The sequence below is a fragment of the Rhinopithecus roxellana genome, chromosome 7 (assembly GCF_007565055.1).
Source record: "Rhinopithecus roxellana isolate Shanxi Qingling chromosome 7, ASM756505v1, whole genome shotgun sequence".
Taxonomy (NCBI): domain Eukaryota; kingdom Metazoa; phylum Chordata; class Mammalia; order Primates; family Cercopithecidae; genus Rhinopithecus; species Rhinopithecus roxellana.
The window spans coordinates 33,085,679-33,157,089 of record NC_044555.1 but is presented as its reverse complement, the minus strand read 5'-3'; the positions used below and the strand labels follow the sequence as shown (position 1 = coordinate 33,157,089).

The following is a 71,411-nucleotide window of genomic DNA, read 5'->3' as shown; positions in this document are numbered from 1 at the left end:
ACTGGTACCAAAACAGAGATATAGATCAATGGAACAGAACAGAGTCCTCAGAAATAATACCACACATCTACAGCCATCTGATCTTTGACAAACCTGAGAGAAACAAGAAATGGGGAAAGGATTCCCTATTTAATAAATGGTGCTGGGAAAATTGGCTAGCCATAAGTAGAAAGCTGAAACTGGATCCTTTCCTTACCCCTTATACGAAGATTAATTCAAGATGGATTAGAGTCTTAAATGTTAGACCTAATACCATAAAAACCCTAGAAGAAAATCTAGGTAGTACCATTCAGGACATAGGCATGGGCAAGGACTTCATGTCTAAAACACCAAAAGCAACGGCAGCAAAAGCAAAAATTGACAAATGGGATCTAATTAAACTAAAGAGCTTTTGCACAGCAAAAGAAACTACCATCAGAGTGAACAGGCAACCTACAGAATGGGAGAAAATTTTTGCAACCTACTCATCTGACAAAGGGCTAATATCCAGAATCTACAAAGAACTCAAACAAATATACAAGAAAAAAACAAACAACCCCATCAAAAAGTGGGGAAAGGATATGAACAGACATTTCTCAAAAGAAGATATTCATACAGCCAACAGACACATGAAAAAATGCTCATCATCACTCGCCATCAGAGAAATGCAAATCAAAACCACAATGAGATACCATCTCACACCAGTTAGAATGGCAATCATTAAGAAGTCAGGAAACAACAGGTGTTGGAGAGGATGTGGAGAAATAGGAACACTTTTACACTGTTGGTGGGATTGTAAACTAGTTCAACCATTATGGAAAACAGTATGGCAATTCCTCAAGGATCTAGAACTAGATGTACCATATGACCCAGCCATCCCACTACTGGGTATATACCCAAAGGATTATAAATTATTCTACTACAAAGACACATGTACACGTATGTTTATTGCGGCACTATTCACAATAGCAAAGACTTGGAATCAACCCAAATGTCCATCTGTGACAGACTGGATTAAGAAAATGTGGCACATATACACCATGGAATACTATGCAGCCATAAAAAAGGATGAGTTTGCGTCCTTTGTAGGGACATGGATGCAGCTGGAAACCATCATTCTTAGCAAACTATCACAAGAACAGAAAACCAAACACCGCATGTTCTCACTCATAGGTGGGAACTGAACAATGAGATCACTTGGACTCGGGAAGGGGAACATCACGCACTGGGGCCTATCATGGGGAGGGGGGAGGGGGGAGGAGGGAGGGCTTGCATTGGGGAGTTATACAAGATATAAATGATGAATTGATGGATGCTGACGAGTTGATGGGTGCAGCACACCAACATGGCATAAGTATACATATGTAACAAACCTGCACGTTATGCACATGTACCCTAGAACTTAAAGTATAATAAAAAAAAAATAATAATAAAAAAAAAAAAAAAAAAAAGCAATTAGTGGGTACACAATAGATGTATACATTTATGGCATGCATGAGATATTTTGATACAGAAATACAACATGCAATAATAGCATTAGTGTAAATGGGGAATCCATTCCTTCAAGCATTTATCCTTTCCTTGTGTTGCAAACAATCCAATTATACTCTTTTAGTTTTAAAATGTACAGTAAGTTATTGTTGACTACAATTGCCCTGTTGTGTTCTGAAATACTAGATATTAATCATTGTATCTAACTACATTTTTGTGCCCATAAACCATACCCATCCCTCCCACTCCCACCAACTACCCTTCCCAGCATCTGGTAATCATCCTTCTACTCTATATCCATGAGTTCAATTGTTTTGATTTTTATATCCCACCAATAAATGAGAACATGTGAAAAAAAAAAAAAGAGTGACGACTTAGGATATCTGGCAGAAAAAATTTCTTTTCCTTTCTTTTCTTTTTTCTTTTTTTAGACGGAGTCTTGCTCTGTCGCCAGGCTGGAGTGCAGTGATGCGATCTTGGCTCACTGCAACCTCCACCTCCTGGGTTCAGGTGATTCTCCTGCCTCTCAAGTAGCTGGGACTACAGGTGCTGGCAGAAGAAATTTCTAAGCAGTAAAGCATTCAAAAATCAGCCTGGCTGCTTCTAACAACATATGATCAGATATGGGAGCAAAGGAATGGGTTAAAGTTGGAACTTATATTTAAAACGGAAGCAGAGCGTAAAAGTTTGGAAAATTTGCAGCCTAGTCATGTGGCAGACAAAGAAAAAGTTTTCTCAGTAGAGGACTATAAGAGGGCTGTGGAGTAACCATTTGTTAGAGAGATTTAGCATAAAAAATGGGGAGCCAAGTATTAATATCTAAGGCCGTGGGAAAAAGACCTTGAAGGCATTTCAGAGATCTTTGTGGCAGCCAATCCCATCACAGACCCAGAGGCCTTGAAGGAAAGGGTTTGGGGGGCCAGGCCCAGGGCCCTGCTGCCCTGTGCAGCCTTGGGATACTATTCCCTGCATACCCGCTGCTCCAGCTCCAGATCCAGCTGTGTCTCAAAGGGCCCCAAGTGCAACTTGTGTTGCTGCTTCAAAGGGTGCAAGCCATAAGCCTTGGTGGGTTCTATATAATGTTAAGTCTGTAGGTGCGTGGAATGTGAGAGTAAGGAGGCTTGGCAGCTTCTATCTAGATTTTAAAGGATATATAAGAAAGCTTGAGGCAGAGCCCTCACAGAGAACCTCTACTAGGTCAGTGCAGAGGGGAAATGTGGGTTTAGAGCCCCCTACATAGAGGCCCCCCACATAGAGTCTCCACTGGGGCACTGCCTAGTGGAGCTGTGAGAAAGGGTAACTGTCATCCAGATCCCAGAATGGCAGAGCCATGGGCAGCTTGTACCCTGAGCCTGGAAAAGTTGCAGGCACTCAACTTCAACCTGTGAGAGCGGCCACAGGGGCTGTATCCTGCAAAGCTATAGGGGCAGGGCTGCCCATAGCCTTGGGAGCCCACCCCTCACACCAGTGTGCCTGGATGCAGGACATAGAGTCAAAGATTATGTTGGAGATTTAAGGATTAATGACTGCCCTGCTGGGTTTTAGACTTGCTTGGGGCCTACTACCCCTTTAATTTAATTTCATTTAATTTAATTTTTTAAGGCAGGATCTTACTCTGTTGTCCAGGCTGAAGTATAGTGGCACAGTCATGGCTCACTGCAGCCTCAAACTCCTGGACTCAAGCGATTCTCCTGCCTCAGCCTCCTGAGTAGCTGGGACTACAGGCATCACTACCGTGCCCAGCCCCTGTTGCCCTTTTCTTTTGGCTGATTTCTCCCTTTTGGAATGGGAATGTTTACCCAATGCCCATACCACCATTGTATCTTGGAGGTAAATAACTTGATTTTACCGGTTTATAGGTGGAAGGAGTTGAGTCTCAGATGGGACTTGAGACTTGATTTAATGCTGAAACAAGTTAAGAGTTTAGGGAATTATTGCAAAGGCATAATTGTATTTTTTTTTTTGTTTTCCCCATAAAATTTTTATTAAATTAATGATGGGTCATTTAATGCATGACCTATTCTTTTTTTTTTTGTTACATATGTATATTTGTGCCATGTTGGTGTGCTGCACCCATCAACTCGTCAGCACCCATCAATTCATCATTTATATCAGGTATAACTCCCCAATGCAATCCCTCCCCCCTCCCCCCTCCCCATGATAGGCCCCAGTGTGTGATGTTCCCCTTCCCAAGTCCAAGTGATCTCATTGTTCAGTTCCCACCTATGAGTGAGAACATGCGGTGTTTGGTTTTCTCTTCTTGTGATAGTTTGCTAAGAATGATGGTTTCCAGCTGCATCCATGTCCCTACAAAGGACGCAAACTCATCCTTTTTTATGGCTGCATAGTATTCCATGGTGTAAATGTGCCACATTTTCTTAATCCAGTCTGTCACAGATGGACATTTGGGTTGATTCCAAGTCTTTGCTATTGTGAATAGTGCTGCAATAAACATACGTGTGCATGTGTCTTTGTAGTAGAATAATTTATAATCCTTTGGGTATATACCCAGTAGTGGGATGGCTGGGTCATATGGTACATCTAGTTCTAGATCCTTGAGGAATTGCCATACTGTTTTCCATAATGGTTGAACTAGTTTACAATCCCACCAACAGTGTAAAAGTGTTCCTATTTCTCCACATGCTCTCCAACAACTGTTGTTTCCTGATTTTTTAATGATTGCCATTCTAACTGGTGTGAGATGGTATCTCATTGTGGTTTTTTTTTTTTTTTTTTTTTTTTTTTTTTTTTTTTTTTGGCGGAGTCTCGCTCTGTCGCCCGGACTGGAGTGCAGTGGCCGGATCTCAGCTCACTGCAAGCTCCGCCTCCCGGGTTTGCGCCATTCTCCCGCCTCAGCCTCCCGAGTAGCTGGGACTACAGGCGCCCGCCACCTCGCCCGGCTAGTTTTTGTATTTTTAGTAGAGACGGGGTTTCACTGTGTTAGCCAGGATGGTCTCGATCTCCTGACCTCGTGATCCGCCCGTCTCGGCCTCCCAAAGTGCTGGGATTACAGGCTTGAGCCACTGCGCCCGGCCCTCATTGTGGTTTTGATTTGCATTTCTCTGATGGCGAGTGATGATGAGAGGACAAAGCTGGAGGCGTCATGCTACCTGACTTCAAACTATACTACAAGGCTACAGTAACCAAAACAGCATGGTACTGGTACCAAAACAGAGCTATAGACCAATGGAGCAGAACAGAGTCCTCAGAAATAATACCACACATCTACAGCCATCTGATCTTTGACAAACCTGAGAGAAACAAGAAATGGGGAAAGGATTCCCTATTGAATAAATGGTGTTGGGAAAATTGGCTAGCCATAAGTAGAAAGCTGAAACTGGATCCTTTCCTTACTCCTTACACGAAAATTAATTCAAGATGGATTAGAGACTTAAATGTTAGACCTAATACCATAAAAACCCTAGAAGAAAATCTAGGTAGTACCATTCAGGACATAGGCATGGGCAAGGACTTCATGTCTAAAACACCAAAAGCAACGGCAGCAAAAGCCAAAATTGACAAATGGGATCTAATTAAACTAAAGAGCTTCTGCACAGCAAAAGAAACTACCATCAGAGTGAACAGGCAACCTACAGAATGGGAGAAAATTTTTGCAATCTACTCATCTGACAAAGGGCTAATATCCAGAATCTACAAAGAACTCAAACAAATATACAAGAAAAAAACAAACAACCCCATCAAAAAGTGGGCAAAGGATATGAACAGACATTTCTCAAAAGAAGACATTCATACAGCCAACAGACACATGAAAAAATGCATAATTGTATTTTTAAGTGTGAGAAAGACATGAGATTTGGGTGGCCAGGGGCAGAATAGTATGGTTTGGATGTTTGTGCCCTCCAAATCTCATGTCAACATGTGACTCACAATGTTGGAAGTGGAGCCTGATGGGAGGTGGTTAGATAATGGGGGTGGATCCCTCATGAATGGTTTAGCAACACTCCCTTGGTGATAAGTGAGTTCTTGTTCAGCTAGTTCCCAAGATATCTGGCCATTTAAAAGTGTGTGGCACCTCGTCCCTCTCTTTCTTGCTCCCACTCTCACCATATGACATGCTGGCTCCCCGTTGCCTTCTGCCATGATTGAAAGCCTTCCTGTGGCCTCACAAGAAACAGATGCCATCACAATGCTTCCTGTAACGCCTGCAGAACTGTAAGCCAATTAAACCTCTTTTCCCCAGCCTCAAGTATTTCTTTATAGCAACACAAGAATGGCTTAACACATGAGGTAGTATCTTTTTGAGTACTCTACCCAGAAGCCTGCATGTTATGAAGTTTTTCCCACTCTGGCAGGTGAGGAGATAAACTATTTCCATCCCTTTGTGAGTTCTGGGGTTGTTCCACCCACTCCTTTTCGGTGACTGTTTTTCCAGGCTTGGGTGGTTTCTTCACACACTTATGCTGATCAAAATTCAGCTGAAGACTCAACAGGACCCTTGACAGATTTCCAGAACTCTCTCTCTCTGCAGCTCTCTCCTCTCCACGTAGCTCTCTTTCTCAGGACCTCTGCTCTATGGATTCTAGCTGTCTTGGCCTCCAAGAGTAATCAGCCCTGTTTCCTCAACTCTGAGAGACTGCTGGCCTCTGTTTGGATTCCCTTTCCCTGCACTGATGTCTGGAAACTCTCTCCAGGCGGTAAATTGGGAACAATTTTAGTACTTACCTCATTCCTCCCCTTCTCTCGTGTATCAATGCCTGCACCGCCTGTTGTACCATATCCTAAAACTGCTTCTTCCACTTTTTTAGTTATTTAGAGTGGGAAGATAAATTTAGACCCCATTACTTTATCATGGAGTGGCAAGCCACAAAGTGATTCCTAGGTAAGTCTTGAATTAGGCTTGGAATGCTGTGTTCAGAGGGTTGGCAATCTTTCTCATATGATATGTATGTGTGTGACCTGTGATGAAGAGGTTGAAGGAAACTCCCCATGTTCTGTGAGTGTAAAAATTTAACAACTGTTGCTATCATGACAGTTACCATTTATGATGATGAGGATGTATCGTGTGTAAAGTACACGACATGAAGGCATCATTTAAAAAGCACCTGCTACTAGAGGCAGAATACAATGTTGTTTTAGGACAGGACACCTAGCATCAGAAAGCGCAGTGTGTACATCCAGGCTTTGGTGGGATCCTGGGCAAGCTGTCTAACCCCTTTGTATCTAGGTCTCCTTATTCACTGGTCTGTTAATAGAAGCAGGGGTGAATGTGGGCTGTTGCAGCCACTCGAAGGGGAGAGTGCCAGGAAGGATGTCATGAAGGGTCAGCTGGGCCCAGGGGTAGAAAGTCCCTAGAACAGATGCCGTCAGCACGCCCTGCCCAGCGGTGCAGAAAGAGATGGGTGTTGCTCAGGTCAGCTTTGGACATGATCCTGTAGGTAGCTGGGATGTCCCTTGAAGACAGAACCCATAGGATGGATTCTCCCAGCTCCCAGGACATGCACAGGGAGGAGTGACTCATTGAGACTGAGAGTACTTCAGATGTCTAGTCTTTCTTCAGCATGTCGTGAGGATAGAATTTCTTTCAGGGGTCTTTGCTCAGCTTCGGCTACCTTTATGGCCTTTATGACAGTGGCTACCACTGTCACTGATATTGCTATGGAATAAGGCACAGCCAGGCATATGGGCAGGAGCTCTGGGGCCAGACAGACCTGGGCATAAGTACTATCTTTTCTCCTCTGGCCCTGGTAAGCTTGAGTAAGTCAGCTGATGAACAGTGCCTCAGTTTACTCACCTATAAAACAGTGATTAATAATAATAACCACCACCCAAGGATGTTATCAGTATTAAAGGAGTTAACTGACCATTAAAATAGAACATTTCTGGAAAAAATAATGACAAAAGCAGCTGGGTGCGGTGGCTTATGTCTGTAATCTCGGCATTTTGGGAGGCTGAGGCTGGCAAATCACTTGAGGTCAGGAGTTCAAGGCCAGCCTGGCCAACATGGTGAAACCCTGTCTCTACTAAAAATACAAAAATTAGCCAGGTGTGGTGGCAGACGCCTGTGGTCCCAATTACTCAGGGTGGGGGTGGGGGGTGCTGAAGAAGGAGAATCTCTTGAACCCAGGAGGCAGAGGTTGCAGTGAGCCGAGATCACACCACTGCAGTCCAGCTTCAGCAATAGAGGGAGACTCCGTCTTGGAAAAAAAAAAAAAAAGACAAAAACAATAATACTGGCTAATGTTTATCTCACGTTTATTCTGTGCCAGGTCTTGTGAGAACTCGTGTGTGTGTGTGTGTGTGTGTGTGTGTGTGTGTGTGTGTATGTGTATATATATGTATATTTTAACCAAGGACTCACTTTACAGTCAAGATAACTCTTACTGGGATCACCTTATTTACTCTTCACTACAATCTATGAGGATTGACTCTGTTTCACGGTGAAGAAGACTGAGACACATAGAGGGCAAGGGAATGACCCCTAGTCACACAGCTAATAAGAGGAGGAGAAGCTGGGATCTGCACCAGCTCCAACTTCTCTGTTAGTATTCACTCCAGAAGCTGATTGGCAGGGAACATTAAAATACTCATTGCGCTGATCTTCCTTATGTTGAGATGAGCTGGGTTCTCTTATGCACATTGTCTGATCCCCGGGGCATGTAACTTTGATAACCCTATTCCTGGACACCCTCCAGATATCCTCACACAAAACTCCTCTGTGGTATAGGGATTGCTTTCATCACATGACTTTGCTTTATAGTTACTCAAATAATACTCGAATATGGGCCTGGTGAAAAAGACTCCATTAGGCTGGGCACAGTGGCTCATACCTGTAATCCCAGAACTTTGGGAGGCCAAGGTGGGAGGATCATTTGAGCTCAGGAGTTCAAGACCAGCTTGGGCAACATAGTGAGACCCTATCTCTACAAAAACACTAAAAAATGGCTAGGTGTGGTGGCACATGCCTGTAGCCTCGGCTACTTGGGAGGTTGTGGTGGGAGGATCTCTAGAACCTAGGAGATCGAGGCTGCAGTGAGCTGTGATCACACCACTGCACTTAGCCTGGGTGACACAGAGTGAGACCCTGTCTCAAAAAAAGAAGAAAAAAAGACTCCATTAGTACAGCAGTACACGGACTACATAGGCCATCCCCTTCCTCCACATTTTCTCCCTTCCCAACTTACCACTGGGCTGAGATCTGGGTGTTTCCTTGTTTTCTTGAAATACATTTCTCTGTGTTTACACACACACACACACACACACACACACATACACACATACCCCCCAGGTCCCACTATGAACTTCCCCACATTTCCCCATTAAGAGCATGCCCTGAAGAAGATTCCTTTGACCGGTATAGTCTGGTCCCCTCATTCTGTTCCATGGCCAGTGAGTACTCCCTGATTAATACAAATCTCTCATTGTTCATTTACCATCCAATGATCATTGACTATTAATGGACATTTAGAGGTTTTCCCCGATTGCTTGCTACTGTCTTCCTTGTATACTAAGCTCTGTGCTACGTGTATGTTTCTTCATTATACATTCTTTTAAGTGTAATTGCTATGAAAAAGGAGTTCAGTCATTCAACAATCATGCAGTGAGTGCCTGCTGTGTGTTGGGCACTGGGGAGACTGAGGAAACTGGACAGAAAAATGCCCCTGCCCTCATGGATGTAATATTCCAAGGGCTTACATCTAAGGATTTTTCATTTTGATAGGTGCTGTTCTGATGCTATTCATCAGTGGTGCAGGAGAAGAAAAGTTTGTTGACTGGCATAGTCACACCACTCATGGGGCAGGAGCTCTGTGGCAGTGGACTGGATGCTTAGACCTTTGCTCCCTTTAGGATCTTCAGGGTCTGGTGATAAGACTTTATCTGGGTGTGTTGTTGGGGAGAGAGGGAGAAAAAGATGGGGAAGGGCTGGTCTACTAGTAATACAGTGGAGGAAGGTGGGAATAAAAGTCAGCTTAGCTGTGTGGAAGGGTGGCTGGGTGCAGTTAGAAATGCAGTCTTGGCTGAGTGCAGTGGCTCACACCTGTAATCCCAGCACTTTGGGAGGCTGAGGCGAGTGGATCACCTGAGGTCAGGAGTTCTAGACCAGCCTGGCCAACATGGTAAAACCCTGTCCCTACTAAAAATACTAAATATACAGAAATTAGCCAGGTGTGGTGGTGTACGCCTGTAGTCTCAGCTACTCGGGAGGCTGGGGCATGAGAATCGCTTGAACCTGGGAGGTGGAGGTTGCAGTGAGCTGAGTTCGGCCGCTGCACTGCAGCCTGGGTAACAGAGCGAGACTCTGTCTCAAAAACAAAAACACAAACAAACAAAAAGAAATGCAAAGTCTTGGGCCCCTCCTCAGACCCACTGAATCAGAAACTCTGAAAGGTGAGGCCCAGCAATCTGTTTTAACAAGCTCTCTAGGTGATTCTTGATGCACACTAAGGTTTGAGAACCATCAGAGTAATCCACAGGACCTAAGTGTGAAAGAGCTGGCTGTTCTTGGATCTCATCTCCTGTGAGTGTGCAGAGGGGGATGAAGTGTGGAGGATGTAACATACCATTGCAGGTGCCGGAAATGAACACACCATTATGCAAGATACCACAGGGGAAGGGAGGTTCTATTTTGTAAGAATACAAATGCTGTGTGTGGAGGCACAATAAAGCCCACTCCCGCCCACCAACGAAATCAGCCCCAGCTTTTGACAGTAGGGAGGGCGCAGCGGCGAGAGCCCCAGGCGGCAATCCGTCCTCCTGGTTTCCACCCAGCCCTAAGCTGACACCCATTCTCCGACTTCTCGGAGACCCCTCTAGTCCCATTTTTGGCCATGCCCATCTCCGTTCTACAGATCTGAATAAACTAGGAACCTGCAAAGGGGCAGTTGTTCGGTTGTGGGACGAGGAAGGCATCAAGGACCGCTCTGGGAAGCTCACCTGGAGACAGCCCGGTCTGGCTCTTAACAGGGTATAGCTGGATGCACTCGCAAAGCTGGGTCCCTGGATGTCTGCGCTGGCATAACGGTCAGGCACAGTGGCTGATGGGCGGAAGTTCGTAAAGCGGAACCTGGGCTTTAAGGACTGGATGACCAGTGGGATCCAGTCTTCAAGACTTGGACTGCTGTTCAGTATGAGGCTAAAGATGCTTTCCGAGTCAAGGCAGGGCTTAAGTGAGGCCACTGGCAAGGGGCCATCTGGCGCTCAGTGCGCGGGGCTCTAAGTTTTAGGTCATCACAGATCTGACTTGCAGTGTCCTAAGTACTTCTTCTTATGTGCCATCTCATTTAATCCCCACTAGCACCCTTGGAAGAAAGCCCTGTCACCTCTGTCGCTGATGAGGACACTGAAGCGCCAAGAAGGCAGATCCCTGGCTGGGGCCCTCCAGCCAGGGTGGGGCAGAGCTGGGGCCAGATGCCAACTCCCTGAGGACCGCAGTCGGGACACTCCCAGCGCTCATGCTGCCCCTGTCCCTCCCAGGGTCCCTTCTCTGTTCTCACAGACCCAGCTCTGCAGTGTCCTCCCATCTCCTGAGGTGACACTCACCCCAGCGCCTCCTTCAGGAATCCCACTCCACCTCCTCCAGACCTAGGCGAATTGCCCTGGACTCTCAGTCTGGGTCTGGAGTTTCATCTGGATCTGGGAGACATTTCCAGTTCTGCCCTAACAGGGATGTTGTGACAGAACACTGTGTGGGGGAAGGAGAGAGATGTGTCCTGCAAAATGGTCTGCACTTTCAGGCAGTGCAGGGACGGTCTTGAGGGGGTCCTCTGAGGTAGGCCTAGGTGCCAGGTGAGAGGACCAAAGCGGGCGTGAGAGGGTGTAACTGAGGCCCTATGACTAGTGCTGGGGTAGGGAGGTAAACAGGTCCGTGGTGGAAGGGGAGCCCTGGTGGCCCACAAGGGTGGGGAGCTGGGGAGAGAGAGGAGGTGTGGAAGCTGTCAATTGGAGAGGAAGTTTGGGAGAAAGGACTAGGATGTTCAGAAGGGCCACAAAGGGGATTGCCATCGACAGTGTGAAGGGAAGACCTCTACTCTCTCTCCAAGATCCAGTTCCCCACAGTGGGTGCTGAGAGATGGCAAAGATCACGGGGTCTAGGGGTCTCCTACTGTGTTCTGGGATTTACCCTGAAGCCCCCATGGGGCAAGATACAAAAGTCACCAGGACCAAAGGTGATGAGGGTTGGTCAGGCGATGGCCATTCCTGGGACCTAGATATGAGGGCTTACTCTCTGAACCCCTCAGTCCCAGAGGGTCCTTCCCTATCCCTGGTGTGAACCTGCCTTCCTCATGACAACAACGGTGGTGACTGCAGACTGTGGGGAACTATAAGATCCAAGGCCTCTCCATAACAGGGTTGGATGGTACAGAGATTCAACATCACACAGCAGCCCTGAGCTGATTCTTTGTGGGTATGTGTACCAGGGTGTAGCCGGTAAGCTCTTTGTGGGTTGGTGTGTGAGGTCCTTGAGTTGTTGTGAGCTGTTACCTCGAGGTAGGAATTCTCTGAGCTGGTTGGGGGTCTGTGTCCTGAGGTGTGGCATCTTTGAGCTGTTTGGTGGTTGTTGTCTAGGGTGAGAGGTCTCCGAACTGCTTGTGGGCACTGTCCTGAGGCACGAGGTCTTTGAACATTTGTGGGAGGCCTTTGTCCAGAGAGTTAGGTCTCCGAGCTGCTCATATATCAGGATATTTTTGTGAGGAAGGCAGGACGGTCCTTTCTCTCACAGGGGTAGAACAAGGTGCCCTGGTATCAGAGAGATGAAAACATAGGATCCTTATCCTTAGGGAGGGCAAGTCCTCAGTGTAGCATGTAGGAACCAGTGGTACAAATACTAATCACAATGTCTGCAGACATTAACCCCATCCTTGCTCAGGGCTGACCGCTGTGACAAACCCATGTAACCCATGTTAACTCAATCTGCCAAATTGCCAATGAGGAGGTCAACATTTGCAGATGAGGAGGCTGAAGCCGAGTGAGGGTGGGGCCTGTGCTCACAGTCCTCATGAGGAGGGAGGAACTGGCCGTAAACTTGCACTCACTGGAGGAGTCAGGGAAAGGCTCAGGCACAGCCGGGGTCAATGGCAGATGACAAGGAAAGGGGAAAAGGAGAGGTTTGCCCAGGGCCTCAAGGGCACTGGTGGGATGTTGCCTCTCTGTCTCTCTGTCGTACACCCTGCTTGGTAGTGGATGTCCAGAATGCAATCCTCACGTTACCTGTGGAAGTGGTGGCGTGAGATAAAGAGTGGGGAAATGCCATAGATTCATCCATTGGCATGAGGTCCACCAGCAAATGTAGAGATTCCTACTTCTTCTTCCCCCTTGAAATAATTTTTTTCAGGCCAGGCATGGTGGCTCATGCCTGTAATTCCAGCACTTTTGGGAGGCCGAGGCAGGCAGATGGCTTGAGCTCAGGAGTTCAAAACCAGCTTGGGCAACATGGCAAAACCCTGTCTTTATAAAACATACAAAAAATCAGGCCAGGCATGGTGGCTCATGCCTGTAATCCAAGCACTTTGAGAGGCCAAAGCAGGCAGATCACTTGAGGCCAGGAGTTTGAGACCAGCCTGGCCAACGTGGCAAAACCCTGTCTCTACTAAAAATACAAAAATTAGCTGCGCGTGGTGGTGCATGCCTGTAATCTCAGCTACTTGGGAAGCTGAGGCATGAGAATCGCTTGAGCCCAGGAGGTGGAGGTTGCAGTGAGCCGAGATCATACCACTGCACTCCAGCCTGGGTGACAGAGGGAAACTCTGTCTCAAAGAAACCAAAACCAAAACCAAAACCAAAAAATCAGCTGGGCATGGTGGCATGCACCTATAGTCCCAGCTACTTGGGAGGCTGAGGTAGGAGGATTGCTTGAGCCCAGGAGGTTGAGGCTGCAGTGAGCTGTGATTGTGCCACTGTACTACAGCCTGGGTGACAGAGTGAGACCCTGTCTCAAAAAAAAAAAAAAAAAAAAAAAAAAAAAAAAAAAAAAAAAAGAAGAATTTTTTCAGCACTGAGAGTCAGCAGGAGGGCAGTCAAGGGCTGGAGAGGGTATGGGAGATTCTGTATACAGCATGAGCCTCCCCATAACTGGAACGTGTCCTTATCCTGATGGGTAGAGGGTCCCAATGTGTGTCAAGGAAGTGGAGCGGGTCTTTCCTCATGACTGAGGCCCAGGCCGAGGGCAGCTGAGTCAGTCCCTAGACACAGTTTCTGGGGAGAGGCTTCCTTTCCTCTGTAGACACAGGCACAGCACCTAGTAGCATGCATAGGGGTCCAGAGCTGCAGATCTAATTCAGCAGGGACAGCCAGCTGCCAGAAGTAGTCTCTCTACCCTTGTCTCTCTAATACTCTCTTTATTTCCCTCTGTCTTCTCTGTGTCTGTTACTTTCTTTTTTTTTTTTTTTTTGAGACAGAGTCTTGCTCTGTCGCCTGGGCTGGAGTGCAGTGGCCGGATCTCAGCTCACTGCAAGCTCCGCCTCCCGGGTTTATGCCATTCTCCTGCCTCAGCCTCCCGAGTAGCTGGGACTACAGGCGCCCGCCACCTCGCCCGGCTAGGTTTTTGTATTTTTTAGTAGAGACGGGGTTTCACCGTGTTAGCCAGAATGGTCTCGATCTCCTGACCTTGTGATCCGCCCGTCTTGGCCTCCCAAAGTGCTGGGATTACAGGCTTGAGCCACCGTGCCCGGCGTGTCTGTTACTTTCTGTCTCAGACATGGGACTGGGTGTGACCTCACTCATGCTATGAGGGCCCTTGATCAGCTTCTTCTAAGGGTATCATCCTCTGACATGGATCTTTCTGGGGAGCAGTTGGGAGGATACCTTCTGAGTCTAAGGGATTGTCCAGGAAAGGCATATTCAGCTGCAGAGGGGCTGGAGGAGTCCCTGGGCAAAACCAGGAGCTCCTCCCTATACTTTGAGTGACCTGGGCCTCAGCCTCTGAAAGAAGCATAGGAGCTTCTCTGCTAAAAACTTTCCCATGGCTCACTCAGAGTAAGTCAAAGTCCTTGCCATGGCCCAGAAGGTCCTGTATAATCTGGTCCTCATTACCTTTCTGAGCTCATCTCCCACCTCTTCCAGCAACACTGGACTCCTCACTGTGCCTCACACATGCTAGGCAGAGTTCCACCTCAGCACTTTTGCACTGGTTCTTACCTCTGCCCAGAATGCTTCTCCCTGATATTCATCTCCTCTTGAAATGTCAATTTCACATTCTCAGAAAGCTCTTCCTTGGCCACCCTTTCTAGGTAGGATCTTCTCTTCTATTATTTCACTACCCTGACTTAATTTTCATTACAGCAATTACCACCACCTGACAAATTACTTGCTTACATTTTTGTGCCATATGATCCCAATAGAATGTAAGCTTCATGAGGGCAGGAGTTTTTGTCTCTTTCCACACAGTTGTATTCCTAACACCTATAACTTTGGACAGAATGAATAAATTAGCAAATGAATAAACCAATGCAAAATTCTGGTGAGAGATATGGCTAGACAGGTTGAGGATTCTGCTAGGGAACATATTCAGGGGTGACAGGATTTATTTGACCTACTCATTCTCCTTGGGGGCCCCTGAGAGATGGCCCTTTCCCTAACAGAGCTTGAAGGTCCTGCTGTCCCTCTCACCCATTACTGACAGTCAAGGACAGACACCTGGTCCGCATCACGCCTTCTGAGCCCAGTCAGGAGTTCTATCCCTCCTGCCACTTGGGGGACTGTGGCTGGGTTCCCAGGCCAGCAGACCCCCCATTAGACCTATTCTGCATTACCCAGGGAGGGACAAGTGAGCATAATGCCCAACACGTGGTAAACGTTTGATGGTGGACGCTGCAGGAAGGTAATGGAAGTCTGCTGCTTAGGAACACTTTTCTCCTGTTCAAGACTGCAGTGAGTATGCAGTCAGTTTTTGTCCTGACTTTGCCCTCTCACCCTCTGGGGAGGAGCGCAGAATGGTCCACGGGAATCTGCTTCCACTAGCTGTTCCTTGTTGGCACCACCAAGGGGCGCGCGGGATGGAACAGTTCTGTCCTAGGACGTACCATTGAGGGGCGCAGAGGAAGGACAGTCCACTCCGCCTGTCCATTTTGGAATAATCCCTTGTGTGCGACAGCACTAAGGGTCTCTTTAAACCCACGTGTAGCATCCACCACAGTTCCCGCCCCATTAGGTCCGTCCTACTAGCACCACTCGGTTCTCCCAGCCCGTTGGAGGCATCATTTTCACTTCACCTCCACCCCTTCGTTTCTACATAGTCAAATCCCGCGGGGACCGCAAAGGGGCAAGCGATTGGCTCCAAGATGTGAAGGGCGGGGTCGAGGGCCGTCCCGGGCGGTGATTGGTTGCTGCGAGAGTAAGCTTTTCCGGGGCGCGGAGTGGCTCCGGATGGGCCGGCTAGGCCCTGCCTCCCTCTTCGCGTCCCTGGTTCCCATTGGCCTTCAGTTTGTGACAGGCACGATGATTGCGGAGCCGGAGTTCAGGCAGCCGGAGCGAGAAGGGTGTGTGGCTTTTGACACAGCCGAGTTCTTTGGACTACTCACCAACTGACAGTCCCAAAAGGGCTGGAGATGCCACCCCGGCAAAGTTCGCCCTAGTCATTTGCTTCACGTGAGCTCTTTCAGTCTTGTTTACCCTTAACTCGGTCACAAGCCTAGTCTGGCGCTTTTGGCACCGCACCATCATTCCTCCCGCTACACTCAATTAATGTCCAGGGAGCAGTCTCCGAGCTTGTTTGGTGTTTGTCTAGGAAGTAATGCGGCTGAGGCAGTTTTGGGGATGTGTATCTTTAGGCATGACATCTCAGATGCTGTTTGGGTATATTTGATCACTCTGGGCCGTTTGGGGTCCAGATTGTGTCTGAATGGGATATTTTATCTGAGTGGATTTTGTGTGCCACAGTATTAGGTTTCTTAGGCTTTGTGTGCCTGTGTGTCTGGATATGCCTTCTGTTCTTCTTTTCTCTTGTTTTCAGAGTCTCGCTCTGTCGCCCAGGCTGGAGTGCAGTGGCTGATCATGGCTCATTGCAGCCTCATACTCCTGGGCTCAAGTGATCCTCCCGCCTCAGCCTCCCGAGTAGCTGGGACTATAGGTGCTCACCACCATGCCCGGCTAAGTTTTTTATTTTTTATTTTGTAGGTACGGGGTCTCACTATGTTGATCAGACTGGTTTTGAACTCCTGGCCTCAAGTGATCTTCCCACCTCCGTCTCCCAAAGTACTGGGATTACAGACATGAGCCACCACGCCTGGTCTGGGTGTGCATCTTCTGAGCTTTTTGGACATTTGTGTCCCTGGGTGTGAGGTCTCTATGTAGGTGTCTGCACCCCAGGATGTAAAGTCTCTGAGCTGTTTGCAATTCTGGGTCCCAAGTTGTGATGTTTCCCAGCTGGTGTTGGTGAGGACAATTTTGCTTAAGATGTAAAGTATCCGAGCTGTTTAGGGGAGGGAGAGGTCTCTGCCCAGAATGTAGGTTATCTGATTTGTTTGGGGACTTTATCGTAAGATTATGTGATGTTTCTGAGCTATTTGAACTTCTGTTTCTGTTTTGTATTAGGTTAGGAAGTGTCTGAGTGGTTTTGGGGAGGGGGGGCTCTCTCTAGGGTGTGAGATATCTGAATGATTTTAATTTGTTTCCTAGGAGTGAGAAATTTGGTCTGTTGTGCGTGGGGGTCTTTGTCACAGAATGTGTGGTCTCTGTTCTGTTTGGGGGTCTGTGTCAAGTTGTGGGGTCTCTGTGCAGGGATTTTGGAGTCTGTTTCAGGTTGTGAGATTAGTGAGCTGTTTTTGGTGTCTTTGAGTATCTGAGCTGTTTGGGGGTCTGTGTCTCAGGAGTGAAATTTCTTACCTTTTTGGCTGTGAGGTCTCTGTCCAGGAACTGTGGGTTTTGGAGGCTGGCAGACATTATTTCAAAGCCTGGAGCCCCCAAGTCCTGATTGTGTGACATTGGGCAAGTCACTTGTCTCCTTGAATCTCAGTATGTATCATAATCAATAAAATGGGGCCAATATCCATCTTGGAGGGCATCTGTGCATCTTAGTGATGTGTGTAAAGGGCCCCACTCCAGCCATCCTTCAACAAGAATTTCCTGAGCATCTGCTGTATGTCTGAGTACTGTTCTAGGTTCTGCGGATACAACAGAGACCAAAATCAACAACATCCCTGATTTCATAGAGTTGGTCAATAAATATATAGCACATCACAGGGTGGTAAGTGCTACCTAGAAAGTTAAGACAGTGGCTGGGCGCAGTGGCTCATGCCTGTAATCCCAGCACTTTTGTAGGCCGAGGCGGGCAGATCACCTGGGGTTGGGAGTTCAAGACCAGCCTGGCCAACATGATGAAACCCCGTCTCTACTAAAAATACAAAAATTAGCCAGGCTTGGTGGCAGGCACCTGTAATCCCAGCTACTTGGCAGGCTGAGGCATGAGAATTGCTTGAACCTGGGAGGCGGAGGTTGCATTGAGCTGAAATCGCGCCACTGCATTCCAGCCTGGGTGACATAGTGCGATTCTGTCTCAAAAAAAAAAAAAAAGAAAAAGAAAAAAAGAAAAAAAGAAAGTTAAGACAGGGTCAGGGAAATGGGTAAGTGGGCAGGATGTTATTTTATTCAGGGTGTGCGGGGAAGGCATCCCTGCATAGGTGATAACTGAGCAGAGACCTAGAAGCAGTGAGAAGCAGGCCTTGCGATTACCTGAGGGAAGAGCATTCCAGGCAGAAGGAACAGCAAGTGCAACAGCCCTGGAGCAGGGGAAGCACCTGGTGGGTCCGGGATCTCAAGGATGTGTGATGGTAAAGAAAGGCTCATCCCAGGTTTTCACATGTGGCACTCATTGACAGGTGCCTGGTGTCCCCATCTCTATTTCTCCCACAACCTGAGAGGGAGGTAGGGCTCTCCCATGTCACAGATGAAGGACCTGAGGCTCAGAGAAGTGCCCTGGGCCTGCTCTCCTGCTCACACCTAAAATTCCTAAAAGAGGGATGAGCTTTTATTGCACCACGTGAGATACAGGGCTTCAGCCCACAGCTAGAGGGAAGGTGCCATCCACACTGAATGTCAGCCAGCCAGCCAGTATAAATTATTAATGATAATACGGGAACCAAGACCAGCATGACATTTCTACTTCCAATGGGAAGGCAGGACTTTAGGAATGAGAAAGGAACTGGGGTGGAAGGGAGAGGCAGAAGGGGAAGGTGGGGGACAGTGAGGAAAAACACACTGATTGAGAAGGGACCCTGGCGACTTCCGGGATGGTGATCGACCTTGAACTATGTAGTTGTTACATGAACGTACAGCTTATTGTCATTAAAACACAGACTTATGTTTTATACACTCTCAGGCACAGACACACACAAAAACCCTCACAAGTGAAGCAGAGTGCAGTGGGAAGTGGGAGTAGCATGAGTGTCCGTGACTCCTGCACACAGGCTCGCAGCTCCCCGGCCTCATGGTGTGGACCCCACAGTGTAGGCGGCCTCCTTCCTGCAGAACCTCCCCTGGGCTTCAGGTCTTGCCTTCTATCCTGGAGGCTCCAGAGGCTCCCTCAGGCCTGTTTGCGGAGATTGGTGGGAAATCCTCTATCCTGTGCTGTTGACACCAGCCATAGAGCGGGGCCTCTCAGGGAATGGACAGGACCTGCCTATTTTGTCCTCAGATGTTGGGATCCATCTCCCCTCAGGCCTCATTCACACCCACAATAGCCCAGGGCACATGGGCTTTGGGGCCTGACAGGCTTCATGAAAGTCTGGAACCCCAAGCCCTGATGGTGTGACCTTGGGCAAGTCACATGTCCTTGACCAACCTCAGTCCCCCATTCATAAAGGAGGCTAATGCCCGCCAAGCAGGGTAGGTGTGGGTTTTGGGGAAAACGTGTGTACTACCCTCCTCCCGAGCCCATGTTAGACAGGTCTAGTAGTCGAGGCAGGGTAGGAGCAGGGGCTGGAGTGACACTGGCAGGGACTAAATTGCCCTGGGTCACACGGTGGGCAAGTGGCTTCAGTTCTCTCTGCCTCCCTTTGCTGGTCTGTCATCAGGGTACTAACTTTCCCTCCTCACAGAGTTATGTGAAGGAGAGGTGAGATGACTGGTCAGTCACCAAGAGCAGTGCCGGGCACAGGTCAAGGCTGAGTGGAGGCCCACTGTCATCCCCCTGGCTGGAATAAGTTCCAGTGATAGTGACATGGATGTGTTCGGGGGGCCACTATTCTGCCTACCACATACCCTCTTCCTTGGCAAGCCTTGATGGTAACTGTCATTGTCCCCATACTGGGGCCACAGAGGTAGACAGATGGACCTTAGCCTCCAAGAGACTGAGTGCCCACCCTGTAGAGGAGAACAGCATGTCGCAGGCAGTTCACAGAGCGATGCCTTTTATATCACTATTGTGATTGTTAGCTTTAGGTGTCTGCTTGGTGGGGTTAAGAAAAACCCAAATAGTTGGCAAACCATTATCTCTGGGGGTGTCTGTGAGGGTGTTTCCGGAAGAGGCTGGCCTTTGACTCAGTGAACCAAGGGAGGAAGATTGGCATGGGTGGGCATTGTCCAATCCCTCGAGGGCACAGGTACAACCAGAAGGTGGAGGAAAGGGGAATTTGCTGTATTCTGGAGTTGGGACACCCTGTCTTCTCCAGCCTTTGGACATCAGAACTCCAGGTTTTCAAGCCTTCAGACTCCATGACTTATGCCTCTGGCTCTGCTGGTTCTCGGGCCTTTAGGCTCAGACTGAATCACACCACCCACCTCCCTGGCTCTCCAGCTTTCAGACGGAGATGGCGGCACTTCTCAGCCTCTACAGTCATGTGAGCCAATTCCCATAACGAGCCCCCTCTTTGGTTCTGTTTCTTGGGAGAACCCTGACTAATACAACCATCCATACCAATACTATCAGCATTGACCTCACCGTGATTCTGTACCAGACACTGGCTACCACCTAACGTGAATCATGCTTTTCTCACCCAACTCCGCGACTGTCAACTCTACTTCTATCACCCACTCACAGGTGAGGGCCTTCTGTATTCTCATCAGCCCCAGCTCCGAGCACAGTCCTTTGCAGAGGCCTTCCTGGTCCTCCTCTTCCTCCTCCTCCTTCTGACCAGGGCCAGCATCTTTCTTCCTTCCTTCCTTCCTTCCTTCCTTCCTTCCTTCCTTCCTTCCTTCCTTCCTTCCTTCCTTCCTTCCTTCCTTCCTTCCTTCCTTCCTTCCTTCCTTCCTTCCTTCCTTCCTTTTTCTTTCTTTCTTTCTTTCTTTCTTTCTTCTTTCTTTCTTTCTTTCTTCTTTCTTTCTTTCTTTCTTTCTTTCTTTCTTTCTTTCTTCTTTCTTTCTTTCTTTCTTTCTTTCTTTCTTTCTTTCTTTCTTTCTCTCTCTCTCTCTCTCTCTTTCTTTCTTTCTTTCTTTCTTTCTTTCCTTTCTTTCGACAGTCTCACTCTGTCGCCCACTCTGGGGTGTAGTGGTGTGATCTCGGTTCACTGCAACCTGCACCTCCTGGGTTCAAGCAGTTCTCCTGCCTCAGTCTCCTGAGTAGCTGAGATTACAGGCATGTGCCACCATGCCTGGCTAATTTTTGTATTTTTAGTGGAGGTGGGGTTTCGCCATGATGGCTGGGCTGGTCTTGAATTCCTGACCTCAAGTGATCCACCCGCCTTGGCCTCCCAAAATGCTGGGATTACAGGCATGAGCCACCGCCACCATGCCTGGCCAGAGCTAGCATCTTAGTCTCACAGTGGCCCCTGCTTATACTGTCCTCAGCCCTCAGTCTTGCTGTCACCCACCCCCATCCTACAACCCCTCTACTTCCTCTTCTTGGTGTTTATTGTCCAGGTTGGGACCAAGTCCAAACCTCAGCTTCTTGCTAAGTCAAAGTGACCTTTTGCTTTCAGTCAAGGAAGTCTGACTGAAGCCTGTGGTCACACAGTGAGGTCTTGGTGTCTCCAGGCACAGTGCAGCCACGTTGCAGTGATACACATCTTTGCCAGCAGGGGGCATCTCATCTCCAAGACCCGGAAAGCCTCAGAGAAGACAGAGGAACAGTCTTAAACATTCACTCCTGGTGGGATCACAGGCGTCAGGGTGCATGAGCTCCAGGCTAGGTGTCCCTTGGAGCCTCCCTCTCTGCATGTGGACAGGTAGGGACAGCCGAGGGTCAGGTTTTAGTGCTGTTTGGGGTCATCTGCAGATGGCTTTTCACTCCTTCCTACTTCTTTTCCTTGTACCAGAAGCTCATTTTCATGGCTAAAGGAAAATTCTCATATAATTTTATCTTCCTTTTCTTATTTAACGATTGCATTATATGCGTTATTCTACAAGATGCACTGGCTTTGAGGCAGGTCAGGCTATAGGTTGGCTAGTCCTGAGGGCACAGGCCTGGATCCTGAAGACACTGGGGGCAGGCCCCAACAGAGCCTGGGGCTCAGGAAAAGGCCACCAACCTCCCAGCCAGATCCTGGCCAGCTGCCAACTGTGCCGCCACCCAGTCCTCTCCCGGGGCCTGAACTCCAGGGCTAGAAGCTCCAGGCCTGGTGGTCTGGGGGAGACAGGGGCCAGGAGGATCCCTCAGAAGAGGAGGCAGCAGACAATCTCCACATGGCTTGAGGGGGTGCACAGCTGTGGGGTGAGGCACGGCCCACCCAGCCCAGGCCCACTGATCTGCTGTGCAGCTGCAGGCCCAGCTGCTGCCCTCTATGGGCCTCAGTCTCCTCACCTGCGCAGTGAGCATCATCATACCCCCAACATGCAGGGGATGCTCATGAATAGAGGGGAGCTGAGGCATTGAGAAAGCAGATTTGGCCCAAGAGGAGGAGGAGGAGTGGGTCAGGATTGGTGGGGAAGGATGGATGCGGCCACTTCAGGGACAGCCAGGGGCTGTCTTCCTGGAAGTTCTCAGGACAATCAGGCAAGGGAAGTTCTGAGGCTGTGAGCAGAGCCATGGTCTGGGGAGCAGGTGAGGTTGTCTCTATAGTGTTCTGGGGTGGCCACCCACTTTGTCACTGCTCCTTCCTGTTTGTCGTCATCTCTGCCCACGGGAGCCCCAAGATGAGCCCAGTGAGCTCACTGTGAGTTACTGCGACCCACATGCAGTCATTAGAGCCGTGCGTCATCACAACAGCCACCAGGTTAGCACTTGGGTAATTTATCCAAATAATGACTCACCTGTTCTGATGTGATTTGGATGTTATGCCATCATTATTGTAGCCATAGTTTATTCAGTCATTCTCCTACTGGATGGTTGGTTAGTGTTTGATTTACTTTTTGACCATCCTGACCTGTGATGAGCATTCTTGTACATGCAGTGATGTTCATAGAGTAACCCTATTTGTAATAGCTAAAAACTGGAAACAACCCAACTACACACCAATAAGAAGTCACATAAATACATTCTGCCAGATTCACACCTTGAATTACTGCACAACTATGAGAAGGAATGACCTAGACCATACAGAGACATAACATTAGGTGAACGAAGCCAGATACAAAAGAGGATATGCTGTGTGATTCCCTTTCTACATGGCTCAAAAGCAAATAACAATAGTGTTTAGGCATACATATGTCTGTATTATAACAGTTTTACAGAAAGTGAGGATTCTAACCTGCCTGGTGGGCAAATTTTCTTAATTTTTGAAATTATACAGTAAAATGGACACGAGGTATAGTTATATGAATCTGAACACATGTATAGATTGATGTAACCACCATCACAGTCAGTATCTAGAACATATGCATCACCCCAAAGAACTTCCTGGGTTCTTTGTGCTGCCCTTGAATAGTCACTTCCTTCCCCCACCCCTAAGCTCTGGCACCCACTGATCTGTTCTCTATCACTATACTTTTGTCTTTTCCAGGGTATCATAGGAATGGAATAATACAGCCTGTAGTCTTTTGAGACTGGCTTCTTCACTCAGCATAGTGCCTTTGAGTTTCTTTCTTTTCTTTCTTTCTTTCTTTTTTTTTTTTTTGTTTTTGAGACAGAGTCTTGCTCTGTTGCCCAGGCTGGAATGCAGTGGCGTGATCTCAATTCACTGCAACCTCCGTCTCCCGGGTTCAAGCGATTCTCCTGCCTCAGCCTCCCGAGTAGCTGGGATTATAAGCGCATGCCACCATGCCTGGCTAATATTTGTATTTTTAGTAGAGATGGAGTTTCACCATCTTGGCCAGGCTTGTCTCGAACTCCTGATCTGCCTGCCTTGGCCTCCTGAAGTGCTGGGGTTACAGGCAGGCGCCACTGCACTCGGCCCCTTGAGTTTCATTCAAGTTGTTGAGTATGTCAATAGTTCCTTCTTTTTTTCTGAATAATATTCCATTGTATGTGTGTAGCAGATCTTGTTTATCCATGCACCCACTGAAGGACATTTGGGTCATTTCTAATTTGGTACAATTATGAATAAAGCTGCCATAAACATTTGGGCATGGATTTTTGTGTAAACATAAATTTTCCTTCTTCTAGGATAAATATCCTGGATGTCCAATGTTTCCAACACCATTTGTTGAAAATACTGTTCTCTTTCTGTCGAACTATCCACAAAAATAAGGCAAATAGATTTTTTTTTTTTTTTCAGAAAGGGTCTTACTCTGTCACCCAGGCTAGAGTGCAGTGCCACGATCACGGTTTGCTGAACCCTCGGCCTCTGAGGCTCAAGCAATCCTCAGCCTCCTGAGTAGCTGGGACTACAGGTGTACACCAGCAAACCCGGCTAAGTTTTCTGATTTTTTGCAGAGATGGGGTCTCACTCTTGTCACTCAGGCGGGAGTGTAGTGGCATGATCATGACTCGCTGCAGCCTCGACCTTCTGGGCTCAAGCCATCCTGCCTCGGCTTCCCAAAGTTCAAAGTTATTTTGACTGTTGTAGCTCCTTTACCTTTCCACATAAATTTTAGAATCAGTCTGTATCTATAAAAGATCCTGCTGGGAATTTGATTGGAATTGCATGAAATCTGTACATCAATTTGGGGACATCATTCCTATAATGAGTCTATTAATCCATGAGTACAGTACATCCCTCTCTTTATTTAGTTGTTCCTTTATTTCTTTCATTAGCTTCTGATGGTTTTCAGCATATGACTCCTGCACATGTTTTGTTAGGTTTTGAGGGGCAGCTATTGTATTGTAAATAGTATTATATAGTTTTAAAAATGTTTGTTCCAAGCAGTTCATTGCTAGTCTATAGAAGTGCTTTGCTTTTTGTTGTTGTTGAACATATATCCTATAATGTTGCTTAACTCCCTTGTTCATTCGAGAAGTATTTTTTATAAATTTGACAAGATTTTCTATGTAGATTATAATAACGTCTGTGAGTTGGAGTAGTTGTAGTCCCTCCTTTCCAATCTGTAAGCCATTTATTTCTTTTTCTTTCCTTTTTAAACTGGTTGGAACTTTCAGTACAATACTGAATAACAGGGGTGAGAGTGAGCAACCTTGTTTGGTTCCTGATGTTATGGAGAAAGCAGTTAGTCTTTCTCTGTTAAGTATAATATAAGGTGTAGGATTTTTTTTAGTTGCTCCATATCAAGTTAAGCAAGCTTCCTTCTACTTCTGGTTTGCTGTTTTTTTTTTTTTTTTTTTTAAATTATGAGTGACTGTTGAATTTTGTCAAAGGCTTTATCTGTATCAATTGTTGTTACCATGTGATTGGAATTTGCAGTTTTTTTTGGTATATTAATATGGTAGATTGCATTGACACATTTTTGACTATCGAACAGCTTTGCATTCCCAAGATAAATCCCACTTGCTCTTGGTGCATTATCCTTTTTATATATTATTGGATTTAATATTAACCAAATATTTTCTTGATAATTTTTTTTTTTTTTTTTTTTTTTTTTTTGAGACGGAGTCTCGCTCTGTCGCCCAGGCTGAAGTGCAGTGGCCGGATCTCAGCTCACTGCAAGCTCCACCTCCCAGGTTTACGCCATTCTCCTGCCTCAGCCTCCCGAGTAGCTGGGACTACAGGCGCCCGCCACCTCGCCCGGCTAGCTTTTTGTATTTTTTAGTAGAGACGGGGTTTCACGGTGTTAGCCAGGATGGTCTCGATCTCCTGACCTCGTGATCTGCCTGTCTCGGCCTCCCAAAGTGCTGGGATTACAGGCTTGAGCCACCGCGCCCGGCCTTGATAATATTTTGTTGAGAATTTTCTGAATCTATGTTCATGAGGGAGATTACACTATAGTTGGTTTTTTCTCAATGCTGTCTTTGTCTGATTTTGGTGTCAGTGTAATGCTGATCTTATAACATGATTTGGTAAATATTTCAACCATCAATTCCATCTTTTAATAGGTATACATCTATATAGATGATCGGTTTATTATTATTATTATCATTATTATTTTTTTTTTTAGTAGAGATGGAGTTTTGCCATGTTGGACAGGCTGGTCTTGAACTCCTGACCTCACGTGATCCACCCACTTCGGCTTCCCAAGGTGCTGGGATTACAGGCATGAGCCACCATAGCTGGCCGGCGATCTACTTTTGAGTAAGTTTTGGTGGTTTTTGTCCTTCAAACAATTGTTCCATTTTCATCTAAGTTGCTGAATGTATATGCATTCATATACTTATTAGTATTCATTAGTTATTCATAGTATCCTTTTCATTTTTGTGGGGTCTCTAACTTGTATTAAAGTTTTCAAAGAACGAGCTTTTGGGCCATTGATTTTCTCTGTTCTTTTTTTTGTTTGTTTTCAGTCTTATCGATTTCAGCTCCAATCTTTATTCTGCTTTTTCCCTCATTCTGCTTACTTTGGGTTATTTTTATTTTCTTTTTCTAGTTTCTTAAGGTGTAAAGTTTCATAATGGATTTGGGTCTTTTATTTTTTCCAGTATGAACATGTAATGGTATAAATTTACTTCCTAGCACTGATTTAGCTGCATCCTACAAATTTTAATATGTTGTATTTTCATCTTCATTCAGTTTAAAATATTTTCTAATTTCTCTTATATTGCTCCTTGACTCGTGGATTATTTACAAGTGTATGGATGGTTTAATTTCTAAGTTTGGAGAGTTTCCTGTTTACTTTCTCTTATTCCTTGGTGTTTTTTTATTTTTCCTATTTTGGTCAGAGAACATGCTCTGTAGGATTTTAATTATTTTACATTGGTAAGATTTATTTTGTGACCCAAGGTATGGGCTATTTTGGTGAAGTGTCCACATGTACTAGAAAAGAATGTATATCCTGATGTTGTTATGTAGATGGTTCTGTAAATGTAAATACGATTCAGTGGGTAAATGGTGTCATTCAGTTCTTCTATATCCTTGCTAATTTTCTTTCAACTATTTCTATATATTACTGAGAGAGTGTTGAAATCTCTAACTATAATTATAAATTTGCTCATCTTTTCCTCTATGTGTGATTTTGCTTTTGTGGTTTTTGTTTTGTTTTTGTTTTTTTGTTTTTTGAGACAGAGTCTCCCTCTGTCATCCAGGCTGGAGTGCGGTGACGCGGTCTCAGCTCACTGCAACTTCCGCCTCCCAGGGTCGAGTGATTCTTCTGCCGCAGCCTCCTGAGTAGCTGGGATTATAGGCGAGTGCCACCACACCCGGCTAATTTTTGTATTTTTTAGTACAGACAGGGTTTCACCATGTTGGCCAGACTGGTCTTGAACTCCTGACCTCAGGTGATCTGCCTGCCTCGGCCTCCCAAAGTTCTGGGATTACAGGCGTGAACCACTGTGCCCAGCCTGCTTTTGTGTTTTGAAGGTCTGTTGTTGGGTGCTGGCAGAAAAGGGTTAATAATATAGGAAGCCTGAGACTTAGAAGGGCCTGCTTACTATGTTGGCCCTTGCCTGGCATCAGGGAACTTGGATTTGGGAAGGATTCCCATAATTCCCTTACTCTGCCTAAACTGTTTGTACAAAATATAGTTTATGCTGCGTAGGTGCTTTCATTCTGGAAGTCTGGAATCTTGGCACATGCTAGGCAGAGGGTGCCTGTGTGACCAGCCCCCAGTAAAAGTCTTCGACACTGAATCTCTAGTGAGCTGCTCTGGTAGAAAATATGTCACATCACACATGTCACAATTGATTTCTGGAGGAATGAATTCTGTGACTTTCCTAAAAAAGGACTCATGGAAACTTGGGCTGGTTTCTTCAGGACATTGCCCCATACGTTTTTTTTGTGGGTGCTGATATTGCTGTATACTTTCATTGTTATGAATCTTCACCAACATGAGTCCAGCTATATGCTGACTGTGAGTCCTGTGAGTCCTCCCAGCAAATAATGAAAAATGGGAGTAGTCTTGGGGACCCTTGACACAGTTGTGACAGTGGTGGGATTTGCCAGAATGAGCCTGACTCACTAAAATATAGTGAAAGCCTTGTTTGAGTAAAGAAAGGATGAAGGAGTAATGGGTGATGAATCTTTTGTGCTCAGGTGATTATGGCCTCACACATGCTGTGAAACAGCAGCTAGCTGTTGTCTCTTGTGAGATGTAAATGTTACGTACAGAATTTAAAAAAAACACATCCAACTCTGGGAGACTTGGATCACTGCATTCCTTGGCGTCTTTTGCCATGCCAGAGATTGGCGGGTGGGAGCACAGCCAGGTCAAGTTTTTGGTTTTTGTCCTCTCTTTCAAACAGAAGAAAGGGCCTGGGAATTCACAAAAGTAATGTTGGGGTGGACGAAAAATGTTAAAAATGTGGGCTTCTCTCTCCTCCAAGTGGGAAGGAAAAAATTAAATCAGTTCCCCGAGCTGGAGCAAAGCTTAGATAAACCAAAGGGAACAAAAAAGAAAAATTCCTTCAGCCTTTTCTTCAGCTTTGCTGCTGCTACTGCAGCCCCTCCCAGCCTTCCAGACAGAATCTCCCCTGGCAGCTATGATGTTAACCCTGTAATTGCAATGAAAGCCAAAAAAAAGGAATTAAAAATGGCGTTTTTGTTTTATGGCTGCTGCATCTGGATGTATGATAAAATTGATGTGAAATGCTATATACTTATAATGTTGTAAATGCTAGAGGGACCATCCCCTTCTGGGAAGGCTGAAGAGGAAATATTTTTTCTCTTTTATTTTGAGACAGGGGCTCACTCTGTTGCCTAGGCTGCAGCGCAGTGGTGCGATCGTGGCTCACTGCAGCCTCGACCTTCTGGGCTCAAGCAGTCCTCCCATCTCAGCCTCACGAGTACCTGAGATCACAGGCGTGTGCCAGGATGCCAGGCTAATTTTCTTATCTTTTTGTAGAGATGGAGTTTCCCTGTGTTGTGTAGGCTGGTCTTGAATTCCTGGGCTCAATCTGCCTTATGTTAGTGATTTCCAGTGAACCTGTAAAGGGCCAAGGCCCTTGGCTCCTACACAACAAAGGACTAATAGCCTGGCTTTGCTTCCCTAACTTTTCTCCTGGTGCACACACCTTGGTAAGGCACTTTGACCATTCAGTGCAGAGCTGTCACCAGCAAAGCGTTGAACTTTTCCAGCCTGCTTGCTAAATAAGCGATAGAGACAAAAGGGATAAGAAGTTATGCAAACATATTTAAATTTGTTTTTAAATCTGGAATTTCATCCTGATCAGTTTCTGAACATGATGTGTATTATTGGTTGATTTATTAAAATTTTTTCTCTGAAAATTCTTTTTTCCCTCTTGTATATGACCATTTCAGAGAAAAGAGCTAGAGGACGGTAGATGATAATTAAATAAATGGAAAGGTCTTTTTTTTTAAAGAGATCCTTGGTTTTATTTAAAGTATATATCGAATTTCACTGAGTGTCTTTATAATACCTATTGAGATTATTATTTTTTCCTTTAACTGATTAATAAATCATTACTTACATTAATTGACTTTCTTTTTTAAAAATTATTTATTTATTTTTGAGATAGAGTCTCACTCTATCACCCAGGCTGGAGTGCAGTGGCTTGATCTTGGCTCACTATAACCTCTGCCTCCCAGACTCAAGCGATTCTCCCACCTCAGCCTCTCGAGTAACTGGGATTACAGGTGCCCACCACCATGCCCAGCTAATTTTTGTATTTTTAGTAGAGATGGGGTTTCACCATGTTGGCCAGGCTGGTCTCGAACTCCTGACATCAAGTGATCCACCCACCTCGGCCTTCCAAAGTGCTGAGATTACAGGCATGAGCCACCATGCCCAGCCTTTTAAAAAATATATTTATAAGTTTTTAAAATTTTTATTTATTTATTTTTTGAGATGAGGTCTTGCTATGTTGGCCAGGTTGGTCTTGAACTCTTGGCCTCAAGCAATCCTCCTGCCTAGGCCTCCCAAAGTGCTAGGATTACAGGCATGATCCACTGAGATGATATCTCATTGTGGTTTTGATTTGCAAGAAGTGGAAAGTTTTGATTTCAGATTAGTACACACTGGTTTTCTAACAATGAGGAAAACACAAAACCTGACACCTGGAAAGAGTCAAGCTAGAGAGAGGGAACATTAGTGATCTCTGGTTTTCAAATGGTTCATGAAAACCTTCCCCTTTTCCTGAAAAAAATGCTCCCCATTCAGCCTTCCCAAATTCCTGTGAGTATGTTGAAATCATACTGACTGTTGAGTGCACAACTGCACCTGACAGAGCTGCAACTAGGGGACAGTAGGGCAACCCAGCTCCTGAGCATCCCATGCAGAACATCTACAGATGTCATCCATGCTTGTGAAGAGGAGGAACTGGTGTCAATGGTTAACAGAACCTGGACTGACTGCCTTCTGTCAGTCCCTCAGAAACCAAGGACACAAATGAGTTGTTTGGACTGGATGAGGAACCCTAGAGGGAAAGGTCCCACAGTGGGAGGCCACACTGGGGGCCTTGGCCAGCTCCTGCCTAATGTATGTCCTGCTGGGAGTGCCCTAACAAGGGTAAAGTCTTGGTGTCCAGGGGTACCACGTGTGCCTTCTGGGATTGTACTTGCATGTGGCCCTGACTATTCCGTCACTGCTTCATCCCTGGAAGGCATTCATGTCAGCTTTAGCTTCCTGGCCAGATTGGTGCTGAGCCTGAAATGGAGACTTTGGCTGGACAAAAAAAGGTTCATACACAGTCTTAGTTAGGAAGTCAGCTGCCTTTCTAAGACAGACCTTCATGGTTACTGGGATTTGTATTAGTCGGCTGTGATGGTAAACTTGATGTGTCAACTTGGCTCAGCCACAATACATAGGTATTTGTTCAAACACCAGACTAGGTGTCTCTGTGAAGGTGTTTTATAAGATGAGACTAACATTAAAATCAGTAGACTTTGAGTAATGCAAATTATACACTATGATGTGGCTGGGCCTCATTCAATTACTTGAAAGACTTAAAGAAAAAAAAAATAAAAGACTGGGATCCCCCCATGAAGAAAAAATTCTGCCTCCAGACTCCCCTTGGATTCAAGCTACATCACCTCTTCCCTGGGTCTCCAGTCTGACATTCTGCTCTGCACAATCTAGACTTGCCAGCCCCCACAGCCTGCCCCCCGCTCCCCCGCCCCACACACACACGAGCCCTAATGGTCATCCAACCATGTAGAGATCACTAAATGTTCCCTGCCCTCCTTCTGCCTGTGAGGTCCTCTATCCCATCCTGAGAACATAGGGATCTATTGGGTATGTTTCCAACCTTCCAGGAGAGATCACGGAGCCTGGTGAGGGAGATACACCTGCAAAGAGAACTTCAGTGCAGTAACAGCAACAGGCACACGCAGTGTGTTCACCAACTCATGAGAGATCACACTATCAACATCACCCGCTTGATTTTCCCCATCAACGAACAGCTTATCCTGGAAACAATTGTTTTAGTAGGTAAGTTGGATTCCCTTCATTGTTTCCCCCAGGCATGCAGCACTACAAAGCAAATTGATATTGGTATGTTGTGCCAGAGTGGAATCCAAGAATGGAATGCCCTGCAGTGATGTGATTTCTAAAGCAGTCAATAAGTCTTTGTAAGTTTCCAGGTGAAGCAACATATAAGCTCCCCCCCCCCACCCCCGCTGCCACCCAATTTACAGAGAAGTGATATATATGGGAAAAAATCCAGTTTATTTAAGACTCTGGAAAAAGTTGTTTGCCTCCCTGTAACCTTCACCCCACAAATGCCAGTAGCCACTTCCAATCATTTGAACACCCAAAGCTGCCCTTGGAAATTTCCAAAATGCCCCAAAATGGGCAATGATATTCTGACTATAAACCACAAGTTTAGGATTTAAAAGAAGAATCCTAGAACTTCTTAATAACATCAAAAGTGTAGGAATGTTGCAGTCGGTACATAGGAAACAGCACAGTAACATGGAGAAGGACACAATGTTCCCTGGGAGGGGTTGCGGGAACCTTGTTCCTCTGTGTTACTTTCTTGTGATAAGAAAGTGTTTCAAGGCCAGCTGGGGTGTGTGGTGAAGCTTCATTTCAAAGGTCAACCACTGCCATGGGACATTGATGCTCAGGATGGTTCTGTGGTAGTCATGGCTCTGGGATCCTGGGACTTGTGTCCTTCTTCTCAGTGAGGGCAGCCCTCTCCAGGCTGTGACATAGGAGGAACAGGCCAGGCTGGGTCGTCAGGCTGCCAGGGACAGGTGTGTGTTGTGGGAGAAGGAGAAGGACAGCTGAAGGGAGGAGAGGGGAGACGAACTCCTTAGGTGAGGGGCAGGTGTCTGTTGGTGAAGGGAAGACATTGGCCCTAAGTCCTGACATTGCTCTAGGCTCCCGTGGAAGGAAATGATGGTGCAAGAAGGAAATCAAGGCTGGTGGGAGGGGGACAATAGCTTGCATCTCCTCCCATCCTATGTGTTCAGTGGTCCCTGAGAGGAGCCCAAGCCATTTTGGTATCTAAAAGGTCATTTCCTGGCACCCCTTCATTCACTGCCCACGGAGAGAAGGGATTTGAGATAAACTGAGGCCTTCAAGGAGAAAGGCCAGTAGGAGTTGTGAGGCCTTCTCAAAGTCTTTCTGCCCTACCCTCGTGAATCTCACCCTGCGCTCATCTTGTCCTGTGTTACTCTTTGCTCTGAGGTTGCTCTTCTCAACCTCATGCCTGTCCTGGGAATATTTTTCTGGGTATATTGCAGACAGTCTTGCTACCAAAGGGATTTAATAAGGTTTCTGAAAGTTCCCTAGGCTGGGCAGCAAATTTCCAGATCCTAGGACACAACTGTGGCCACACTACATGGGACTCACTGGGTGTGATTCCTGGAATCTGCACTTTTAAAAGATCCTAGGTTCTAACTTTCATGGAAACATGTCTGAGCAACACTAGAGCAGGGGAATAATCTCCTTTCCCAGTGACACAGCTTCTTTTTTCTTTGTGAAGGTATAGAAGGGATAGGTTTGGTGTGTTCTCTGATGCAGAAACCCAAGACCTTCAGGTGAGGAGACCGACACTGACATGCTGCCTGTTATGGTAATGACATACTCAGGGCACCGTTTCCAAATGATACCCAGACCAATCCTTTCAAGTCTCCATCTCTTAAAGATTTCTGAAGGAATCAAATGTCTATTGCCTGTGCAGTCTCATGCTATAAAATTCTAAATATTTTGCAGTAGCCTTTGGATCTTACTCTTGATTGCACTAATATGCAGCACAGCAGAGTTTTCGCGATGCCTGTGGCTCTTGGCTCCACCAATCACTGCTGGGTGACACTGAGAAAGTTCCTTAACATCTCTGTGCTTCCTTTCACCATTAGTACCATGGAAATACTACTAGTAACGTCATCTACTTCTTGGGGCAGTTTAGAGCTCTGACTGTGTGAAGACATGTACAGTTATCTGGACAGTCCCTGGCATATGGTCAGTTTCCAGTCAATTCTAAGCTGTTGCTATTCCCGCATTTCCCTGGGACATGTTCTGGAGAGACAGATGTCAAGTCTACCTTTGACCCCTTGGATGATGTTTAGATTATCTCTTCAGCTCTTCAGGGACTCAAGGTCTGAGTCTGTGGGGCAGGGGGAGGGCATATTTTCTTAGCATAATGAATATTCAGCTCTCCTTACAGGGTATCGTGGAGCCTAAATGCAATACTGGAGTTTCATCATCATGAGTTTGTATGGAAAATTTGAATGGAAATTTCTCTAGGAAATTAGAACTCTAGTGGCCTCTTCATGTAACTTGTATAATGCTTGGACAAGTAAGTGGTCACTGGATAATGATAGCACAAAAGCATGTAAACTTTTATAAATATTTTAAAGGTAAAATTTAAAGGCCAAAAATTATTATCATATGGATTATTCTATTGCTATTAGTTTTATTAAATCCAACTCTCCTCCATCAAATTGTGAAGATTTGAATCTGATGGAGATACGAAGCTGTTAGCAGTTGAATTTTCATTAGTGGCATTTTATTTTTTGTATAGAATTCACCTTGTCTGTTGTATCTTGTGTTGATTACTTCTACCATTACTGTTTATTGTTGGCTAGGCATGATGGCTCACGCCTATAATCCCAGAATCTTGGGAGGCCGAGGCAGGAGGATTGCTTGGGCCCAGGAGTTCGAGATCATCCTGAGCAATATGGTGAGACCTTGTCTCTACAAGAATAAAAAAATAAGCTGGGCATGGTGGCTCATGCCTGTATTCCCAGCTGCTCAGGGGTCTGAGGTGGGAGGATTACTTGAGCCCAGGAAGTCAAGGCTGCAGTGAGCTATGATCACACCACTACACTCTGACCTGGGCAATGGGAGTGAGACCCTGTCTCAAAAAGGTAAATTCATTTTTGATCTAATGAAAGACTGATGGTACTAATATTTTCTGAGCTAAATCATGAGAAGATGTTGTCAATTTATTCAGATCCAGAGTCAGAGGAAATGGGAAATGGGAAAAGAGAGTGCAGTGTGGAGGGGAGGTGAAGGTGTGCAGGGCAGGGAGAGAGGTCTGGGGCAGACAAGGGCGAGGAATAATGGGGAAGAGCAGAAAGCAGAAGTTCAGAGATGTGAGAATAAAAACTCATACTTGTGGATACTTTCTCTGGGCAGATGTTTTTAGTGCACTCTCTCTCTCTCTTTATATATATACATATCATATATACATATACATATACATATACACATATATGTACGTATATACATATATGTACATATATATCGTGTATATATATACATATATACATATGTGTATATATATATACACATAGTGCCACAGGCATTGGGAAAACTCTACTGTCCCTGCCCTTGCAGGCAGTGTGACTTTGGGCAAGTTTCTTAGTCTCTTAACCTATGTGTCTCAGTTTCCTATTCTGTAATAAGGGACGATAACATTAACACACTAAGTGACTGTTATTATATACATATATTTATATAATTTAAAAATATTGTCATATTTTGATAATACAGGGTGATGAGTCAATACCAGGAAAGCACAAAGATGGCCTCTGTTCCATATCAAGCTTTCTGTATGTGTTTGCTACCATGGGTGTTAGCAAAAACATCCTTGTCACTGTCATTATGGGAAATAGCTTTGGTATAATATTAAATAAAACAACAGATGCAGTATTATAAACACACTACTTGTTCTCCAATCTCATAATTTTAAAAAACATGCATAGAAAAAAGCCTGTAAGGGAATGCACCACGTATGAAGTGTTGTTCTCTAAGTGGGAAACTCGATCATTTTGAAATAACATTCCTTTCACTGTTTTACTTGCGTTTTCTTCCTTATTATCACTCAGCCACTGTTTCTCTAAAAATTTTTTTTGAGATGGAGTCTTGATCTGCCGCCCAGGCTGGAGTGCAGTGGCACGATCTTGGCTCACTATAACCTCTGCTTCCTGGGTTCAAGCAGTTTTCCTGCCTCAGCCTCCCAAGTAGCTGGCATTACAGGTATGTGCCACTATGCCTGGCTAATTTTTGTATTTTTAGTGGAAACTGGGTTTCACCACATTGGCCAGGCTGGTCTCGAACTCCTGACCTTGTGATCCACCCGACTTGGCCTCCCAAAGTATTGGGATTACAGGCGTGAGCCACCGTGCCTGGCCAATAATTTTTAACATAGATGTTCTGAAGACTCATTCTTTTAGGTATCTTGAGGATTGGGGTAAAAGGTGTTTTGATATCCTTATCAGGAGGAAAACCAGTCAGTGACCCTCGGGGGCAGCATTTAAAACAGAAGGAAGGTTTGGGGTAGGGTAGAGAGGGGCAGTGGGGGAGGCAGGGTGGTGTGGATGGAAGGTTAGCTGAAGACCCCAGGCATCCTGGAAAATGCCACAGTCGGTACATGTTGAAAGAAACCAAAACACCCGCATGTCTGTAAGAGGAGGCTGCTGTGCTATCGAGATGGAGATCTTTATGACGTCTCTTTAGACCTTTCCTCTCCTTCAGCTCCAGCAACACAATTGGGTGGCACTTGGCCCTGGCAAGGCGCTGCTGCTGGTGAGCTGTACTGAGGTCAAGGCCTGGCCTACCTGCAGCATTATCACTTCAGAGAGTGGCCTGGGGCATCTGTCTTGGTATCCGGAAGCCCACAGAGTCAGATCAGGGAAACGGAGAAAACACATAGTGCAATAGTTAGACTCAGCGCTCCCCCAGTGATGCCATCAGTGCAAAGCGAGAGGCACGTATAGGTTGTTATGATTATTAGTTTGGGATGAGCAGGGCTAGGTTGGGTCATTCCCTGAAAGAATTGCGGGAGTGAATGCCAATGTGATCTATTACATTACTACTGCATAAGTGGCTAAGCTTCTGTTTCCTAGGTTTGTTATTCTGCTAAGACGATGGTGTGCTCCATTACTGTGGTGAGAAGCCTTCCTGGCCTGAGGTGTTTGTGGGAATTACTGCACCTACTGATGAGCATTCTGAAGATTCGCCAAAAGCTGTGACAAGGGGGCACTTCCCGCATAAAGCTATGAAGGCCCTGGCTCTTACAACCCACAGACCCAGAAAGCTCTTCAGCCTAGCTGTGCGTCATGCTGTGGCACCTTCAGGAAGCTTTGAGGCCACCCTCGAGCTAAAGTTCCGATGCCTTTCAGCCTCCTAATGCAGGTCAGGGTGTCTGCCCAGAAGCTGCCCACTGATCTGAATCAGTGCCAGGGGAACGTGTGTGTGTGTGTGTGTGTGTGTGTGTGTGTGTGTGTGTGTGTGTGTGTGTTTAGCAGACAGGAAGGGTGCACCTGAAACAGTGAGAGAAATTGACCAGGGCTTGCTCTGTCTTGCTTCTGACCTGAGAAGCTAACTGCCTTTGCTCATTCCCCCACGTAACTGCCTTTGCTCATTCCCCCACGTAACTGCCTTTGCTCATTCCCCCACGTAACTGCCTTTGCTCATTCCCCCACGTAACTGCCTTTGCTCATTCCCCCACGTAACTGCCTTTGCTCATTCCCGCACGTAGGCCAAGCTAGCTATGGGAGGAATTTAGTGTAGGGTTTAACTTCAAAGCAAGGATAATAGTCCCTTTCAGAATCCAGCCCTGAGGAGATGAGAAGGGTGTACACGCAAGCGGCAATGTTGTGTGAAAGGTTTATGGGAGCACTGTGACCTGACCAAGGACAAAGATGTTTTGCAACCTCCCCGGTCGCCCGTTGACACCTAGATGTCTGTGGTCACCATTCTCCTGACCTCATGCTTTCCTGATTCTCCCTTGCCCAATGTAAAAAGAAGCCTGAAATTCATGCCCCTTAAGATGGCTCCACAGGACATTAGTCCATCATCGTCTCGGCTTGCTGGCTCTCTGAAATAAAGTCGCTTTCCTCTGCCCAGGAGGTGGAGGTTGCAGTGAGCCATGATCAGGGCACTGCACTCCAGCCTGGGCCATATAGTGAGACCCTGTCTCAAAAAAAAAAAAAAAAAAAAGACTTAATTTGTTGAACAGTCATTTACCAAACCCCAACTATGTTCTAGGTACTGTGCTGAGTGTCTGGGGCATACGATAAAAAAAGACACATCCCTGCCCTCATGGAGTTTATGTCAGATTGTAGGATAATGGTCAATCTACTGATCCCACACATAAAATGCAAAAATTCCTGCCAGACTTCAAGTAATATCCTACCACTTCATGTACACTGTAAGACTCTTAACAGCTGTATGCTTCCATTTCCTTTCTCCCCAGCTTTCTGCTATGGTTGTCTTACATTATATTTCTACCTGTGTCAGAACCCCACATACATTGTTACTATCTGACAGCCAATTTTCTTTTAAAGAGATTAGCTACAAGAAAAAAATCTTGACTGAGCATGGTGGCTCATGGCTGTAATCCTGGCACTTTGGGAGGCTGAGGCAGGAGGATTGCTTGAGCCCAGAGGTTTGAGAGAAGCCTGGGCAACATAGGGAGACCTTTTTTCTAAATAAGAAAATTAAAAAAAAATTTTAAAAATCGGCCACTTGCGCCTATAATCCCAGCACTTTGGGAGGCCAAGGCAGGTGGATTGCCTGAGCTAAGGAGTTCATGACCAGGCTGGGTTACATAGTGAAACCCCGTCTCTACTAAAATACAAAAAAATTAGCCAGGCTTGGTGGCGTGTGCCTGTAGTCAACAGCTACTCAGCAGGCTGAGGCAGGAGAATCCCTTGAACCTGGAAGGCAGAGGTTGCAGTGAGCCGAGATCGTGCCACTGCACTCTGGCCTAGGCGACAGAGGGAAACTCCATCTCCAAAAAAAAAAAAAAAAAAAATCTCGTACTTTCCCACAATTGTTCCATGTCCAGCACTGTGAAGTTCTGTGTATAGATCCAGATTTCCTTCTATTTTCCTTCTGACCCAAGAACTTCCTTTAACGTGTTTTGTAGGACAAATCTGTTGACAATGACTTTTCCCCCCATTTTTGTTTGTTTACCTGTTTGTGTAAACATGTTTATGTCACCTTCATTTAAAAAAATTGTGCTGATTAGAAAGTTCTGGGTTGCACAGATTCGATGAGAAGTCTGATGGATGACTTTAAATTTGTTCCTCTGTATGTAGTGTGTCTTCTTTTCTTTTCTTTTTCTGCCAGGGCATTGGTGTTGGGGTTTGAATCAATCTTTTCAGTAGCTGAACTGGCCTTCAGTTGTGTTGTTGCTGTAGTTCTTTTCAATATAACACAATACTTCAGATTCAGGTACAAGATACCAGTATGCAAAAATCAATTGTATTTCTTCTTTGTTTTTGTTTTATAAATTGGCATAATAATTGTACATATATATACACATATATAAGTAGTGATATTTTCATACATATAATGTATAGTGATCAAAGCAGAGTAATTAGCATATGGATTATCTCAAACGTTCATCATTTCTTTGTGTTGGGAATATTCAGTGTCCTCCTAGCTATTTGAAACTATACAATATATTATTTGTTTAACTTTTCTAGACAGAGTCTTGCTCTGTCACCCAGGTTGGAGTGCAGTGGCGCAATCTCAGTTCACTGCAACCTCCACTTCCCAGGCTCTAGCGATTCTCCTGTCTCAGACTCCTGAGTAGCTGGGATCACAGGCAAGCGCCACCACGCCTGGCTAATTTTTGTATTTTTAGTAGAGACGGTGTTTCGCCATGTTGACCAGGCTGGTCTCAAACTCCTGACCTCAGATGATCCGCCCACCTCAGTCTCCCAAAGTGCTGGGATTACAGGTGTGAGCCACCACGCCCAGCCTATATAATATATTGTTGTTAATTATAGTCATCCTACAATGCTGTGGAACACTGTAACTTACTTCTCCTATCAAGCTGTAATTTTGTATCCTTTAACAAATCTCTCCCTATCCCCACCACCCCTTATCCTTTCCAGCCTCTAGTATCCTCTGTTCTACTTTTTATTGCTATGAGATTAGCATTGTTTAGCTTCCACATATGAGTGACAGCATGTGGTGTTTAAGATCCTCTGAAAGGGAGTGAAGCAGAGGCAGCTAAATTGGAGGCTGAAGCAGCTGGCCGTGCTGTGCTGAGGCTCGGTGGCAGAGACCAAGAGCTGACGCTCAGGTCTGTTCCTGGCTTATTTCACTTAACATAAAGTCCTGGCTTATTTCACTTAACATAAAGTCCTCCACTTCCACCCAAGATTACTGAGAATGATGGAATTTCATTCCTTTTTAGGGCTGAAAAGTATTGCATTGTGTACGTGTACCACATTTTCTTCATCCATTCATCTAGACTGATTCCATAGTGTGGCTATTGTGCATAGTGCTGTAATCAATGTGGGAGCGCAGATGTCTCTTTGATATGCTGATTTCCTTTCCCTTGAATAAATGCCCAGTAGTGGGATTGCTGGATCACATGGTGGTTCTATTGTAGTTTTTGGAGGAACTTCCCTTTTGTTCTCCATGGTGTCTCTACTAGTTTAAATTCTCACCAATAGGGTATGACAGTTCCTTTTTCTCTGCATCCTTGCCAGTGTTTGTTATTTTTTGTCTTTTTGAGAATAGGCATTCTAGCTGGGTGAGATTGCCAGCATTTGTTTGTTTGTTTGTTTTGTCTTTTTGATAACAGGTATTGTAACTGTGTGAGATGATAACTCGTTGTGGTTTTACTATTATTTCTTTTCTTTTCTGGAGACAGGATCTCACTATGTCGCCCAGGCTGGTCTTGAACTCCTGGCCTCAACTGATCCTCCCACTTCAGCCTTCGAGAAGCTGGGATTACAGGAGTAAGCCATTGTGCCCAGCCTAAATATGGGATTTTAGGCATTAAGCAGGGACAGGTGTTTGGGTGAGCGTAGCTAAGGAGCTGGGTTCTTCAGTCAGAGAGCATCCCACCAGGCACTGATTAAACCCGGACTGTGTTGAGAGCGCTGGAGGAAATGCTGGAGATGCGACACTGGAGTCCTGTGGTCCTGCGGGAGTGCACACTCTGAGGTCTCCTAGGTGTTTGTTTCAGGGAACATTGTGCCCAAGGCCTCTGTGTTCCCTGTCCTGGTCCCCTCAACTGTTTCTGTGTCCACATCTCAGGGTGTGTGCACTATGGTTTTGTGGGCTTCTGGGTCCGGGGTGTGAGGTTCTAAAGTTGCTCACATGCACGTGGGTCTGAATTTTAGAATCTGACGTCTCTGAGTAGGTTGAGCGTCTGTGTCCTCCTTCACTGAGTTCTCGGAGGGGTCTGAGTTCTGCTAACTGTTCAGCGTTGTGTGTCCAGGGTTGAGGTCTCTGAGCTGCTCGTTCCTGGGTTGTTATCTGGGTTTTCTATGTCGTTGGGGTCTCTTGGGCTTTGTGACCCACCCTGTGAGGTCCCTGGGTATCTGAGAGTGTGTGTCCAGGGTAGGACATTTCAGAGCTGGTAGGAGATGTATGTTTTGGAGGGAGGCCTGGTCTGTCTTTGGTTCCGTGTTCCAGGGATTGAAACGTCTAAGCTGTTTGGGAGATCATCTCCAGCATGAGAGACACTGTCACACAGCAAAGTTCAGACATGAGATGTTTGTGACCTTCTCCTGATGTTTGGGTCTCACCCTGTACAGTCAGTGAGAGGTTGTCTTGAGTTGACTTTCCCAGACTCGTCCACTCCAGCCTGCCACAGCCAGGCTTACTTATCTAGACCCCTGAGTTTACACGGCCAGCTTCCTTCACAGCCACCCCTGGGGTTGAAGTCATGCGACTGCTTTGAGAGTCATAGGTCCCCATCAGCACCACTTGTGGAGATCTCACTGTGGGGAGGAGTTTCTTCTGTGTCTCTGACAAAAGACACAGAGCAGGGACCCTCTCTCTTGGGGAGGAACAGGACCTGCCCATGTATTCCTGGGTCATGTGGTCTGTCTCCTGCTAGATGTCACTGACACCCAGAAAATAACCTGGACACAATGTCCCTCTTGCAGCTCTCCAGAACACATGCGTCAAACCTGAGATCTGCTGTGCCCTGGTGGGATTGCAAGAGCCTCTAGCTGTTTGGATCTTTTTCCCAGAGCTTAACTTCACCTTTACATGATGAGGATCTACAAAGTGGCATTTCAGCCGTTTCCTGCAAACACACAGAGCTTCTGAATGCAGAATTCAGGGCTAGGGAAGGGAGGGGACACAGGTAGAGGCCATATGTGGCCAGGAGGAGGCGTGGGCCTGAGACCGTCTCGGCTGGAATGTAGGAGTAAAGGGCACAGACCATTCAAGAGAAATGTGTGTTGTGCTGAAGAAAGTAGAAACTACCCCCAGAATGTCCCCTCTGTCTCTAAGACATGCACGGTTTAATTCTGTTATTTTGTGAGGCTCTTTGCACCATGACGCAAGGATGCATAGAGGGCTCCGTCACACGGGGGACGAGACCCTGAATGGTCTCACGGTCTAGTGGGGGAGGCAGATGTGCTCCTTCAGGCAACAAATATTTAAGAAGGTCTTCTACGTGCCAGGCACTTCTTGAGGTGTGGGGATACCTCAGGGAATCAAATCAACAGAAATCCCTGCCCTGGATCTGACATTCCCCAAAGAGGACATGGTAGGTGGCAGACAGCAAACCCTCCACAAGGGAATCTAGGAAATGTTAGAAGTTATGAACCAAAACATACCCAAGACAGGTGTCAATCAATTTAGAAGTTTATTTTGCTAAGGTTAAGGACGTGCCCCTGACACAACCTCAGGAGGTCCTGACGAAACATCCCCAAGGTCATCAGGGTACAGCTTCGGTTTATACACTTTAGGGAGACATAAGACATCAATCAACGCATGTGCGGTGTACACTGGTTCATTCTGAAAAGGCAGGGCAACTACAAGTTGGTGGGTGTGTGGGGGGTGGGGTCTTACAGGTCATAAGTGGATTCAAAGATTTTCTGATTGGCAATTGCTTGAGTTTATCTAAAGACCTCCAATCCATAGGAGGGAGTGTCTGGGTTAAGATTAGGGGTTTTGGAGACCAAGGTTCTTATTATGCCAATGAAGTCCCGAGGTAGCAGGCTTCAGAAGGAATAGACTGTAAATGTTTCTTATCAGACCTTAAAAGTTGCTGGACTCTTAGCTTATTCTCTCCTAGACCAGGAAAAAGACCTGGAAAGGGAAAGGGATTCTCTACAGAATGTAGACTTCCTCACAAGAGATGGCTTTGTAGGCCTATTTCAAAATGTGTCCAAGAAATATATTGTTGGGTGAAATACTTTGACTTCTTTCAGGGCCTATTTGTCATGTGATGCTATATTAGTCAGGCTGGAACTTGGTGTCTTATTGCCACAGTCTTAAGATCGCTGCCTTAACATAAATGCTGGTCAGCTGTGCCTGAATTCCACAGGGAGAAGCATGTAATGACGCATGTCTCACCCACCCTTCCCATCATGGCCTGCACTACTTTTTCAGGCTAGCTTTGGAGTAGCCTTGGCCGAGAGGAAGGGTCCATTCAGATGATTGGGGAGTGGGGCTTAGAATTTTATTTTTAGTTTACAAAAGTCATGGGGGCTGTGTTAAAAGGAAAAAAAATATACAGATCATGGTACAGGGACTGGGAATAGGGGAAGGAACTGGGTGGGCTGTAGGTTAATTATAACACAGAGTGACCAGGGTAGGCTGGGTTGAGAAGGTGACAGTTTGACAAAGATGTGAAGGGGGAGGAGTCAGTCAAGTAGATATCTGTGGTGAAGGCCTTCCAGACAGAAGGGACAGTTGGAAAAAAGTCAGAGGCTGAGTCGTTCCGACATGGCACAGACGCCACAAGGACACCTGCGCACTGGCAGGAAGCTGAACAGAAGGCCGGAGGTGCCACGGTGACAGGGATTTGATCCTGTTGGGCCAGGTATGCTTCTGCTCTGCCAGTGACACGGAAAGGGACAACGAAGGGCCACAGATGCCAAAAGCATGTCTGCGCAGCCTGTAGAGTTCAGGCGACAGAGGGACCTGGGCAGGAGCAGTCAGAACCAGGATGACTTGGGCAATGGGCTAGGACAGGCAAGGGGGCTGGCGCAGCCCACCCTGACTTGACGTGCTAATCTGGGTGTTCATGTCCTTGTTGCTGTGGACATCTGTGTCGTGGCAACAGAACCACATCCTCGATTAGGAGGCTTGAACCCAGTCAACAGTCCTCTTTCCCTACAGACCCTGGGGGACGCCAGTACCACATGCACTTGCTCTAGGGTACTCTAAGAGTTTGGTAAACCCATCGCTGCTGTCCCACTGGGAGGCCACAACTGAACCTGATGGAGTAACATACTGGCCGAGACATATTTAAAAATTCTGGCAGGGTGCAGTGGCTCACGCCTGCAATCCCAGCAGTTTGGGAGGGTGAGGCAGGCAGATCACTTGAGGTCAGGAGTTCGAGAACAGCCGGACCAACATGGTGAAACACTGTCTCTACAAAAAATACAAAAAAATTTTCCGGGTGCAGTGGCATGCTCCTGTAATCCCAGCTACTTGGGTGGCTGAGGCAGGAGAATCGCTTGAACCCAGGAGGTGGAGATTGCAGTGAGCTGAGATTGTGCCACTGCACTCCAGCCTGGGCGACAGAGTGAGTCTCTGTCTCAAATAAATAAATAAATAAATAATTTTGTAGCCTCTTTTATTAGGAGTTCTGGAATTAGGGAAGAGAGGAAAGTTACAACCCTCCTCCCTGACTCCAGGGGAAGAGAATCTCATTGCACAGATGTCCTCTGTTCACTCGATTCTCCTGGAGCATTTCTAATGCACACAGAGCTGCTACAATCATAACCATTACTGACCAAGTATTCTGGTGAAACCGAATAAACTTGTTCTGAGTGCTGACCGGACGGACACTCTGGGGACAGGGGGATGCTTTTGACTGTGTCCTTGCTGGCAGATGACCCCCACACTGGGGTGGGGATGGTAAGGAGAGTCATGGCAGAATTCAACCCACAGTCTCCTAGGAGCACACCTGTGTGCTACCCTCACCTGAGGGATGTGTGTGTGCAAGGGTTGGGTCAGGACAGACTCTTCAGAAGAGGGGAGGTTTTGCGGCAGGCACTTTGATTCTGCACAGCTTACACTCCAGAGAGCCGAAGAACAGGAGGAACCAGATTCCCATTCTCAGTCTGTTGATTTCCACACATATGGAGTCTGATCAACTCCACAGCTGTGCTGCAGCCGCTAAGGCTGCCTCTGCTCTGTTTGCCTCTAAGATTCTTCTTATCTCTTAAAGTGAGGCTGATGGAGACGTAATTTAGGGCAGGGGTGGATTGCAAGTGTCTCTGTGATAGGGCAAAGCGCCTCCTGGGGGAGGCCTAGAAGCTAAACTGGTAGCTGTGAGGCAAGGGACTCCAGGGCAGCTCCTGTGGACTGTGTTAGAACTTTTCAGGGTGGCTTTGCCCTGCCAGGGACCTTGATTTCACAGGTGGATGTGGTGTTGGGACCAGGCTGACTGTCCCATCACGGAATAATATCTGCAGCTGAGCAAGGGGAGCATAAGCAAAGTACGTTGTCGTGAGTTTAAAGAGGCCTGGCTTTGGAGTCTGACAGAGCCCGCATGTGAGTCCCAGATCCAGCCTTTTCTGCCTCAGTGCCCTGACCTCTTTCAGCTTGGTTCCTTATCTGTAGATTGGAGTTTGATACTTACCTCTCTGGGTCTTTGGGAAATCAACACTGTACATGAGTGGCACACAGTAGGTCCTCAACAGCCAGGCTCCAGGAAGAGCCATTCACACTGTGCCATGTTAGGGGTACATCAGTGTGCAGGCCAGCATGCTGGGACAGTGGGAGTCCAGTCTACCCTCCAGCCAGGCTTGGGGCTTGGGCTGATGGTGGCAGGACCAGGGCCATTTCCATCTTTTCTCTTTCATTGTCCACATGTCCAAAGCAGACACTTCTGTTCATATTTGAATAGGTGTGCAATGCTAGGAGCTGAAATAACAGGCTGTAGTGAATGAAGCTAAGCCTCACAGTTCACTCTATGGCTGGAAAAACTAGCTGTGAGGCAGGTCCTCAGCCCACATCACTTCATGGTACTGAACCTGGGACTACAATTCCAAACTCCACATTCACACATGATGAGTCTATAGGAATGAAGGAGAGATCTATGTTGTGTATCTTTATTTTTTTTATGTTTTTATTGTATATATTATATATATACAATATATTTATATGTGTATTTATATAACATGTTGTTATACACACACAGTGAAGTAACTGCTATAGTCAGGCAAATGAACCTGTCAGCTTCCTCAGTTACTTTCCTGCATCCTAGTCTTTGCAAGTAAACTTTTCCCAAAAACCCTACTCTCAGGTGACATTCCAACTGGTTGGCCCATTGGGGGAATTTTCATGAATCCCCATCATGTGCTATTGAGTAAAAATATCAAACCCACTAAGCATGCCTTTTGATTACGTGCTCCTTAGGTAAAATATAATTTGCTCTCCTTCACTTGAGAGCTGAAGGTAAGGAGGAATCAGGCAGCGGGTGATGGAGCAAGTGCTGGCCAGACAGAGGGAAGGGCGGGTGTGAGGCGGCGGACATGAGAGAGAGACAGCAAGAAAGCGAGCGTGCATGCTAGAGAGAGGCCTGGTGGTAGCCGGGGCCTGATATCCCTAATCCAGGAGGCTGGACTTTATCCTAAGGGCAGCAGGCATCCCTAATAGAATTTGAAAAGGTTTGACATGACCAGATTAGCAGTTAAGAAAGGTGCCCCACTCACTGGGACAGAGAATGGGTGGGAAGGGGTCAAGACTGTCAGCAAGATGAGCTATGAATTGTTGGTGGTCCTCAAGGAGGGAGATGAGGGTGACTGAACTAGGGAACTTACTGTGGTGATGGAGAGGAGTCAGTGTCAAGATCTCACTTAGAAAAACTTGGGAGGTCGAACTGGCCAGGCTTGGTCAACTGTGGGGGTGGTGAGAGGCAGCAATCAAAGATGGCTTTCAAGGTCTTTGGCCCAAGCTGCTGGGTAGAGGGTGGTGCCTGTCACTGAGTCAGGCAGCACAGGAGAGTGGGAATGGGTGGGTTCACTTTGGGACATGCTGAGTAGTACTTGCTATGGGACTCAACGACTTATGACTTGAATGACTTCGCAGAGCTGACCTAACCTCCCTGTGCTTACCGTGCATCTGTAATAGGAGAATAAGAATAACTAGAAAAAATGACTAATTTGTTTCATTTGTTGAGTCTAGGAGAAGGTTCTCCTTTTATACTGCAGAGTGGTATTTTCTTGTCAGGTCTTCCCAAGTAAAATGGGAACGTCTTGACTTGCCCATACAGTGGCTGCTTGATCTTACCTGTCTGCTTTGGGCATCATCACCATTCAGCATGTATTGCCAATACTAAAAAAATAAGTAAATACATAAATTTAAAGTAACAGGTGTCTATTATCACGTGTGTGCTGTAATAGCCCATCAGCCTGTCCCTCAAATAAACTCTCCCTTCAAATCTTCTAAACTTCCTCTTGAAGCCCACCTCTCCCTCCAGGGGCTGGGTAGGGCCTTTGGGACCAGGATCTCTAACACTCTCTTCTTTGGGGAGCCATCTCCAACTGCTGAGGATACTGGATGGGAGGAGGTGAGTGCAACGGGCCTGTGGGGTTGTCAGTTGGCGGAAATCTGTAGATTCAGGTAGAGAATCGAGCCACACGTGCGGATTTGGAAATGACAGTGTATGGCTGCCCAGCACGAAGAGGATGAAGTCACAGACACCTGGATTTAAATAGAGACTACACCATTTATTTCTTGTATGACTTTGGGGAGGTTGCTTAACCTCTTTGTGGCTCAGTTACTTCATCTGTAAAATGAAATAATATTCTGGGATAATGGTTCATGTTTCCTTCCTTCATAAAACAGCTGTTCACGAGGTGGCTTCTTCCAGCGTTAAAAAGGAATCTACTATCCATGTATCTGCTAGGATAGACACTGTTGCATATCACTTGACTCCTGAAGTACGCCACGGTAAAGAAATCTCTGTACACTTTGATGTTCTGGGAAGTCGTTGGCCACACAGGACCAATTATTCTCCATGAGACTTAGATAAGGGATGCTGTCTGTCCACTCTGTGCCATAACTCTCAGATAGCAGACCCCACCAGTCCTTGTTCTTTTGTCTCATGAATAATTCACTTGGACAGGAAGTCTGTCCTCCTAGAAGTAGCTAGGCACAGAGAGAAACATTCCCTGTTAAGCTGGTTGAGACTTCCGCTGATTACAACAAAAACCCTGCCCCATAAATATTCCCACTAAAACAGGTCTTCTCCTTCCTATGAAAGTAAAAGACATCCCCCCCCGCCCCACCCCGGTTACCCCGACAGTGTGATTTCCACTTCTGGGGCGCTCTCCCTAAGGCAGTAGCCTGAATAATTTCAATGTCTTGGATTGTTTGGTTTCTGTCTTTACCAAGATGCATGTATCATTCATGCAAAAACAGTAAAAAAAAAAAAAAAAAAAGAAAAGAAAAGAAAAGAAACAGCAGGTGTCGGTTCTCAGGGGCTCGCCCTAGCTCAAAACTCCCAGCCAATCACAGGAGAAGTCGGCCTCCTCCCAACCCTCCAGCCCAGTTCCCACGTTCCTCGCCCTTGAAGTCACGTCCGCTATAGGGAGTCTCTTTCCATGGCCTCCGGAAGCATTCGGCCCGTCCACAAGCCACGCTTCAGAGAGGGCCGCTCCGGGAACGCAGCCGCGCACCTCCGGAAGGGATGACCTATTCCCGCCTTCTCCCGCAGCCCACCCGAGCGGCGTGGGTGGCGAGAAGCCACCCAACCGCTGTCGCGCAGACACCCACTCGCTCCCTCTCCCGGCTCCCCGGCGGTCCGCGGCAGCCAATCAAAGGTCCAGTTTCTCAGCGGCGTCGCATCCTTGTGACGTTAGCACATCCTCTCCAACGCCCCCTTCCGCGTTGCGGCACCTCTAGCCCGCCGGAGGGCGGCTCCTCTCGATGGTCTTAACCCTTCAATTACTAGCGGGAGGCGCTGCGTTTCCAGGGCGGAGGAAACGAGGCGCCGCGCTGGCGCCTGGACGGCGGGAAGCGGCTCCGGAGCGAGAACGCGCGTGAGAGAGCCCGAGAGAGACAAAGAGCGAGCGAGCGCGCGGGAGAGACTGAGGGCGGGGGGTGGGAGAGAGACTTCCAGAGAGACAGAGCGAGAGGCCGAGACCGAGACTGTCCCTAGCACAGGCCAGGATGTCTTGGGATTCGAATCCCTGGGTTGGGCCGGCCGGGAGCGGGGATTTCGAAGGAAGCGGGTGATTTTCCCCGTCGTCCATATCTTCCCGGTGTGGGAATGGCGGTCGTGCACTCTGGGGGTGGCGTCCTTCTCTTTCCCAGCTTGGGGGTGGCCTTTTTCAGCGGAGAAAGAGGATGCCGCGGGCATTCGTAGCCGGCGGGACTACACTTGGGCTAGGATCAGTGTTCAGCGGGTTCAGAAATCACCGTGTCCTTGGCATCACCTCCCTCCCCACCTCCTCTCCCACCGCACAGCATGAGACAGAGACTGGAGGGTTTTCAAGGAGGACTGCATTGCCCCTATTGAAACAAACCGTCTAACACACCCTTTCTCCGACGTGTGACAGAGGGACGGTCGTAACGTGAAATATGACTAGACGTGCGTTTAATGGGCGCTGTGATTGCTGCATTCTTGCGCAAGGAATGGTCCAGGCCATTTGTGTCCAGTAGCCGCACAAGCTGCAGGGTCTCATGTTTGGAGAAGGAGGGCCTCTCCGCCGTCCACCTTGCTGGAGTACAGGCGACCCTGGGCGGTAACCCTCTGAGCCATCAGAAATGTGGTGCTCTGAGTAGCCACAGATTTCCATCTGCATCTCCAATACCATTTCCCTCTACTGACGTATCCCTGTTGGGTGCGTTGGATTTGTGCGTGGGTGTGAGGGTAATTTGGTGTGTTTGCTCGCAAAAGGAAAAGCGAATGGCCTTGCTTGCTGAGCTTATCAGGGCACTAGCAGTGGAGAGAGAAAGGACTACTGTATTCTTAGGAGCAGAATCTTAACAACTCCCTGTAAAACGGGCAGTGTGTCTTAACCTGGAATGCTTTGGCATTTAATAAAATTTCCCGTGAATACTTTTCATAGGGAAGCACTGTTTTTACTGTTTCTGGTTGGACAGTGGTTACATTTCAAATCGTAGTTCAGAATTTGTGAAATACCCAAATTAAATCTCTACATGGCAGTAATCCATTTCCTTTCCTTAGTGTGTGGTTGGAAGATTAATTTGAGATAAGTGTTCAGTTCTGGGCTGGGCAATCGTGCCTGGCAGGGGAAACTTAGGTTCTTTAAGGAAAGGGCCTGATGTGCTAAAATGAAATCTATACCGTGTTTAGCCGCTTATGAGAATATGAAACTAAGGAGAGCCGCAGGTAAGTATATGTCAGTTAATGCGAATTAAAATGGGTGACAATATAAAGAGAGATTGGTGTCACAAATAGTGAAGTGACTTGTATTTCAGCAGACCTCACTGAGAAATGGTCGCCACCACTCCCTAGGTGTGTGACCTTGAGTGAGTTGCTTAACCTCTCTGATTCTGTTACCTCATCTGCAACTGGGGATGATAATATATATCATAGCATGCCCTGGGAGAAGCTGTTCCTGACCACCTGGGCTATGGTGGTTTTGACTTCCTCTGTGTCAGAAGTACCCCCGTCTCATGCCTGCCATAGTTGTCTTTTTGTTTTGTGATTTCAGATGGTCTCACCTGTCACCCAGGCTGGACTGCATTGGCCTCAATCTCCTGAGTTCAAGTGATCGTCCCACCTCAGCCTTCCTAGTAGCTGGGACCATAGGTGTGCAGCATCATGCCTGGCTAATTTTTAGAATACTTTTGTGGAGATGGTGGTCTTGCCCTGTTGCTCAGGCTGACCTCAAACTCCTGGGCTGAAGCAGTCCTCCCACCTCAGCCTCCCAAAGTGCTTGGATTAGAGGCATGAACCACCATTCCTGGCTCCTTGAACAATATTTTATTCCTCAGACTGAGATGTGTCCTTGGGATGGGGCTGCATTTGATAATTCACTGAAGGCACTGCTGAATGGAGGGGACCCTCAGTAAATACCTGGAGGAATGTGACCTGGCCAGTGAGGTTATTTTCTTTTGTAGGTGAAAGGTGTAACAGTCACTCGGCCTACACCCACAGTATCGACCTTGTGAACCCAGCGACCTGACTGCCTTGGGTGAGTCTAGGTAAGCTCCATTCTTGCCAGAGCTGACTTGCTGCTTGTCTTCTCTTGCTGCTCTGGCCACTCCTCTTGGTCCCTCCCCTGTGCCCCTCCTTGGACTCCCGGTTGTACTCCCGCTGCTTTTCTGTGTACTCACCTGCTGGGAGACCCCTGATACCAGCAACACGCTTCACTGCTGTCTTCATTTTCTTCTTTGTTTCTTAAAAATGGGCATTGCTGGCTTTACTGACTGACTACCTGTTCTTTTTTTAACAAAGCTGCTAAGAATTGTATCTCTTCCACTCCAGACCCAGTAGGATAGAGATTATCTGTGTAGGCATCAAAAATGTAGAACGTCTGCAAGTCGTGTGTAGGACAGACTCTTTCCTCAATGTGTGTGGCGTTGTGTGGCTAGGAGTTAGATTCCTTTGCCATGATATGGCACAAGACTAGGAGCACAGTTTTCAGCACCCGGAGAACTTGCACAGATCTTAGTCATTTTGCTGTAGGATTTTGCCACTTCCAGAAAAAAGTCCTTGTGGCCGGGCGTGGTGGCTCATGCCTGTAATCTCAGCACTTTGGGAAGCTGACGTGGGCAGATCACAAGGTCAGGAGTTCGAGACCAGCCTGGCCAACATGGTGAAACCCCATCTCTACTAAAAATACAAATATGAGCCGAGCGTGGTGGCGGGTGCCTGTAATCCCAGCTAAACCAGAGGCTGAGGCAGGAGAATTGCTTTAAACTGGGAGACGGAGGTTGCAGTGAGCCGAGATCACGCCACTTGCACTCCAGCCTGGGTGACACAGTGAGACTCTGTCTCAAAAAAAAAAAAAAAGTCCATATTTAATTGGGATTATTAAATGAAATCCGTGTCTTTAAACTGAAATAAGTGCATTTTATTATCTCATATTATTGAGGAAGATTGAAAAAAGCATCACATGGGATTGGCTTAATTTTGAAAAGAAACACAAAGCTTTTCCTGGCGCTCATTTTCAGGACGTAGTCTAGATACACTTGCTTAGCTGTTCTCTTTCTCATTCTGCAGAGGAGAATTGAGGTGAATGAGAGTGGGGAGTGTGAGAGGTACGTTTGGTGCAGTGTTTGTGGCATGGGAACAGAACGGGCCAGGAGAAGGTGACAGTAAGGAGTAGCAGCATTGCACCCGATCCCCGGGCAGCTGTGGACACGCGGGCCAGCCCCTAGGACTCTGCTGTCTGAACTCTTCCCTCAGGATTACTTTCTTGCTTAGGTGTCAGGGGAGGCTGAACACCCAGAGACGCAATGCCACCAAGGGTGTGTGCATCTGCAGTCAGGGAGACCTGGGAAGGAATTCTGTCCCTGAGTGGTTGTGTGATCTGAGGGAAGTTACTTGATCTCTCCATGCAGGAATTTCTGCCTTTGCAACATGGGAAAATATGGATTCTGCAGGGTTGACTTGACATACTCAGTGAGATGTTTATCACGGGTCCCACATCCTCCTTGTTTCATTTGATAGATATTTGTAAATGTCCACTGGGCTCAAGGCTCTATGATGGGTGAACAAGACAAAGTCCCCGGCTTCTCTCAGCCCCTGGGCTAGTGGGTTGACAGAGAAATAACCATCTGTTGACAGCTGAGTGGGATTGGGGCTGGGACAGGGGAAATACAGGGCATTTTAGGAGCTTGAAGAAGGCCTCCTGGGGGAAATGCTATCTCAGCTGAGTCCTGCAGGGTGAATTAGAGGTAAAAGTCTTGCCAGGAGCCATTGCAGTCCCCAACTGTCCATCGTCATCCCGTTCTACCTGCTGAGGTGGTGAGTTGCCTTTCTGATCAGGCCTGACTGATGAGGGATTTTTCTTTACTCACAGCTGAAAGAGACTTCTTGATCTGGTGACATTGTGGGAATGTTTTTTGAGGGCCCAATAGAGTGTAGTGGTTAGGGACACTAGCTCTGATTCTAGACAGGCTTCCAACCCAGTTCTCTCCATGGCAATCATATAACCTTGAGAAAATTGTCATCCTCACCTGTGAAGTAGGTTTTTGTTTTTCATACTAACAATACCAAACTGAGAGGGGTGTGTTTGTGAGTATGTGTGTGTGTGTTCAGTACATATTCGAACTGTTTCTGATATGGTTCTGTCTTTCTTACCGCAGTGTGTGCTGATAGCCACGATTTGGTGAGTAAACATTCAGAGGACCAGTATCCTCTGAAGAAAACTGGTGAATTCTTGGTTTCCACATTTGTCAAACGAATAGAGCCTGGAAGGCTGATCTAAAGTTTCCATTTAGCATTTAATGTCAATTTTTGGTTGCATTCATCCAAGATGCATTTATCAAAACAAGACAGAGAGATACCCTTATTGCAAAATATGCCATTGGGTTTTTTCACTTAACCTGCAGCAAGATTGACTTTTTTCCCTCAGGAGTACAGTTCTGTGAGCTTTGACACAGGCATACATTCTTGTCGCCACCACCACCACAGTCAGGATCCAGAACAGCCCCATCACCCCAGGATGCTCCCAGGAACTGCCCCACTGCGGTTACCCCTTCTTCATCCATCATCCCTGGTGTAATGTGATCTATTTCCTTCCCTCTAGGTTTGTCTTGGGGAGAGTGTTATGTCAATGACACCAAACAGTTTGTGGCCTTGTGAGGCGGGCTTCCTTCTTTTGGCCCAACGAACATCTTGGATGAGTGTCAGATGCCTCTGTCATAGGCTGTTCTTTTTTCACGAAAGCAGTTTCGCTGTGTGGAAGACCACAGGTGTTCAGCCATCCTTCTACTGAATGACATTTTCCTCACTCCAGTGTGGGGCAGTTTTGCATCGAGCTGCTTTTGCAATTCAGTGCAGGCTTTTCTGTGAACCTAAGTTTTCATTTCTCTAGGTTCTCTAGGGTAGATACCAAGGAGTGGGATGGCTGGGTCCTATGGTAAACATCTGTTTGACTTACAAGAAACTGCCAAACTCCTTCTCAAAGTTGCTGTGCCATTTCGCCCTCCCAGTTGCAAAGTGTGAGAGTTGCAGTCGCCCAACATGTTCTCCTTGCTTGGCCTTGCCAGTCTTCACGGTGTTGATTTGCATTCCCCTAATGCTGAAGGATGTTAAATATAGTTTCTTGTGCTCCCGTTCAAGTTTTTCCCCCATTTTCTAGTGGGGTGTTGATTTTCTTATTGTGGAGTTTTGAAAATGCGCCATGTATTTTGGATATAAGATCTGTCAGGTTGGTGATTCTCAAACATTTCCTCCTAGTGGTGCAACTTCGATTTTCATTCTCTGAACACACTGGCTGTTACACAGCCAAAGTTGTGTTGTGTTGTATTCTATTCTATTCTATTTATCTAGAGACAGGGGCTCACTGTGTCGCCCAGACTGGAGGGCAGTGGCTCGATCTCGGCTCACTGCAACCTCTGCCTCCTGGGTCGAGCAATTCTCCTGCCTCAGCCTCCCCAGTAGCTGGGGACTACAGGCATGTGCCACCACGCCAGCTAATTTTTGTATTTTTTGGTAGAGACGGGGTTTCACCATGTTGGCCAGGCTGGTCTCGAACAACTGAACTCAAGTGACCTGCCCAGCTTGGCCTCCCGAAGTGTTGGGATTACAGGCAGGAGCCACCACGCCCGGCCAGAGCCAGAGTTTTACATTTTGCCAAACTCCTATTCATCCATCTTTCCTTTCCATGGATCATGCATCCGAGGTCATGTCCTAGCCTCCCCTCACAAAGATGTCTTCCTGCGGTTTCTCCCAAAAGTCTTAGTATTGAACTTCGGTTTGTAGGTCTCTGAACCCTTTTTCCTTAATTGCATGTAAAGGTTGAGGTTGAGGTGCATCTTTTTGCATAAGGATAGGCCACCTCATGCATTGAAAAGCTTATCCCTTCTCCATTGGATTCCCTCTCACACCCATGTCAAAACTTACTGGACACATTTCTATGGATGGATTGATTCATGGACTCTGTTTTATTCCATGGATCTACTCGTCTACCCCTGTAAGCCAGCAATCTCGATTATTACAGCTTTAGAGCAAATCTGAAAATCTGATAATATGATCTCTCTAAATCCCTTCTGCTTTTTGAAACATCAAATATTCTACGTGAATTGTAGAATCTGCTTGTTTATACATGCAAATGTCCCTCAAGGATTCTGATAGGCAGGGACTGCATTCATTCTACAGATGAAATTGGGGACAATGGACTTTAACCTTTTGGGGTCTTTCAATATGGGAACACATTGTTTCTCTCCATTTAACTAAATCTTCTTTGATTTCTTCATTACCGTATAATAGTTTTGGGCATGCAGACCCCTTCCATGTATTTCGCTCTATACATAACCATTTCACTGTGTTTGTAGCTTTTGTAAAACAGTATTATTTCTTAAATTTAGGTTTCCAGTTACTCGTAGGATTGTTTTCTGTGTGTTGAGTTTCTCTCCTGTATCGCTGCTAAGCTCTCATTAATGAGCACTAAGCTCTTATTAGCTCTGAGAGTCTGGAGGAGATTCATTGGTTGTTTCATGTAGACGATCACAGGATATATGAAAAGGAGTACTTTGGTTTCTTGCTTTCTCCGATGTGTGCCATGACTCTTCTGGCATTATAGCACTGACTAGGCCTCCAGCGTGACGTTGAATAGCTGTGGTGAGAGTGGACGTCCTCGCCTGGTTCGTATCCTTGGGCAGAAAGCATCCAGTCGTTGACCATTAAATGGCTTGTTAGTTGTAGGTTTGACTGTACACACCCTTTTTCAGGTTGAAGAAGTTGTCTTGTGTTCCTGGTGTGCTACAGCTTTTATATCACCAGTGGACTTGGAATCGTATTGAATGGTTTTTCTGCATAGCTTGATGTGATCCTGTCATTTTTGTTCTTCATCTGATCTCTCAATCTGTGGATTACATTGATTGATTTTCAGGTGTGGGAAGAACAACCCTTGCATTCCTGCGATAAAACCCACTTGATGGTGGCTTATTATTCTTCTCACATACTGCTGAATTCCAATTACTAAGTTTTGTTGAATACTTTGGTGCCTGTATTAGGAAAGAATACTGGTCTGTCCTTTTCTTGGTATCCCTGCGGTGCTGGCCTCATAAAATCAGTGGGGCACATTGCCTCTGCTTTGTTTCCTAGAAGAAGTTGTGTAAGTTGGTGATATTTGTTCATTAAACGTTTGGTAGAATTGGCCAGTGAAACTGTTGCGGCCCAGAGATCTTTTTGCAAATGTGTTTGCTTGTGAATTCGACTTCTTTAAAACATACAGGACTGTGCACACAGTCCAGTGTTTGAAATCCATCCTGGGTGAGTTTCCGTAGCTTGTGGTTTTCAAGTATGTGCTACATTTCCTCTGACCTGTGGAATATGAATCTGTAGAGTCGTGTGTGTTCTTACCATATTGACCCTTTTATGTTTTCTGTGTCTGGAGTGCAATCTCTTCTTGCATTCCTGATAATTGGTAACTTGTTTCTTTGCCCTCTTTTTTCCCAGCCAGTCCTGCCACGGGTGTATCAATTTCATTGATCACTTCAAAGAACCAGCTTTTGGATTAATTGAATTCATCTATGTGTTTTTCTCTTTGAAGTCTCCTGGGGGTTTTTGCTTCTGTTATTTAGTAAAATAAATTCTTATCCACACTCGGAATTTGGAAACGATTTCCATAGGCGTGAGCAGCCCTTTTGACTAGATGCAAACCCAGTGGTCGGGAAGGTGAACATACAAAAGGGTGTGTCCCCATGGTGCAAACGCTTACAGTTGAGTAAAAGTCTCCCTTGTGAATGGATGAAAAATGAACGCTCATGGGCAGAGCATCTGTGAGTCACGCCTTGATTATTCTACAAATGATGCTTGGGAAGGGGTTGGAAAATGTCAGCAGGGAATTGACATCGTCGAACTGCATCGCAGCCTTTTGCACTCCGTGTCATGTGGGTGCATTAGTTGGTATCATTTCTAAATCCTTTATTAGGTGGCATTAATATTCTAAGCTGGTGACATGTATGATCTCACGTCATCCTCAGAAGAAGCCTAGGACAGGGTCTCTGTATAATCTCCATTCTACACACAGGAAGTGGAGGGACAGAGAGGTTGAGTAAGATGAATAATCATGTGTTTTCTTCTGGTCTTATCACCTTGTGTTGCAGTCTGGGTTCTGCCCGCACACATTCCTCGCTACCTTCTTCGTGTCTGAGAACCTCCAGCTTCACCTCCTTTTCTGGACCCAAGGGCCTGGCGGGGCTTCCAGCTGGGACCAGACCTCCATGGATCCACTCCAGAAACGGAATCCAGCATCACCTTCCAAATCTTCCCTGATGACAGCTGCAGAGACTTCCGAGGAAGATCCAGCGTCCTCTCAGCCTTCTTACTCAGAACAGCCGATGATGGGCCTCAGTAACCTGAGCCCCGGTCCTGGCCCCAGCCAGGCCGTGCCTCTCCCAGAGGGGCTGCTCCACCAGCGGTACAGAGAGGAGAAGACGCTGGAAGAGCGGCAGTGGGAGAGGCTGGAGTTCCTTCAGAGGAAGAAAGCGTTCCTGCGGCACGTGAGGAGGAGACACCGCGATCACATGGCCCCCTATGCTGTTGGGAGGGAAGCCAGAGTCTCCCCGTTAGGTGACCGAGGTCAGAATCGATTCCGATGTGAATGTCGATACTGCCAGAGCCACAGGCCAAATCTTTCTGGGATCCCTGGGGAGAGTAACAGGGCCCCACAACCCTCCTCCTGGGAGACGCTGGTGCAGGGCCTCAGTGGCTTGACCCTCAGCCTAGGCACCAACCAGCCCGGGCCTCTGCCCGAAGCAGCACTCCAACCACAGGAGACAGAGGAGAAGCGCCAGCGAGAGAGGCAGCAGGAGAGCAAAATAATGTTTCAGAGGCTGCTGAAGCAGTGGTTAGAGGAGAACTGAGACGTGCACCCACATGGGATGGAGACCCAAAGGGACTGCCGTGTTGGCAGCGCCTGGGTGTGGGCCCATTTTGGGGACCAAACACCAAGCTGTGGTCGGATGAGTGCCAGGACCTGTGTGCCAGGACACGTGGGAATCCTCCCAGCATGATGCTTGACCGACCCCAGGAAGTCCTCATCTTTTGTGCCTGTCATTCTTGGATGGCTGTGAGGCATTCCTTGGCAAGGGACGCTGCATACCAGCGGTCCTCGCCGCATCTCACGTGGCTCCCGTGATGCATGTTGTTGCTTTCCCACCCGGGATCTCCATCTCTCTTCCCTTCCTGCTGTCAGTAAGAGATCACATGTCTGTGTAGTGTGAATGCCTTGTCGCTGTCCTGTGCTTTTGCACCATTGAGTTGACTGCCTCTGAGAAGCAGCACTAGGCCTGTTGAAATGCAGTGTGCTGCCCTGAGATCCAGTTTCAAGAACGGGCAGCTAAACGCAGTGTGGGAAAGGGATGTGGAATGAGAACTTGGTGGTTCACCGCTGTACTGTTTGTGTAATCATTTATGTATGTGGTAAGCTACATGTATGTAAATATTGCAATACCCCTAACAGCCGAGTAGTATTCTCCCTTGCAGGAATTTCTGACGGGGTTCCTCATCATCAGTACCAAATAAATATATGTAGGAATGGAAAATGGGTGTAGAATTCAGGTTTGTTCCTCAGTATTGGTTTGTTTCTCATTAGATCTGAGCTGACTACCTTGAAATCTCCCCCAGCAGGGGATCCGGGTTTATTGAGGGAAGCTCTACGCTGTGGAGACTGGGAACGGGGGAGGGAGGGCACCAGAGAACACAGCCCAGTCACTGTTTGAGCCCTGCAGCGGGACCAGCATCCAGACCAGCGAGGCAGGGCCATGACTTCGAAGAGAGGCTTCCTGTGCCCAGGAGACGTGGAAGCAGAGTCCACCACCCACGGTGAGAGCCCTGCGTGTTGGTGCTGGTGCCCTGGCTTAGGGGCTGCGGTGCCATTGCTTGTTGTGTGGTGGGCCCAGGTGGCTGAACCTGAGCAACGGTTTGCACCTGCTTTGTCAGAACCAGAGCATCCTTGGGTTCTTCCAACATCTTGGGATTTAGACGTGTGTCTTTTAATTTCAGGAGGCACAAATGATTAAATCTCTTTTTTTTAACCTCTGCAGAATCCTGAGATGTGAACCCAACCAGTACCCGTGTGACTCCTCTGAACTGAAAACAAATTCTGCTTTGTGTCAGTCTGTTTTAGGTAGTCCCCAGAGCTGTCTTGCTGCAGAAGTCTATGCGTCTCCTGCCGACAGAAGTGGCTTGAAAACAGGTAAGCGTCTTAGGTTCTGATGCTGAGATCTCATGAGAGAGTTGACAGTTGAACTGACCTAGCTCCAGGGGAGAAGGGAAAAAACAGCAGGGCTTTTCCTTCTTGAAACACAAAGGTGAATCTCGGAGGGCTTCAAAGGGGTTCGGGTTTCAAAGGGGTTCGAGGCATTGCCCTTTGGCTGATGTTTCCTAGGGTTCTGACAGTATTTTCCCCATTTCTGTATGTCAGCTGCCTTCCTCCACTCCCACACACCCATCCTCTAGCAACATTTTCAGTTCCGCTTTATGAATTTGGAAAGCAGAACACCAGAGAAGTTAGGGAACTAGCCCACAGTGGCACAGGCAGTAAGAGGTAGAACAAGCATCCGAACCAGCACCCGAACCTAGGCAGGCTGGGATCGGAGCTGGCCCCCTTCAGCAGTTCACCTCTGTGAAGGCTGTGGGTGAAGTGCCTAGAGCCGGGCTTTGGTGCTCATTTCATAGCTGGTAGCACCAGGTCTTGGTGAGATCCATTGCTGAATCCTCCACACAGTGCCGTGGGCCAGGTACAATCATCCCCACCTTGCGGAGAGTTTGTGCAGGTCCTAAGGTGGTGGCCAGAGATGCATGCATTTGTCTGACTCCCCAGCCACTCAAATGCTCTCTGCGGACCTTCTCAGTCAGCCCATTAAGCGCACCAGGTCCGTGCTGCCAGTGACAGTCATCATTTCAGCAATCATCAGGGTTTCCATTTTCTCACCTTGCCTCTCTCCCTTCTGGGCTACGTCGACTGTCGTGGTGGGGAGGTGAGGAGGAGTTGCAGAGGTAGCCCTGCTTTGGGGGATTGAGCGATTCATCAGGGAGAGAGAGCTGACCCCATCTTAGTCTGTGTCCTTCCGCTATATCATGAAATACAACGGGCTGGGTGCTCTGGATTGGATATGGTGTGTTTATCCCCACCAAGAGTCAGGTTGAAGTTGAATGCCCAGTGCTGCAGTGTTGGGAGGTGGGTCCTAGTGGGAGGTGTTTGGGTCATGGCAGGGATCCCTCATGAATGATTCAGTGTCCTGTGATGCCATCCTGCTGGGCTGAGTTCTTACTCTCACAGGTATGAATTAGTTCGCAGGAGAGTGGATTGTTCACAAGATTCTGGCCTCCCTGGATTCTCTCTCCCTTCCTTCTTTCCAAGTGATCTCGTTGCACACGCCAGCTCCTCTTCCACTTTCCACCATGAGTTGAAGCAGCCCGAGGCCCTCACCAGATGCAGTTGCCCAAAAATGAATGTTTCAGCCACCAGAATTGTGAGCCAGATAAACCAACTGTTTCCTTTAATTTAAAAGGTTTATTTATATGAATTGTTTTTAGAGACAGGGTGATGCTCTGTTGCCGACGAGGGTGGAGTGGCACGATCGTGGCTCACTACAGCCTTGAACTCAGGTGGGATGCTCCCACCTGAGCCTCCCAAGTAGCTCAAGGATGTACTGCTATGCCAGGCTAATCTTTAAATGTTCTGTAGAGATAGTGTCTGGCCGTGTTGCCCAGGCAGATCTCGAACTTCAGGCCTGAAGTGATCCTCCCACCTTGGCCTCTCAGAGTCCTGGGATTAACAGGCACGAGCCACTGTGCCTGGCTTCCAGTTTTCTTTAGAAATTAGCCAGTCTCAGGTATTCTGTTATAGCAAAGCAAAATGAACCAAGACAGCTGGCAATTTGTAATGGAAACACATTTATTTCTCATGACCCTGGATGCTGGGAAGTCCAAAACGAAGATACCGGTATCTGGTATCTGGTGAGAGTCTTCTTGGTATTTCCTCACGTGGCAAAAGGTGGAAGGACAAGCCGGGAAGAATGTTATGTCCTCACATACCAGACGAGGAAAAGAGAGAGCAAACCGACTTCTGCAAGCTCTTTTCATAGCAGCATTCATTCACTCACGAGGGCTCTGCCGTGATGGCCTAAACACCTGCTGTTATTCCACACCTCCCAACACTGTTGCAGTGGGGATTAATTTCACTGTGAGTTTTGGAGGGAACACAAATATTGAAACGCTAGCAGGCACGCATTGTTGTGTCAGAGAACGGGTGTTTGATCCTGTGCGGTCCCAGTCCCAGGAGATGAAAGGAGTGAGAAGGATCTGAGTTGGAAAAAGCAGACATCAGGGGCTTGCTCAGGGAGGTCACAGATGCACAGTGCCACAGGGTCTCCAGGAACAGGCATGGAAAATGGGTGGGTGGCGGTAACCGAGGCACTCGGCACACCCTCCACATCCTCACTTCCAGGTCTTTGTCCCTGTACCTGCGTGTTGGGGGTGGATGGGACTTGGGGGTCATGTCTGAGACACCATACTTTCCCAAGTTACAGACTAGGATCTGCAGTCCTGTGATGTCCACAGGTGTCCAGCATGCGACATTTTAGAGTAGAGACCAAACCAAAGGCACCAGCAGGTGAGAAAGGATTGGGACAGGGAAAGGTGCAAATGCAGTGATCACGTGGGACATCGGAGTAGACCCGGAGAATGTAAGGAAATAGAAAGACTGCATTAAAAATCTTCCCACTAGGGAGAGTCTAGGCTCTGGTGCCTCGTTGGTGAAGTCTATCCAATATTTACAAAACACATAATACCAGCCCTTCGCACATTCTTTCAGAATGTAGAGGAGGAGGGAACATTTCCCAACTCATCCTCTGAAAATTGTATTATCCTGCAACTAAAGGCAGACAGAGGCTGGGCGTGGTGGCTCACGCATGTAACCCCAACATGTTGGGAATCCGAGGCGGGCGGACCACCTGAGGTCAGGAGTTTGTGACCAGCCTGGCCAACATGGTGAAACCCCGACTCTACTAAAAATACAGAAATTAGCCGAGTATAGTGGTGGGCACCTGTATTCCCAGCTACCCGGGAGGCAGAGGCAGGAGAATTGCTTGAACCTGGAAGGCACAGGTTGCAGTGAGCCCAGATCGCACCACTGCACTCCAGCCTGGGCAACAGGCGAGATTTCTCTCAAAAACAATCATAATAATAATAGCAACGCCAGACAGAGACAGCAGAAGAATACCATAAACCAATATCCATCATGAATATGCATGCGAAAATCCCCAAGAAAATATTAGCAAACCCCAATCCAGCGACACATACAGTGGGTTACGCAACATGACCAAGTGACATTTATTCTGGGAATACAAGTTTGACTTAACATTCAAATTTCAGTTAAGGTAATCCACCCTGTTAATATAATAGAGGACAGGAACTATATCATCATCTTCATAGACAGAGAAAAATATTTGACAGTATCTGATACCCATTAGTGATAAAACCATGTCTGCACAAAGATATGTGCTCAGATGTTCACTGCAGCATTTTGCAGGAAGGCCCCAGAGTGGAAACAAGCCAAATGTCTACCAATCAGTAAAGGGATAAAGAAGTGGTATATCCATACAGCCGAATGTTACTGAGCCATGACAAGGAACACGCTACTGATGCACGCTACAGCATGTTTGCGCCTCCAAGACATTATGCTAACTGACAAATGTCAGACACAGAAGACCACTTACTGCACAAGTCAGTTTATAGGAAATGCCCAGAGAGGCAGCTCCACAGAGAGAGAAAGGAGCTTACTGGTTGCCTGGGCGGGCCTGGAGGTAAAGTAATGGGGATTGATTGCTGCTAGTGGGTACCAGGGATCTTTCTGGGATGATGGAAGTATTCTGAAACTGGATGGTGGTGAGGGCTGCAAAACTGTGTACATTTACTTAATCTCTCCGTATTATTCCCTTTAGGTACGTGAAAGTTTGTGGCAAGCAAGTTTGTGGCAAGCAAATTAAACCTTAGTAAAACCATTTAAAACATGTAGTGCAAATGTGACCGTAAGTCGTGGAGGAAAGGGCGTGCAGTCATTTTTTTCTACAACAGTAAGCAATATCCCCTTTCTTTTCCTATTCCGCGTCCTGCCTACATGTCCTGCCTGGTCGCCTGGCTCCTCCACGTGCACCTGATGCTCCAGCCAGATAGACTGTGCACACCTGGGCAGAGGGAGTGCTGGTGAGTGCACATGTCTACGTGTGTGTCTGTGTACGGTGTGCGCACGTTCCTGGTTCCTGCGCAGGCAGCCTGTGGGTGCATGCACTAGTGACTGTCAATCCTCTGTCTGTGGGCAGGCTCCCATAATCCATGCTACATCCTGAATTCCACTGCCGGTTTTTCTGTTCACCAATCTCAAGGACCTGCTTCAGTTTCCCTGGTAACCAACCTCAGCCCTTAGCTTCAACCTCTGAGCACAGGAAGACAGCCAGAGTGGGGAGGGGTGGTGTCTCACCCACAGGGCCCCTGCCGGAGCTGAGCACCCCAATGGGATGAGTGGCAGCACGGTTACCAAGACAACAGAACTCTCGACCCCTTTCCACCTGCAAGGCTCTTCTTTCTCCCTCTCCTGGGCCTGCCGAGTATCAGGTCAGAAAGGGAAAGCTGTGGCATAACCACCCTCCTAAGTCCTTGAAATTGCTCTAGACGTGGCTGTAGAATAAATATGTCAAAAGATGCTCTTGAAAGAGAGGCAACCCCTACATTTTTTTTCCAATTCATTAACTACAAACAAGGCTATGGAGTCCAAGGTTATATTTTAAAAAACAGGGCAGGTGAAGGGCAGGTGAGCTTATGTCTCTCAACGTCAGCTGTGCATCAGGTCTCTCGTGGAGCATTTGTCCAAGAGCGGATGCCGGACCCAATCCCCAGAGAGTCTGACTTAGCAGGTGTGGAATGTGGCCCCAGCGTGAGTATCATTTTGTAACTCCTCTTATGAAAGCCGAGGTGGCAGCTGCAGAAACGGAACCATCCCATAGGAAGTAAAGCATGTCTGAAACACAAGGTCCCTCGTCAAAGGGAAAGCAGGACGTCTTTGTTCCCTGCTATGCTGGCAGTTTCTAGGGCTAATAGATTTCCCGGGCTAAGGAAAGGTCAAAAACATTCAAAGTAGCATGAGTGCTTGTTTTACAGCTGACACTGTGCTCGCTTTCCTCTATAGTCCTGAAATCAAAATTTTCATGTTAACATGCTGCATTTGCCAATGAAATATATTGTTGTTTCTGGTGAGGGTCTCCTATGTTCGAGTTATTTTTTTAACTTTCCACACATCCTCTGTATTATTATTATTGTTATTATTATGTGTGTGTGTGTGTGTGTGTGTGTGTGTGTGTGATAAGAACACTTAGCCAAAGATCTACTCTTTTAGTAAATTTGAAGTATACAATAGTGTTTTTAGCTATAGGCATTATGCTATATAGTAGATCTCTAAAACTTCTTTATCTTGCATAACTGAAACTTTGCAACTTTGACCATCAACCCTCCACTCCCTGCCCCAACCAGCCCCTGGCAAACACCATTCTATTCTCTGTTTATATAAGTTTAATTATTTTAGATTCCACATATAAGTGAGGTCGCACAGTATGTGTCTGGCATATTCACTTAGCATAATGTTCTCAAGGTCCATCCATGTTGTCACAAATGTCAGAATTTCCTTCTTTTTAAGGCTGAATAATACTCCATTGTATGTATATACCACATTTTCTTTATTCATCCATCAATGAACACTTAGGTTGTTTTTATGTCCTGGTTATTATGAATAGTGCTGCAAAGAACATGGGGGAGTATCTGGACTATAAATACCCAGAGTGAGATTGCTAGATCATATGGTAGTTATTTGCAAGGTGAGTAAAACACTGCATAGATACGTTCACGAGACATTGCACAATCATTCCTTGAATCTAGAGATGGCTCAGATTTGTATTAGCTGATGTGAATGAATCAGCTCCCAGGCTTACTTATTAAGTGTGTGTTGAGATACATTTTTCACATTTTATTATAATTAGTGATATCAGATGAATCCTTCTGCTTAAAGGGCCATATAGGACTAGGAAATGTACGATGAAAAATACAATTTAGCAGTCCTTTGTTTCATGTGCACCCGTGGAGACCCACCTCCGCAAACTTCTGTTTTTTTTTTCTTCAGCTATTTCTTCTGAATATTAACCTCTGTGTCTCTAAATGATGGGCTCCTACTGCTATGTCTCGATTTAGGGATTTGGAGGTTAATCTGTTGAGTTCTCAGAGGAAATGAGCATTTCGATCTCTGAGATACCTTACAGGGCCCGGGTCTGCTCTTTGGCCTTCCCTGTGGGGGCCACCCAAGCCCGGGCCTGGGCCTCCACTCGGATGCCTGTAGAGAGTCTCTGCCAATAAGAAGCCTTCATGGGAGACTCTTTGCTCATCTGTGGCAATGTGGAGGTCATGGTTGGCTTTTTCCAGAGCCTTGCAGCAGAGTCACAGGGTGATCCTCAGCCAACCTGGCATTATTCCTAGGTTCTGGGGTTCAGGAACTGAGTGGATGGTGGTGCCAACCCGTGAGACACGGGACACAGTTGGGGGTTCACCTGCTGATTTGTTGGGCTTGTGGGATATCTGAGTGGACATGCTCCTTAAAGCATGCCCTGTGGGGGCTCTGGGGCTCAGCTGGGGTTTTCCTGGTGGAGTTCGTGATGCAGGAATCCATCAGCACACAAGCGGAGAAGGACGGAACCACGTCTGTGTGGCCACGTGGGCACCCAGGGTCACCTACAGAATGGGGAGTGTCCAGGGCAAAGGTCGCAAGCCAGGAAATAACATTTTTGAGATGCTCGAAGTAAAAGGACCAACGAGGAGACTCAGAAGTAAAGGCCTCGGGGTAGGAGGAAAGCCAGGGGCGGCTTCACAGAATCTGAGAAGCAGAGTGTATTGGAAAAAGGAACGTGAACTGTGGCCAGGACAGCACTGGGTGCTTTGATTTAGCATTGCAGAACTAGTTGGAGATTTCAGCTGGGGAACGTTGCGTGGCTGTGGGGCTCACTGAGGAGGAAGCAGGAAGAGGTAACCAGTAACTCTGCTGCTGTGGTCTACGGGTTCAAGAAGCTTGGCTTGAAAAGATTCAGTGACCCGGGCTAGGAGAAGCAGAGGGCTGAGGACTTGCCAGGGTGTGTTATCTTCTCCTTCCCAAACACGTGAGAGGAAAATCGTGAGGTGCAGGTGCCAGAAATCCGTGACAATCTCGAGGCCCGGTAATAGATGGCCCAGGCAGACAGAGGTATATGAGCCTCGTGGTGTTTCTCTGAAGTTGATAGAGAAGCAGCGGTTTCAAAGCAGCGGTGGGGTTGCAGGAAGGCTTCCACCACCACTCTCCTTCCTCTTTCTTATCGCCGTGACCCATGGTGGTGTGGCCCGTGAGACACCTCATCTTCCATGAAAACGGCCTAAATGGATGGTGTCCACAGAGATTGTAAGACTACTTAAGTCGGTAGAGTGTGCAATCGGGCGGGCAGGTGTTGGGAATATGTGAAAGGTGGCATCAGAGGGAGGAGGAGTCCCGCTGGGGGAACACAGAGCAGTCTTGCGATGAGAGTGGTGGACCTGTGGGGCTTGGAGTTGGGGTGATGGAAGGGGCTGGGTACATGGGGGCACTTGGTCTGGAGATTCACACCAAATGCCTGATGTGAGGCGGTTTCTTTGCTTGGGACCACAGAAGCATGAGGAGCCATCGGAAGCCAGAAGAGGTTGTTTGTGTCTGTGGCCCTGGCCAGGATGGATTTCCAGCCTCTGTAAACCTAAGCCCTATCGTGAGAGTGGCTTCAAAGTGTTATGCCTCGTGCTGAGGAGGCTGTGCTTTTGGGCCCTTCCAGGGAGGATCAGAGAGACTTAGCCACAGGGTGACACAACAGAACTCCCCTGGGAGTTCTCCATGGGAGCTGCGAGGGGCCCCGTGTTCCAGGATTTTTTGCAAATGCAAGGAGAGCCCCGAGTCTGGAGGTTTAGGTATCTCGCAGCGAGCTACCTGTACCAGGCCGCCATAAATAATGGTGGGGTATGTTCCCCAGTGAAGGAGCAGTGTGCAATCCAAGAAAGATTCCAGCCATCACTACCTGGCCACAGCCTAGGTGCCATCGAGAACTGAAGATCTTTGTCAAGGACACCCGTCATTGCTCCCTAAACTCTCTTTGGGCGATCAGGGGGTCTCCGGGTGTCTACCTGGGTGGTATCCCCTATAAGAAAAGGGGACCACATGGGGCATGAATGTGACAAGAGGAGAAGCAAGCCCTTCCTCCAAATTGACCCCTTTAGAGATCCCAGGATGAGACACAAGGGCCCTGGGAGCCTCTCTGGGTCTGGTTCCTGGTGTGCATTTGCCAGACTCTTCGGCCTCAGAGCGCTGCTGGGGCGTGAAGAAGAAGTGCTGTAGAAGTCATGATTTTCTTAGCGTCAAGAGCCCAATCAGGATCTGGAAGTGGTGGCGTGGCCTCGGAGTTCCAGGTACTTGAGAGGCTGAGGTGGGAGGATGGCTTGAGCCGAGGAGTTCAAGGCTGTAGTGATCTATGTTTGCACCACTGCACTCCAGCCTGGGTGACAGAGCAAGACCTTAGCTCAAAAAAACAAAACCTAATCAGGCAATGCGTATATAAATGTTTTCTAAATATTACAGCTCCATGTGAAGTAAGAGTGCTATTACTGATTTTGTTTTTGCTGCCTAACTGTGGTGGCTGCTTCTATTAGTAACCGAGTTCTGTTATTAAATGGAAACACTCAAAGGGGCCCAAGACAGCTGACTCGCCCCGGGGTGGAGAAGCGAGACCTGCCCAAAGGGCCGTGCCAGTGCACGAGGGTGCGTGGCGTCTGTGAAAAATCAGGAGGTTCCGCCTTGGAGAATGAGTTTCTGCCAGGATACAGCGATAGGAGACAATTCTTGGTCTGTCAGGAGCCACTGAAATTCTCCCCTGTACCTGTCAACTCTTGGGAGGAAACTGGCATTATGTACATTTGAAAGAAATAAGAAGGAAAAAAGCCCTCCTTCTTTTAATAAGAAATTTTGTCTTGCTACATTTCCTCCAGATGTCATTCTCTGGCTGTAGAAACATTTTTTCACTCCACCCTCCAGGGCTCAGGCCCTGGGAAGTGGGGTCTATCTTAATAAAGAACACTGGAGCCCGGCATGGCTGGGGATGTCAATGATGGCCCCCAAGGAGGTCCTGCTCACCTCGGTGACACTCTCATTGGCTCTTCCACTGTATGTGTCTGTCTGGTTTTCTCCTCTTTCTGTGCTCTGTTTGGGAAGGGTCTATTTATGGGGAGTTAATATCATCCCAGATGATTAAAGAAGAGGTGGCAGCCATGCACACTGGTGCACACCTGTAATCCCAATCATTTGGGAGGCTGAGGCTGGAGGATGCTTGAGCCCAGCAGTTTGAGACCAGCCTGGGCAACATAATGAGACCTCATCTCTACAAAGAATAAACACATTAGCCGGCTGTGGTCGTGCAAGATTGTACTTGCAGCTACTGGGGTGGTTGAGGTGGGAGGATCTCTTGAGCCCAGGAGTTGGAAGCTTCAGTGAGCTACTGTCGTGCTACTAGACTCCATCCTAGGTGACAGAAAAAAAAGAAAAAAGAAGGGGAAAAAACCCCTTCTTTTTATAAGAATCTTTGGCTTCCTGCTTTTCCTCTAGGCGTCCTTTCCTGGCTCTGGACAGTTTTTGACTCCAAGCTCCATGGCCCAGGCCCTGGGAAATGGGGTCTGTCCTAATAAAGGACAGTAGAGCCTGGCCTTGCATGGGGAGGGAAACGACAGCTTCTCTATTCTGTGTGTCTGTCAGATTCTCTGCTCTTTCTGTGTCCTGTTTAGGGAGTCTGCTTATGAGGGGTTAAAATTGTCCTGGGTTACAGTACGGAAGACAAGTACGTCCCATTCCCTTGCTACTGTGGACTGATAAGACGGTGTGCAGAGGAGGAGTCGGAGGGAATGGTATGCAGAGAGCACAAACCCACTCAAGCCCCTCACATCCCACAAGCACATTGGCTTATTTATTCTCTCTGACTGACGTGACGTTTATCTTGCTTGTCCACCCTCTGGACTGGATAGTAAGGGGAAACACACTCACTGGATTTTCATCTAATCTGGTGTCATCTGATGCTGTCATGTCACCGGTCCGTTTGTATAAATGCTCAATCTGTTTTGGTGAACATGATCAGTCTCTTGGATTGCCACCCCACCTCCCTACTCCTGTCCAAGATGGGGAAGGGGCATATATGGCTTTTGAGTCTCCATGGTGATGTGGGAAGGGGCCTTTGACACTGGATGTTGACTGCAGTGTCCTCGGTGGTTTTTGAGGGAAGGCTCACTCTTGTCCCCAAGTCCTGCTGGCGATGCTGCCCTGCTCATCCATGTGTGAGGCTGGCGTAGCTTGCATTTTTGTCTCTCTCATCTTGATCAGGACCCTGTGCTCCTTGGCTGACTTGACCTCCGCCCACCTGCGCTGGCATCTGCAGACCCTTCTGAGTCTGGGCCTCATCCTCTCCCTGACCCCTGGCCAGTGCTGTCCACTCCACAGCCTCAGCTGCAGGGTCTCCTAGCTCCTATCTGGCTTATGCTTGCTTCATGGTAGCACCGCTGGGTTTTGAATCAGCCAGTTCCACATTCCCCTGTCAGAGAATGTTGAGCGCTAAGGTCTCCCAAAACAGCAGGAACCCAGATCAGCTCTACAAAGTGAAATTCCTCAACTCCAGACATCCCTCTGCCCAAAGAGGCTACCGGACCATTCTGCAAAATGAGCCCCCAATTTGCATGAGGTAAAACCCTCTTTTACTGGAAGCTTCACTCCACTCCCTTGTCACACTTTCCTCCTCTGAGATGTCTGACTCTGTCACTGCCTCTGGGGACCTCCTACCGCCCCTGTGACCAGAACAGGACACTTTCTTTGGCCTGTCTTTCATGTTCACCTCAGGCTTGCCCTATTATATCCAGGTCAAGAAGGTCACACAGTTGGGAATTTGTCCTTTTTCAGAACAACAGCAGAATGTGTTTCCAAGGGCCTGAGCCATGGAGCTTGGATTCAAAAAATGTGTCCAGAGCCAGGAAAGGACACCTAGGGGAAAAGCTGTAAGCCAAAGGTGTACTGCTTCTTACTTATAAGAAGAAGGGGAGATTTTTCCCTCTTGTTTCTCTTTTTTCTTTTTTTTTTTTCTCGAGACACCATCTCGTTCTGTCACCAAGGCTGGACTATAGTGGCACGATCATAGCTCACTGCAGCCTCAAAATCCTGGTTTCAAGAGATCCTTCCACCTCAGCCACCCCAAAATAACAGATTAGGGACAAAGGCCCTACTGATGGGAGTTGAGGAGGCCGTGGCCTCAGAACTCCAGGCAGTTTTTGTTGAAGGGCGGCACATGCTGTGCCAGCAGCTGCTGAAGGACATGTGGGGAGAGGGTGGGTTTTTCCTCCTCTGCTTGTAGAGTGCTCCAACGTAGAGGGGGCAGTTGATGACTTCGAAGAGAGGAGGGATCACTGCAGGAGCAAAGCCCCTGAGAAGGTGGGAGGTATGGGATCCTGAGCTGAGGTGAGGGCTGGCTTGTTAGGAGCACTGTACACACAAGGGCGGCAGAGAATGCCAGGGCAGGCATGGGTAGACCGGGCTTGGGAAGCTCTAAGAGTTGCCAGTGGATTCCTTCTGCCTTCTCAGTGAATCCTTAGGATAGGCCACTGAAATGGAAGACGGTTCCTAGCATACTTGGGGAGTATGTTAGCACTAGAGGGAGGATGACAGTGAAAGTGAGAAGCAATCTCTCTCGGTCATGGAGAAAGGTACAGTAATTCCTAAGGCCTTAAGGTTTTTCTCATCAGTGCTCAGCTCCTGTGAGGCAGGGCGCCCATCCTTTACTGCACATCATGGAGGGGCGCAGTCTCTCCTGAGGACAAGGGCATGAAGGTGGGCAGGAGGAGACCCCGAGGACGGATAGGTTCTGGCAGTGGCCTGGTCAGCTTCAAGGGGCGTTGAGGTCGCCAGATAGGATTGATGGAGTAAGGTCTGCGGGGGTACAGGGGGTGTGTCACGTGGGAAGCGTGTGCAAAGGCTGGCTTCGGCACTTTGGGAGGCCGAGGCCGGAGGATCACAAGGTCAGGAGTTCCAGACCAGCCTGGCCAATATGGTGAAACCCCGCCTCTACTAAAAACAAAAATTAGCCGGGCGTGGTGGCGGGCGCCGGTAGTCCCAGCTAGGCATGAGACTGAGGCAAGAGAATTCCTTGAACCCGGGAGGCGGAGGTTGCAGTGAGCCGAGATCGCGCCACTGCACACCAGCGTGGGCGACAGAGCGAGACTCCCTCTCAAAAAAAAAAAAAAAAAAAACCTGGATTGGTTGGAGGAGAATGGCCCGGGAATTGACACAGATCTCGAATGTGGCGCTACTGGGGCAGTCACGTCCATCAACCGTCATCTCCCAACAGCAGGGAAGGCAGCCTGCCGCGAACCCCGTGAAGAAGACTGGAGCCGACCTCCCCGGGCTCCGATGTGCAGGCCCAGAGCCCATCAATCCTACGTCAGCAACGTCCCATGGGTTGCGTTTTCGCGCGCTACAAGAATTTTCTGCGCGGTTGCTGTGGTTGCGAGGGCGTGACAAGTGGGGGTTACCGACGCCGCGAGGACTTCCTGTTCGGCTGCTATGGTTGCGGGGGCGGGACTAGTGGGGCTTGTTCGGCGCAGCAGGAACTGCCAGCGCGGTTGCTATGGTTGCGAGGGCTTGATTGGGAGGGGGTTCCGGCGCCGCAGGAACTTCCTGAGCGGTTGCTGTGATTGCGAGGGCGGGATTAGGGGAGGCTTTTGTGCAGGGGTGGGTCCCTCTTCCCTATTCGCCGGAACAATTGCGACCCTTCTTGGGTCGTCGTTCTCCTCCCGCTTGCCTGCGCCAGCCAGGCTCGAGGCCGAAAAGCAGAGCAAAAGATGTAATTTCCTCTGCAGTTGGTGGCGGTCGGTTTCTGCGGCCGGCAGGTGGCAATGGTGCTCCATGGAGCAAACCTGCTCGCCTCCCGCCCCGCCCTTCGTGAGCGAAAAAATGCCGCCGAACCTTTTTCGGGAGAAGAGGTTTTCCCCCGCCCCCCCCAACCTTCCCTGGGGTTTATGCCTGTAGATCCCGGAGGCTGAGATGCCGCCTTCTGGGGGGCCCCCTCGCTAAAACTCAGAGCTTGTGGACAAAGCCCTTTTGCTTTTCAAATCGGCCTGTCTCCCGCGAGGCATC

The 71,411-nt window shown here is 47.4% G+C and overlaps 1 protein-coding gene across 16 annotated transcripts; it reads left to right on the top strand.

Annotated features, from left to right (window-relative positions):
- Positions 1-15,850: 15,850 nt before the first annotated feature.
- LOC115898663 (protein FAM156A/FAM156B) lies at positions 15,851-57,705 on the top strand. Of its 16 annotated transcripts, none has more exons than XM_030933811.1 (5): positions 15,851-16,011; positions 25,726-25,856; positions 30,927-31,101; positions 50,104-50,187; positions 56,266-57,705. In XM_030933811.1, the coding sequence occupies exon 5, from the start codon at positions 56,383-56,385 to the stop codon at positions 57,022-57,024; it is 642 nt and encodes a 213-aa protein (XP_030789671.1). In that variant the 5' UTR covers positions 15,851-16,011; positions 25,726-25,856; positions 30,927-31,101; positions 50,104-50,187; positions 56,266-56,382; the 3' UTR covers positions 57,025-57,705. The 16 variants fall into 16 exon arrangements, with proteins under 16 accessions (XP_030789671.1, XP_030789677.1, XP_030789670.1 ...); XM_030933817.1 differs by having other exon boundaries at positions 25,723-25,856; positions 50,104-50,177; XM_030933810.1 differs by having other exon boundaries at positions 25,723-25,856.
- The last annotated feature ends 13,706 nt before the right edge of the window (positions 57,706-71,411 follow it).

Coding starts and splice junctions, on each gene's coding strand:
- LOC115898663 (XM_030933811.1), top strand. CDS start 56,383: ATGGATCCACTCCAGAAACGGAATCCAGCATCACCTTCCAAATCTTCC.